The following is a 72089-nucleotide window of genomic DNA, read 5'->3' as shown; positions in this document are numbered from 1 at the left end:
AAGAAGCAAACCCCAAGTTAATGGAACAAGCATCTTTCTTTGGGATTGATCAACTCTTACAATGCAAGAGGTTTTGGGAAGGGGAAAGAAGATGTGGGTAGAGATTGAAGCCATCCAATGACCCACATTGCTAAGCTTGGACAATTCCCAACCCAAATTGTTTTCCTGGAGGCCAAAAGTAAGATGGTTGGACTCTCCAACTAATACTTCATCGGCAGAGTTGACTCTTGGTTTAAAGGAAGTAGCTATGCAAGTGTCTAGTTGGGAGGAACACACTCTTTTCAAGCCTCCTCATAAGGTTAGGAATAGGATCGTCAAGCTTAGTGACGTAAAACATAAAGCGCTTCTTGGGAGGCAACCCAAGTTTTTAAATGTTTTCTAGTTTAGATTTTCATTTACTGAGTAGTAAATTCATGAGTGGGTGCTTTGATGAATTTTTGTTGGTGGTGAAGTTTTTCATGGAAAATTTTGGTGATTTAAATTGTTTTCGTGTATGTGGCATGGTTAGGGTGTAATTCATGTTTATAGTTGAAGAATTAGTGTTAATTTGAGTTTGGAACCTGCGTGGTGGGTATCGCAGAATTTTGCGACTCACGGTCATATGGATTTCGCAGTGGTGTCAGAGTAGCCCAGCTGAGGTGTGGATTTCCACACCCCATGTGGTTTATAAGATTATGAGGGGTCACTTTTCATTATCTTCACCACTTACACCCATCTCTCCCACTTCTCCATCTTCAAGAATCCGAACTTTTTGAGCCTACTAATTTTCTTCAACTCCTTGGAGATTTAAAGTGTGCCGCATTTGCATTAAGTTTCCTTCAATGATTTGTTCGGTGAAGCTTCATTTTTCCTATCTTCTCTATGCCCTTTATTTTGCCAATCCATAGAGTTTTATTGGTTTTATAAGTGTTGTTTTCTCATGGAAAATCTTGTAGAGACACTTTTAGAATGTATGGATCGGAATTTTTGGAGCGATTAGAGCCAATCATGGCTTCTTGGCCATGGTTGGCGCCATGCTGCAGTGGCGGCACACTGCCTTGAGGTGGTCGAGACGAGTGGGTCACGCCCATCAGCGGGCGCCCCGCACAGCGACTGCGGGTCAGGCCCGATGCCCATTCGGCGCACCCACACGCACGCGGCGGCCGCCCCAGCGCCCGCGCGCGGGCGCCATCCGATCGGCGCGCATCCACGCGCCGCGGCGTGGCCGCCGCACGCACATGCACGGGCATCATCGTTCGCGTGGTACGTCTGGCCGAACGAGCACACGCCGCGGCGTGGCTCCACGCCCGCGTGGGGTATGGAAAAAGTACCCAATAAGGCCGAAGGTTGGCTTGCCCTCCACGCCACGTGGAGCCACGACTCATCAAATTCATGCTTAAGCTGACTTCTTTTGAAGCTTTATTTTGCGTGTATGCCACCAAGGACCGAAAGAAAGTTTTCGATCAGTATATGATTAACCTGGATGGGAACATTCTTTTGGCACACCGCAGCACCCGAGACGACGTCGATGTCGAGGGCATCCCACTCATGATTCTTTAGTTTCCTTTACTTTTTGTTTTTCATAGTTGTTATTTTAGCTTTTTAGAGTTTTTGTTAACTTTGTGTTTTGTTTTGTTTGTAGCGAGTTTGTGCTTCATGTGTTTATTTATAAGAACTCGTACATATTTTTCTATTTTGTTGAGCTTCATTGAACTTTATCTGCGAGTGCGATGGCCTTGAGAGTGATGTTGATAGTGTTTTAGTCATAGACATGATCATGTGATATTGTCACATGGTGGTGAGCTTCACAACTCGCATACAGAAGCCCATGAGTTAGACTTCACAAAGCGATTAATGAGGGTTCGGGGAGTATTGTTTTTAATTGCATTCCACACATTATGCTTCCATTGTTATTATTTTTATTATGTGCACATGGCACATTGAGGGCAATGCACATCTTAAGGTGGGGGAGGGTTCACCTTTATACATGACTTTACTTGTGTTTTCCATGAGCTATGCTCTTGTTGCCAACGGTTCACCTTAGGGTTAAGAGTTTAATTCTTACTTTTGGAGGTTATAAACATGGATTTTTATCATGCTCTAGTTTTCATCCAATTTTATTGAATATTTTTGTCTCGATTGCACTCTACGCACTTTTCGCTCATTAGACCTATGAAGACTCTAGTTCATTATGTATGGGACTTTGGTGTGCTAGTTTTTATTTGAAAAAGGATCAGATGGAAAGTGTTTGTTGTTTGTACATAGGGTGTGGAAAGAGCTACCACCCATGATGTATGTAGCTACTCTCATAAGTCGGGATACTTGTTAGTGCCCTAATGAGAGAAAGAGCTATCTTATGGGATGTGTGAAAGCTACCATCCTCGGTAGAAAGAGCTACCACCTTGAAAGTGTGAAAGATACTCGGGGAGGCATCTTAGGAAAGGGCTACCTGTAGAGGTTGTGTGAAGCTACTACCCTATTCTTTCTGTTTATGAATAAGTCCCATGTTAATAAGAACTTGGTAGTGGACATAGCGTTGACATGAGTTGAGTTTTTCACACACACACGTTCGGATTTTATCACATTCATTTTTATTGGGTTGTTTGCTAGAGCATTGATTGTTTTGTCTAGTGTTTGATTCTCTCCATGGCTGTAGAATTTTTATTCTTGTACTGCGTTTGTGTAAACCTAAGGCCAAGCACTTCTCTTTTCTTTCCGTATTTATAATGTTTTAATTTTGCTTGAGGACAAGTCAAAGACTTAAGCTAGTGGGGAGTTTGATAAGTGCTTGAGTAGACATATTTTTATATATGTTTTACATGCATTGAGCATTATTTTTACTGTGGTTTATGTCCTCATATTGTGTATTTGGTGTTCTTTTATGCATATAGGTTGTGAATGCCTTGAAGAGTAAAAAGGAAGCAAAGAGATAGGCTATAAAGACACAATATTGGGACTTCTTGTTTAATTGAAGGACCAAGACACGAGAGCGGTATATAAACGTGGAGATGTGTGCCAACTCTAAGAAGATTCAAGTCAATTCACTATTTGAAGGGCACATAAGGCAGCCATATCTTCATATTCCTTCTCTTTGTGAAGATTGCAAGACCTCTCAAAGATACGCTTGATGAAGAAAAGTTTTATAGCCTACCACATGGACGTAGCTCGGACATGTGGCCTTAAGAGAAGAGTGTTCGATCGCGGTTTGAGAAAAAGTACTCGTAGTAAAATTCATCCGTACACGCGCCACGTGGAAAATCCACAGGCGCATGAGCGCACGTGACGGAGCGCGATCTAAGGCCTATAAACAGCCCGTTTTGCCCTATTCTTTCTCGTCTTTTATGCGGCTCTTGAGGGGTGAGGCGGCTAGGGGTTTGAGAGGAGGTCTTTGCGGCTTTGGAGGCGCTTTCGTCACCAACTTTTGATCGATTCCTCCTCCGTCCATAGCATCAAGGAAGCCACCGTGAACCTAGCTTCGAGTGGGTCCTTCAAGACGTCGAAAAGCTCTCCATCAAGGCCACCGGTTCATATATAAGGGGTTTATTTCTATGGTTTTAATGTACTTTTCATTCATTGATGGTGTGTTTTGTATGTTGCTCCATGGAGAGCTAAAACCCTAGAGGGTATTTGGGCTTGTGAACCCTAGGATTCTCATCTTTTGTGGATTTGCTTTAGTGTTTCTATTTAATCCGAGTTTGATTAAGTTTTAATCTTGTATTCTCATTGCTTGCTTGTTTTATTAATCCTTGTGGTTGAATGGATTTGCATGATTTGTTACTTTGATGTGAGAGAGGTCTCCATTAGAGTTAGAACTTCAAGGTTAAAGAGGGTTGAGAGGGTGAGTCATGAGATAGTGGAGTGTCCCCTCTCCCTTCCGATTGAGTGTATTCTATCTCCGTTCCTTAAGCTCTATGCAACCATATTTGGTGTGAGGCGTGAGATTGAGATATTTCTCCGCCGGGACCTTGTAGGGGGTTAGGATCCTTCGCCGGGAATTAGGGTTGGATCAATCTTTAGGAATCGGATACAACTCTTGGAATCCCTAGAGTGCTTTTGCGTAGTCATATGTGGTGTGAGGTGTTGAGATTGAGGGATTTCTCCACTGGGGCCTCGTAGGGGACTAGTATCGGTGATCGGGAGGCCAGATCCGATTATATTTGGATTTCCACGACTTAACTTACTCATCATAGAAACACTTTGCTTATTCGGTACCTAATACCTGAATCCTAGGGGAGCATTGCCTGAATACCCCACTTTTTACTCGATTGAGATCTCCATCCATTTTACCCTTGCATATTTGTCTCACTGTATTCATTTCTTCGCACATTAGATCACCACACCTTTCCATTTATCATTAGGGTTAGAAAGCGTAGAAAGAAGTTAGTACTAGTAGCCCTGTTCCCTGTGGATTCGACTACCCACTCACCGGGGTGATTATTACTTAGACACCCGTGCACTTGGGGTACATACACGCATAATTCGGACGTGTCAAAGCTCACTGGCGTTTTGCCAAGAAAATGTGTCGGTGCTACAGTAATTTGCTACAGTACCATGTCTTGTGAAATTCCAGCAAAGCTCACGGGCATCCATGTGGGCGCATGGAGCCCGTGAAGCTCACAACCAAATGGCGCAGCATGGATAGTGACCCCGCGCTACGATAGCGCTACGATGCTCGCTATAGTCCTTTGGAACCCCAAAATTGCCGTTTTTGATGTCGAATTCTTCTAATTTGTATTTTTGAGCTTCGTTCGACTCTTTTAAGAACTGCAACACCGAAATAACAAATTTATACTTAAAGCGAGCATCAATTCATTAAGATATACACAAATAATATAAGATCAATACATATAAAAATACGTACATTTAGGTGTTTATCAATTTCACGCATGTAATCATCAACAATCTCATCGATGAGTGTCTAGAAAATACAAAGTATCATCAAAGTCGAGAGAATGCCACATGGCTTCGGTGAGGCGGTATGTGAGCTTATTATCTCCAACCTCAGTGGTAGCTCCCCGCCTTCCATGTCAATTAATGCCTTAGAAGTGCGCAAGAATGGCCTCCCAAGTATCAAAGGAACATCCGTATCCTCATCAACATCCAACACTACAAAGTCAATGGGAAAAAAATGTACTTGTCCACCTTAACAAGCACATCTTCAATGATGCCCCTCGGACTTCTCACCGTTCGGTCCCGGCGAATTGCAATGTCATCCGAGTGGGCCTAGGCTATCCCAAGCCTAGCTTCGAAAGAAAAGAATATAGCATGACGTTGATCTTGGCCCATGAGTCCGCCAATGCCATTTCAGTCACCCAAATTGCCAATGTTGCACTGCAGTATGATGAAGCTTCCGGGGTCTTTCATTTTGTTCGGGATATTCTTTTGCAAAACCGCCGAACAAGAGGCATCCGAGATCACCAAGCACTCTCCTCCAACTTTCTCTTGTTGGTCAACAAGTCCTTCAAGAATTTTACATACTTAGGCATTTGAGACAATGCCTCAATAAAGGGAATATTGATTTTGAGTTGCTTAAACAAACTTTGGACATTTTTGTACTGTTCATCCCCTTGGTCATTCTTCAATCTGGAGGGATAAGGGATTCTTTGTTTGAAAGGTGGGGTGCCATCTCCTTCTCTTTGTTTGCCCCTCCTCAACCTCTATGACCTCGAAAAGTGCGTCTACATTGGGCTTCTCACTTGAATGCCAACCCCTCAACCCTACGACCACATCTCAAAGTGATCGCCTTCACATGCTCTCTAGGGATTGGTTTCGGTATTACATGGTATGCTTCCTTGTGATCTTTCCGATAAAGACTTTCGTAATTTGCCCCACTTGATTCTCAAGATTGTGCAAAGAAGTGGTGTGGTTCGAAGTGTAGCCTCGGACCGATTGAAACCTTGTATTCGACGATTGCACAAATCTAGTCAAGGCCTTCTCTAAATTAGTCATTCGGGTTTCCAAGCATGAAACTCGGTTCTCCATGTTTGGGGCTTGTTGTCGTTGGAAACCCGGTGGTGTCATGGCCTTTTGCTGTCCTTGGTTGCTCCACGAAAAATTAGAATGACTCTTCCAACCCGGATTATAAGTGTTGTTATATGAATTTCCTTGGTTCCTCATTGCATTACCCACAAAATCGACTTTCTCCATTGAAGATGCATCACAAAGAGAGATCAGGCAATCAGAGGGAGCATGTCCTCCACCACACCTGGTGTAAGTAGTCACGGCCGCCACTCTATTATAAGTTAGAAGGTCTAACTTCTTACTCAACGATTTCACTTGAGCTGCCAATGAAGTTACTGCATCTATTTCACGGAGTCCGATCACATTTTTTTCTTTCTCGTGCGTTTCACTGATAACTGTTCATGGCCATGTCTTCTACTAACTGTTGGGCTTCTTCTGGGGTTTTACTCCCCATTGTACCTCCTGCGGCGGCATCTAACAACTGCTTTGTACTCAGAATCAACCCATTGTAGAAAGTCTAAATAATCATCCATTCGTGAAATTCATCGTGCTGTGGGTACCTCCGCTAAAGATCCTTGAAGCACTTCCATGTCTCAAACACTGCCTCTAACTCCATCTGCACAAACGACGATATCTCATTGCGAAGCTTAGCCGACTTCCCAGGAGGAAAGTATCTAGCAAGGAAAGCTTTAACCATCTCGTTCCACGTCGTGATGGAGGCCTTGTGCAAAGAATGTGGCCACTGCTTGTCTTTTCCCTTGAGAGAGAATGGGAAAGCCATCTATCTAATAGAATCATCTGATACACCATTAATCTTCAGCATATACCATTAAACTGCGCTGATTGCTGAATCATTTGGATGAATGCTGGCTTCAGCTCGAATTTGGAGCTGTAATCGGGGGTCACACAATACTCAATTGTGTGCCCAAAACTGAGGGTCTAGCATAATCAGAAAGTGTACTGTATTACTCGTTCTGTTCTACCATATTATCTAACCCTTCAACATCTATTTCATCATGATTCGACGGTTCTTGTGCAGGTTCTTTTCCCCTTCTTTAGAGTGTACATTCAAGTTCAGGATCTCCTTCAATCATTATCGAAGGATTCCCTCGGGTCGTAACTTGGAGCTGCAGTCAAAGAAAGAAAACAAATCAAAACTATGATAGGAAAAGAAGATGTGGAATAGAATGAATGAATGAATAGCTAAGAAAACAAAGAGCAAAGGATCTCTAAACGCCTACTCCCCAGCAACGGCGCCAAAAACTTGAAAATGCCCTTGCGCATGTCCCGCAAGTGTACGGGTTTGTTGAAGTAAGAAATCCCAGATGAGTGGGTATTGTGTCCACAGGGAGTAGGGAATAAAAACACTTAAATTGTTTCTTAACTAAGCAAAAAGTGAATAATAGTTGTGTGAAAACATATAATGTAACAAAAGTAAAAGAGACAAGAAAAATAGCGCAAGTAAAGGGGAGGTAAGGCAATCGATATAAATGGGGTACCCGGATATTCTTCCACCTAGGATAATCTTTTCAAATGCAAAACCCTCTATTATGCTTTCTAACTAATGCATTAATGAAACATGGAGATCTTTCAATACATGGTCCCAAATCTAAGGCCAACCATGCCTAACTCTATACATGTCCCGGAGGATAAATTGACCAACCTCTCAACCTCGCACTCGTATAGAATCGCAATGAGTTCTAGGGTTTCCAAGTGATAAATCCTCTTCCTAGAAGTAGACCTAACCCTCTGGTCCATGTGGAGGGTCCCTAGTCACAATTAAGCCCTAGGTGCTAAAATCACTTGAACGCTTCACTCCGTTGCCTCTACAACTAAACCCTAGTGGAAGGTCATCCCTTAGCCCATTCTCTCTACTATGACTATAAAGAACTCAAGGAAATGGAGGTAGGATAAATCACACCAGAGGGGAAAGAGGATGCTCCGCTACCTCTCGACTCACCCTCTCAATTCTCTCCAATCTAGCTTTGTCTAACTCTCGTGGTGTGTCACTCACTAACGAGGTGAACTCTCAACCCTTGTGTCACTCTAAGGGAGCATTCAATCAATTAAGCATTCAAGATTGGAACTCAAATAAAACATCAATTAATGAAAGCATAATAACAAGGTTTAATGAAACAAATACATCCTAGGATTCACAAATCCAAGTACCCACTCCGGGTTTAGCTCTGCATGGAGCTAGTTATAATTAATGAAATCGAATGTAAAAATAGGTAATCCATAGAAAACCCCCATGATAGTCATGATGACAGTCTTGTGGAGAAGCCTCTACTCGTCCAAGGGTCCCTTTGTCTGGCTCAGGATATACCTCGTCGGATCGGTGCTAACGAAATCTCTCCCACTAACCTTTTTCCAAACAGATCATGATATCGGAGCTGTAGAACCTCTCCCAATCACTAGCCAATATCTTTCAAAACCCTAGCCACCACCCTCTCTCAAGTTGGGGAAAAGATGGAGAAAAGAATGCTGAAATTAGGGTTGAACTGGAATCGGGAATCCACACGCCCCTGTGGATTCACCACAAGGGCCTATGGAATTAACGCACATACGTGTCGAATTTCCACACGCCCGAGTGGATTATCTGAAAATTAATTTTCTCGGCCAGCTGTGAACAGTATCTGCTACAATGAATTGCTACAGTGTTTATTACAATGAATTGCTCCAATACCGGCCCGAAATACTCCCGAATCCCTGTTTCTCATCTCAAGAATATAAAGCGGACACACGCTTTACGTCAGTAGATCACTTTTTCTCTTTCAATAAATGGCTACATTGGTGGAGATCTTGCTATACATGCACAAGCATGAATTCTTGAATGTATCGCCTTTGTGCCCGTCTAAATCATTGTGTTAACTTGAATATGAGGAGGTTGGCACACATTCTCTCATCTTGAACCCGACTTATGTCTACGGGTTTGATCCTTCTAAAAATTTCCTCCAAATGGTATATTTACCATCTACATTGGCTTCTTTCTCTAACATTCGGCTTCACAACCCTATATGCATGAAAGTAACATAAATGCACACATATTAGCGCTAAACCTGATAAAAGTAATACTCATCATAAGGAAAGAACACTTCTCATTCTTATCACACAAGCACTTATCAGTAGCTCTTTTTGTTGTAAACATATTTTAACTAAAACAAGAAAATAACTAACACTAATGATACCCCTACTATAACACATCACATTCTAGAGATAAGGTGCAAGGTGAAGTCAAGAGGGACACGAGATAGAGCAAAAACTTGCAAAGCAGTCAAACTCTTAAGAAGCAAAAAATAAATAAATAAATAAATAAACAGAATGCTAATCTAATATATCATGTCACTAGACCAAAGAAACACTAACAAGTAAGTGTAATGCCTTCAAAGGTCAACACTGGCATGTACATAAAGTACAAGCACCATTTAAAAAAAATTCACAATATAGCATAATATAGCACAAAGCAAAGCAATCACACACTCCCTTCCCAAACTTAAAGATGTATGTTGTCTTCAATGTATGTATGTGACACGTCCGAATATGTGTGTAAACCGCAAGTGCACGGGTGTCGAAGTAATAATTACCCCGGTTGGGTAGTCGAATTTACAGTATCTCTCATGAGGCTCAAAGTTCAATAAATACTCCTAAACCAAGTCTATTGAGTCGAGGTAATCCAAGAACAACCGGTCCTTGTCTCCAAGCAACCGGTACTAGTCCTCTACAAGGTTCCGGTAGAGAAATCACACAATCTCAACACCTCACAGCCTATATGACCGCACTAAACTCTAGGGATACCTAAGAGTGAGACCAATTCCTAAATGTAGATCCAACCCTATTTCCTGGCGAAGGATCTCTAACCCCTTCAAGGCTACGGCGGACACATCGAGCAATCTCAAGCCTCACACAAAATATGGTTGCAAAGAGAATAAGGCATACGGCGATAGGAAACAATCAATTGGAGGGGGAAGGGGACACTCCACTACCTCATGGCTCACCCTCTCAACCCTCTTTAACCTTGAAATTCTAACTCTAATGGAAACCTCTCACATTAAAATAATACATCCAGAAATGTAAATCAATCACAAAGATCAACAACATATGCAAGTAATGAAATCACAAGGTAAAACTCAAATCAACTCTGATTAACTAGGAACATAGAGAAAATCAATACAAAATCATAGATCCTAGGGTTCACATACCCAAATGCCTACTAAGGTTTAGCCCCCCTCCATGGGCCTAGTTACAAAACAATGATGGATACAATGAAAATTAATACAACCCATAGATAAAACCCCATTGAATTTGTGCGGATTGGCCTTGATAGGTAGTTCCATGTCTAGAAGGGTTACTCTCCGAAGCTAGGTCACCAATGGCTCCCCAAGTGCTATGATGGTGAAGGAACCTATCAAAGTTGGTGAAGAACTTCCCCCAAATTGGCAAAGACCTCCTCCTCAAACCCTAGTCGACTTACCCTCCAAGTATTCGCTCAAAAATCCGCCAAAAGTCCCTGAAAAATAGGGAAAATGGCCTATTTATAGCTCAAACCTGTGACAATCACGTACCCTCACCTGGCCTTGTGGGTTGTAGGAATTTCCACGTGGACACGTAAACATTAATTATGCTATAGTACTGCTACAGTACCGTTGCTACATTATTTTGCTACATACTTTGCTATAGTGTTTTCCTCCATCTTGGTCGAAATATGCTTCCTCTTGAGGCCACATAATCGGGCACACAATCACGTGGTTGGCTAGAAGACTTTTCTTCATCAACGCGTATTTGAGAGGTCATGCATTCTTCATAAAGACGAGGAACACGAGGATGTGACTGCCTTCGTGCCCTTCCACTAGAGAATTAACTTGAATTTACTTGGAAGTTGGCACACAATCCCACGTCTGTGAACTGCTCTTGTGTCCTAGACATCGAATTACACAAGAGCTCTCATCATCGTGCCTTTCTAGCCTATCTTTGCTCCCTTTTACCTCTTCATGGCATCTACAACCTATTGGCACAAAAGAACACCCAATACACGAAATGAGCCATAAACCATATATAAAATGATGATCAATGTATGTTAAACACATATAAAACATGTTTATCCAAGCACTTATCAGTATGCATGCACAAGTGTAGTCAAATATAATAAGAAATTGAAAGAGTGTATGAATACTAGTACTCCAATGGTTTCATAGATGGGCTGATGAGGGTGATGATGTTACACTTGTCCGTGCTCGAATGTGCTTCGCCAATACAACATCCATCACCTCAAGCCCTATTGGAGACAGAAATAAAATAATTAAAAACAAGAATAATGTAGAATGCTTGATAAGTGCTTGTGCGATAAGAATACGAAGTGTTCTTTCCTTTTGTTGACCATTACTTTTCTCGGGTTTTAACGCTAATATGGGTGTATTTATGTTACTTTTATGCAGGTAGGGTTGTAAGGCCGATTATGAGAGAAAGAAGCCAATGTGGGTCGTAATGCACTAATTTTGTAGGAAATCTTGCTAAAGGTTCAAACGCGAAGACATATGTCGGGTTCCAGATGCAGGTATGTGTGCCAACCTCCTCGTACTTGAGTTAGAACAACTATTTGGATGGGCACAAGGGCAGTCGCATTCAAGCATTCTGACTAGTGCATATAGAACAAGATCTCCACCAACATGTCTGTTATTGAAGAAGCAAGGCGATCCACGACGTAAACCTGTGCCCGTTTGTGTTACCTCGATGGAAGTATGGATCCGAGAGTATTTCAGGCCGGCACTGTAGCAGGGTACTATAAAAAACATTGTAGCAAAGATACTATAGTAGCACTATTTACAACCGCTCGAGAAAACAGGAAAATAGAGAATCCACACGGGCATTTGGAAATTCAACAAGCCCCTGTGAAAAATCCACAGGAGCACCCACATGGGTGTGTGGATTTCCGATTCCAGCACTATAAAAGCAGATTCCAGCCCCGCTTTTAGTATTTGTTTTTCCATCTTTTCCCTAACTTGAGAGAGGGCGACGGCTAGGGTTTTAAGAGATATTGACTATGGCTTTGTATAGGTTCTACGGCTCAGACATCGCGCACCATTTGGAAGAAGGTTAATGGGAGAGTTTTCGTCGGCATCGATCCGGCGAGATGTATCCTAAGCCGGACAAAGGGACCATTGTGATGAGTAGAGGACACTCCATAAGACCATCACCATGACTAATGAGAGGGTTTTTCTATGGATGCTTTATTTTTACATTTGATTTCATTGATTGTATCTAGCTCCATGGAGAGCTAAACCCCTAGTGGGTACTTGGGTATTTGTGAACCCTAGGATGTATTCGTTTCATTGGATCTCTTTATTATGCTTTCAATTAATTGATGTTTATTATGAGTTCCAATCTTGGAGACTTAATTGTATGAATACTCCCCTAGAGTGACACTAGGGTTGAGAGTTCTTATTGGTAACTCTTGTGAGTGAGTGACACACCATGAGAGTTAGACAAAGCTAGATTGGAGAGGATTGAGAGGGTGAGTCGAGAGGTAGCGGAGCATCCCCTTTTCTCTCCGGTGTGATCTATCCTACCTCCGCGTTCCAAGAGTTTTTTGCGGCCATAGTAGAGTGAATGGGCTAAGGGATGACCTTCCACTGGGGTTTAGTTGCGAGTGCAACGGAGTGAAGCGTTGAAGTGATTTTATCATCTAGGGCTTAATTGTGGCTAGGGATCTTTCACCTGGATCAAAGGGTTAGGTCTATATATAGGAATAGGGTTTATCACTTGGAATCCCGAGAGCTCATTGCAATACTATGCGAGTGTGAGGTTGAGAGATTATTCAATCTTTCCTCCGGGACATGTATAGAGTTAGGCATGGTTGACCTTAGATTTCGGATCATGTAATTAAGGAATTTCATGACTCACTGTTGCATTAATTAGGACGTATAATAGAGGGTTCTTACACTTGAAATGATTGTCATAGGTGGATGGATATCTGGGTACCCCATCTTTATCGATTGCCTTAGCTTCTCCTTTACTTGTGCCTTCTATCTGGTAGTTTTTATTTTTGTTATTTCATATTTTGTCACAATTATCACTATTCATCATCCACATTAGTTAAGAAACAACTCAAGTGTCTTTATTACCTACTCTCTGTGGATATGATACCCACTCATATGGAATTATTACTTCGACACCCGTGCACTTGCGGTTTACACACATATACGGACGTGTCAAGTTTTTGGCGCCATTGCTGGGGAGTAGGAGTTTAGAGATACTTTGCACTTTGTTTTATTAGCTATTCTTTTATTCATTCTATTTCATATTTTCCTATTCTATCATCGTACTGATTTTTTTCTTTCTTTTTGGGTGCAGCTCCAGGTTATGACCCAAGGGAACCCCTCCATACTGATTGAAGGAAATCCCGAGCTTTAACATACACTGAGAAAAAAAGGGAAAGCACCTGTGCAAGAATAATCTAATCTAGCTAATTTGGAAGTAGAAGAATCTGTAAACATGGCAGAACAGAATGAACAATAGCGGACATTATCCGATTATGCCAGACCTTCAGTATTGGGGATACAATCTAGCATTGTGCGTCCCCTGATTACAGCCCAGAACTTCAATCTTAAGTCGACATTCATCCACATGTAGAGAACTTTCTCGAGGTGTGCGATATGCTGAAGATAAACTGGGTAACGGATGATGCCATCACGTTCAGAGCATTCCCATTTTCCTTAATGGGAAGAGCGAAGTAATGGCTACACTGATTACCTAGAGCCTCGATTCCACATGGAAAGAGATGGTAGAAGCTTTTCTTACCTGATATTTTCCTCCCAAAAAATCCACAAAGCTTAGGAATGAGATCTCGTCCTTTGTACAGTTGGAATTGGAGTCTCTATTTCAGACGTGGGAAAGGTTCAAGGAGCTCCTGAGAAAGTGCCCGCAACACGGATTCCCGGAGTGGATGATTCTTTAGACCTGTTACAACGGTTTGAATCTGAGTACAAGGTAACTCTTAGATGCAACAACAGGAGGTACCTTAGGTAACAAGACCCCGGTGAGGCTCGACAATTAATTGAAGAAATGGGGTTAAACAGCTACTAATGGAATGTCAGGGACGAAAAAGGTGGCCGGGCCTCCATGAGGTAGATGCAGAATTTCATTAGCGGCTCAACTGGAATCATTGAATAAGAAGTTAGATCTCCTAACTTCGAATAGAGTGGCAGATGTGACTACTTGCACCGGGTGTGGTGGAGGACATACTCCCGCCGAGTTGGCATAATCTATTGGTGATGCGTTTTCGGTTGAGAATGTCAATTTTGTGGGTAATGGCATGAGGAATCAAAGAAATCCATACAACAACACCTACAATCTGGGGTGGAAGAGTCATCTCAATTTCTCGTGGAGCAACCAAGGTCCACAAAAGGCCATGGGGCCACTGGGTATCCAACAACAACAGCAAGCCGCAAACATGGAGAACCGAGTTTCAGGTTTGGAGACCCGAATAAATTATTTGGAGAAGGCCTTAACTAGGTTTGTGCAATCATCTGATACAAGGTGTCAATCAATTGAGGCTACACTTCGTAACCACACCGCCTCTTTGCATAATCTTGAAAATCAAGTAGGGCATATTGCGAAGTCCTTATCGAAAAGGCCACAAGCAAGCTTGCCGAGTAACACCGAGACCAACCCTAGAGAGCATGTGAAAGTGATCACTTTGAGAAGTGGTCATGAGCATGAGGGTAAGCTTTCGAGTGAGAAACCAAATGAGCACACACCTGAGATTATAGAGGTTGAGAAGGGAGCAAGTAAAGAGAAGGAGGTGACACCCCCACCTTTCAAGCCAAGAATCTCTTATCCCTCTAGATTGAAGAATAACCAAGGGGATGAACAGTACAAGAAGTTCCTGAGTATGTTCAAACTACTCCACATCAATATTCCTTTTGTTGAGGTATTGGCTCAAATGCCTAAGTATGCAAAATTCTTGAAAGACTTGTTGACCAACATGAGGAACTTAGAGGTGAGTGCTTCAGTGATTTTAGATGCATCTTGCTCAGTGGTTTTGCAAGAGAACATGCTGAACAAGAAGAAAGAACCGGGAAGCTTCATCGTTTCATGTAATATTGGTAATCTAAGTGAAGAAATGACATTGACGGACTCAGGGGCCAGTATCAACGTCATGCCATACACCTTCTTTCAAAAGCTAGGCTTGGGTGAGCCTAGGCCTACTCGGATGACTTTGCAATTGGCAGATCGAACGGTGAGACATCTGAGCGGCATCATCGAAGACGTACTTGTTAAGGTGGACAAGTACATTTTTTCGGTTGACTTTGTAGTGCTAGATGTCGATGAGGATGTAGATGTACCCTTGATACTTGGACTTCTAAAGCCCTGATTGACATTGATGGCGGAGAGCTAACATTGAGAGTCGGAGATGAGAAGCTCACATATCGCCTTGCTGAAGCCATGAGGCATTCTCTTGATTTCGATTATACTTTGTATTTTCTAGATGTTATTGATGAGATTGTTGATGAATACATGCAGGAAATGTTTAATCTAGATCCATACGAAGGCTTGTTTGACCAAGAGGAGGATAATGAAGAAGTAATGATGCTTGGTTCGATGGAAGAACTACCAGCCACCGAAAACTCTCCAAGGCTGTTGGAGACGTGCGTGAACCGAAGAAGTTGGATGAACCACTGTTAGGTGGTCCCGAGCCCGATAATACACCGTCTACCCTCAAGAGATTTTGCTCATCATGCTTCAAGCCATGGGTAAGAGGGAAACATTCATCTATGAGCCCCCGTGAGGTAAGACAAGGTACGTCAAGCTAAGTGATGTTAAATAAGCGCTTCTTGGGAGGCAACCCAACTGTTTACTATTTTCATAGTTTAGTAGTTTAGTGTGTGCATGAATAAAGCGTTAAGTGTTAGTGTCTTGATTTTTATATACCTGTGCTGCGATTTTATTGTGGGTTTTGAATTGTCATCGTGTGTTTTCAAGTGAATTTGGCGAAGTTGGGTCATTTGAGCTATTTCTCATGTTTTTCACTAGTAAAATTTGCATATTAGGGTAGGTTCTAAGTGTGTAAACATGTTCAGGAATTTTCTGCAGAGCCTGTAGAATTTTCTAAGGCATCCAAAGAAAACACATGGCCGTGTGGAATTTTTGCTCGCCTGTGAATTTACATTACGAGCTCATCCAGAGAAGGCATAGGGGCGTGGACTCGCCCCTGTGAACGACCATGTGATTCTCGCATGATCGAGGGTAATTTCCGCACGGGCGTGTGAATTCTTGCAGAGATTGGCAGATTATCCCGAAAGCACATAGGGGCGTGGACTAGCCCCTATGGGCGACCTTGTGAAAATCGCACGGGCGTGGGTAATTTCCGCATGCCCGTGCGAATCTCTATAGAGGAGCTCTCTCCATCCCAAGAAGACACAGGGGCGTGTGCTTGCCCCTGTGAGTTGGGCCTGTGAATGTCCATGCCCGTGCAGAATTTCCGCACGGGCGTGAGGAACACTTAGCAATTTTTCTCGGATATCAAGAGCAATCATAGGGGCGTGCAGCTGGCCCTATGGGACGGGTGCACGGGCTTGGGTATTTTTCGCACGCCCGTGCGAGAGCATTTAGAGTTAGTGAGTGTTTTCCCGATACAGCACAGGGGCGTACATCTGCCCTTGTGAGGCTTTCATGTGGAGACACACGGGTGTTCGTAATTTCCACATGCTCGTGCGGATATACAGAACACCAAGAGGCTCGAGTCCTTTTAAAAGAATTATCACTTCCCTTCACTCTCATATTCTCCATTTAACTGAGAGCACTCATATATTGTTTCCCGACCTCGTATCTCTAACTTGGAAGGATTTTGCTTGGTTTTCCGGCCGTCATCAAAGCTTTCTCATCTCAAATCGATGGTAAGCCCTATCTTTGATTCCCTTCACAAATTCATGATTTTCATCGATGAAACTAGTCAATAATGCTTCCTTTCTTCAATTAGAATGTTTATCTATATTTTGAACAAAGTAGAAGCGTTATAATGGTGCATTTGAGAAGTTTGAGGAGTGGCCGTGTGTTTGTTCATGCCCCTTGGATCCACACGGGCATACAAAAATTCCGCACGACCATATGGATTTCTGCAGCTATCTTTACTTAACTTGTTTGATCGACTCTCTTTCAATTTTTGCAGATTATGACACCTCGGTCAAAGAAGCCGATAAGTGCTTGTGCAATAAGAATACAAAGTGTTCTTTCCTTGTCTTGAGCATTAATTTTCTCGAGTTTTAACACTAATATGTGTGTATTTATGTTACTTTCATGCAGGTAGGGTTGTGAGGCTGAATATGAGAGAAAGAAGCCAATGTGGGTCGTAATGCACTAATTTGGAAAAAATCTTGCTAAATTTCCAACACGAAGACATAGGTCAGGTTCGAGATGTGGGAATGTGTGCCAACCTCCTCATATTCGAGTTAGCACAACTATTTGGAGGGGCACAAGGGAAGTCACATTCAAGCATTCCAACTTGTTCATATAGAACAACATCTCCACCAACATGTCTGTTATTGAAGAAGCAAAGAGATCCACGACGCAAACATGTGCCCGTTTGTATTACCTCGATGAAAGCTTGGATTCGGGAGTATTTTTGGGCCAGATCGTAGTAGGGTATTATAGCAAGAATCAGTAGTAAGAATACTATACCAAAGACTGCTCGTAGCCAGGCCGAGAAAAACAGAAAAACAAAGAATCCATACCGCGGTGGAAATTCCACACGCCTGTGAAAAATCCATTGGGCGCCACACGGGCGTGGAAATTCGATTCCACTCTTTAAAAGCCGATTTCAGCCCCTGATTTTAGCATTCTTTTTCTCCATCTTTTCCCCAACTTGGAGAGAAGGCTCACGGCTAGGGTTATGAGAGGTATTGGCTAGGGCTTTGAGAGGTTCTACGGCTCTCGACATCGCGCACCGTTTGGAAGAAGGTTAGTGGGAGAGCTTTCGGGTCAGACCGATCCGGGCGAGGTGTATCCAAGGCCGGATAAAGGGACCCCTTATGCGATAGGTAAAGGACTCTCCACAAGACATCATGCTACCGCTTGGAAGAAGGTTTTTCTATGGATGCTTTGTTTTTTTACATTCGATTTCATTGATTGTATATAGCTACATGGAGACCTAAACACCTAGTTGGTACTTGGGTATTTTAGGAACAATAGGATGTATTTGTTTGATTGAATCTCTTTATTATGCTTTCAATTAATTGATGTTTATTATGAGTTCCAATCTTGTATGCTTGATTATTTGAATACTTCCCCTAGAGTGACACTAGGGTTGAGAGTTTTTCTTTGTAACTCTTGTGAGTGAGTGAGACACCATGAGAGTAGACAAAGCTAGACTGGAAAGGGCTGAGAGGGTGAGTCGAGAGGTAGCGGAGTGCCCCCTTTCCCCTCCGGTGTGATCTATCCTACCTCCACGTTCTAAGAGTTCTTTGTGGCCATAGTAGAGTGAATGGGCTAAGGGATGACCTTCCGCTTGGGCTTAGTTGTGAGTGCAACAGAGTGAAGCGTTGAAGTGATTTTAGCAGCTAGGGCTTAATTGTGGCTAGGGATCTTTCACTTGGACCAAAGGGTTAGGTCTATACATAGGAATAGGGTTTATCACTTTGACTCCCTAGAGCTCATTACAATTCTATATGAGTGCAAGGTGTTGAGATTGTTAGATTTCTCCTCCGGGACATGTATAGAGTTAGGCCTGGTTGACCTTAGATTTGAGGCGATGTAATTAAGGATTTCCTTGACTAACTATTGATTAATTAGGAAACATAATATTGGTTTCTTACACTTGAAGCGATTGTCCTAAACATAACAATATCCGGGTACCCCATCTTTATCGATTGCCTTACCTTCTCCTTTACTTGTGCTCTCTTTCTTGTTGTTTTTGCTTCTGAGAATTGAATCTTATCACACATATAACTATTCATCTTCCACATTATTGAAGAAACAACTCAAGTGTCTTTATTCCCTACTCTCTGTGGAAACGATACCCACTCATTTGCGATTATTACTTCGACACACGTGCACTTGCAATTTACACGCATATACGGACGTGTCAAGTTTTTGGCGCCGTTGCCGGGGAGTTGGCTTTTAGACATACTTTGCACTTTGTTTTCTTAGCTATTTATTTATTCATTCTATTTTATATTTTCATATCCTATCATCATTCTGATTTTTTTATCTTTCTTTTTAGGTGCAGCTACAGGTTATGACCCGAGGGAACCTCACCATACTGATTGAAGGAGATTCCGAGCTCGAACGTACACTTAGAAGAAAAGAGAAAGAATTTGTGCAAGAACAGTCTTATCTAGCCGATTTGGAAGTAGAAGAATCTGAAAACATGGCAGAAAAGAATGAGTAGTAGCGGACATTATCTGATTATGCTAGACCTTTCAGATTGGGGACACAATCGAGTATTGAGCGTCCCCCGATTATAGCTCGAACTCGAAATGAAGCCAGATTCATCCATATATGCAGAGAATCCCTCACAGCTTAATGGTTTGACCGATGAGGATCTAAACAAACTATATAGAGGAATTTCTTGAGGTTTATGTTATGCTGAAGATAAATGGGGTAGCAGATGATGGCATCAAGTTGAGAGCCTTCCCATTTTCCTTGAAAGGGAGAGAAAAGCAGTGGCTACACTTATTACCTAGAGCACCAATTACCACATGGGAGGAGATGGTAGAAGCTTTTCTAGTCCGTTATTTCCCTCCCAGAAAATCTGCAAAGCTTAGGAATGAGATCTCATCCTTTGTACAATTGGAATTGGAGTCTCTATTTGAGATGTGGGAAAGGATCAAGGAGCTCCTGAGAAAGTGCCCATAACACGGATTCTCGGAGTGGATGATTGTTCAGACCTTTTACAATGGTCTGAATCTAAGTACAAGGCAACTCTTGGATGCGACAGTAGGAGGTACCTTAGGTAGCAAGACCCCCGATGAGGCCCATCAATTAATTGAAGAAATGGGGTTAAACAGCTACCAATGGAATGTAAGGGAGAAGAAAAAAAGGTGGCCGGGTCTCCATGAGATAGATGCAGTTGACTTCATTAGCTGGCTCAAGTGGAATCATCGAGTAAGAAGTTAGATCTTCTAACTTTGAACTAAGTAGCGGCCGTGATTAATCTGCACCGGTGTGGTGGAGGACATGCTCCCTCCGATTGTCTCGATATCTATTGGTGATGCATCTTCACTTGAGAATGTCGATTTTGTGGGTAATAGCATGAGGAATCAAGGAAATCCATACAAAGAATACCTACAATCCGGGTTGGAAGAGTCATCCCAATATCTCGTGGAGCAAACTAAGGTCTACAAAAGGCCATGGGGCCACCGGGCTTCCAACGACAAGGCCCAAATGTGGAAAACAAAGTTTCAGGTTTGGAGACCTGAATGACAGATTTGGAGAAGGCCTTCACTAGGTTTGTGCAATCGTCAAATACAAGGTTTGAATCAGTTGAGGCTACACTTCGCAACCATACCGCCTACTTACATAATCTTGAAAATCAAGTGGGGCAGATTGCGAAGTCCTTATCAGAAAGGGCACATGGAAGCTTACTGAGTAATACTGAGATCAACCCTAGAGACCATGTGAAGACGATCACTTTAAGAAGTGGTCATAAGGTTGAGGGTAAGTTTCCGAATGAGAAGCCAAATGAACACCCACCCGAGGACATAGAGGTTGACAAGGGAACAAGTAAAGAGAAGGAGGTGGCAACCACACCTTTAAAGCCAAGAATTGCTTATCCCTCTAGATTGAAGAATGACCAAGTGGATGAACAGTACAAGAAAATCCTGAGTTTGTTCAAGCAACTCCACATCAATATTCATTTTGTTGAGGTATTTGCCCAAATGCCTAAGTATACAAAATTCTTGAAAGACTTATTGAATAACAAGAGGAAGTTAGAGGAGAGTGCTTCAGCGATCTTAGATGCGTCTTGCTCGGCAGTCTTGCGAAAGAACATGCCGAACAAGAAGAATGACACGGGAAGCTTCATCTTTTCGTGTAATATTGGCAATTTAGGTGAAGAAATGGCATTGGCGGACTCAGGAGCTAGCATCCACGTCATGCCATAGACCTTCTTTCAAAAGCTAGGCTTGGGCGAGCCTAGACCTACTTGGATGACGTTGCAACTAGCAGACCTAACGGTGAGACATCCGAGAGGCATCATCGAGGACGTACTTGTCAAGGTGGACAAGTACATTTTTCTGGTTGACTTCATAGTGCTAGACATCGATGAGGATGCAGATGTATCCTTGATACTTGGGAGGCCGTTTTTGCGGACTTCTAAGGCATTGATTGACATGGACGGTGGAGAGCTAACTTTGAGAATTGGAGATGACAAGCTCACATACCGCCTTGATGAGATTGTTGATGAATACATACAGTAAATGTTCAATCCGGATCCATACGAAGGCTTGTTCGACCAAGAGGATGACAATAAAGAGATCATGATGCTTTGTTCGATGGAAGCAGTACCATCTACTCCGGGGATCTTGAAGAAGGTGCTCCGGAAATTGAAGAGGGATAGGAGACGCCACCGAAATGATCCAAGGCAGTTGGAGATGTGCGTGAATCAAACAAACTGGGTAAATCATTGCTAGGCAGTCCCAAGCCTGATAATTCACCCTCTGCTCTCAATAGATTTTGCTCATCATGTTTCCAAGCCATGTGTAAGAGGGAAACTTTCATCTATGAGCCCCGTGAGGTAAGACAAGGTACGTCAAGTTAAGTGACGTTAAACAAGCGCTTCTTGGGAGGCAACCCAAGTGTTTACTATTTTCTTAATTTGGTAGTTTAGTGTTGCTTGAATAAATTGTGGAGTGTTGGTGTCTTGATGTTTTATATTTCAGCTGTGATTTTATCGTGGGTTTACAAGTTCATCATGTGTTTTCATGTGAATTTGGTGAAGTTTTGGTTGTTTGAGCTATTTCACATGTTTTTCACTGGTATAAATTGCATATTGGGGCAGGCTCTGAGTGTGTAAACATGTTCAAAAACTCTTTGCAGAGCCTGCAGAATTTTCTAAGGCATCCAGAGAAAGCACACGGGCATGTGGAATTAACACACGCCCGTGGTTTTGTATTGCGAGCTCATCCAGAGAAGGCACAGGGGCATGGACTTGCCCCTGTGAATGACCATGCAATCCTTGCACGCACGTGGGTATGTTCCGCATGGGCTTGTGAAGTCCTACAGAGATTGGCAGACTTTCCGGAAAGCACATAGGGGCGTGGACTCGCCCCTGTGGGCGACCTTGTAAAATCGCACGGGCGTGGGTAATTTCTGCACGCCCATGCGAATCTTTGTAGAGGAGCTCTCTTCATCCTGAGAAGTCACAAGGGCATGCGCTTGCCCCTGTAAGTTGGGCTTGTGAATGCCCATGCCCGTGCGGAACACCTAGAAATTTTTCTAAGATGTCCAGAGCAGCCATAGGGGTGTGCTGCTACCCCTGTGGGTCTGCCACATGAGCGTGGGTATTTTTCACACGCCCATGTATTTGCATTCAGAGGTAGTGAGTGTTTTCCCGTGAGCACACAGGGGCATGCACCTGCCCCTGTGAAGCTTTCTTGTGGAGGTACACGGGCATGTGTAATTTCCGCACGCCTGTGCGGATGTACAGAACTCCAAGAGGCGCTAGTCCTTTTTAAAGGATTATTGTTTCTCTTTAACCTAATATCATCCAGTTGTCTGAGAGCACTTCTACATTGTTTTCCGACCTCATATCACCAATTTGGAGGGATTTCGCTTGGTTTTCCGGCCGTTTTCAAAGCTTTTCATCTCAACTCGATGGTAAGCCCTATCTTTGATTTCTTTCACAAATTCATGATTTTCATCGATTATTTATATTTAGAATGAAGCAAAAGCATTGTAATGGTGCATTTGTCGAGTTTGAAGCATGGTCGTGCATTTGTTCACGGGCCGTGGATCCACACGGGCGTGCGAAAATTCCTACGACCATGTGGATTTCTGTAGCTATGTTTAATTAACTATTTTGATCAATTCACTTTCAATTTTTACAGACTATTACACCCAGGTCAAAGAAGCAAGTTTATAAACGTCTGTGAGGGTCGTCTACTGAGTCCGAGAGTATGAGATTCACTATCCCCGAGCATCAGGCTCGTTTTGAGTGTCTGTGGAGACTTCGGTTCAGACAGACTCGGTACTTGGACATGAGTATATTGAGAGATTTGCAGTAAGGGGATGAGTTCGCCGATGAGGTCGGGGATCTCGTTTCAGTGGGTGGTTGGAGACAGTTATTGTTGATTAGAGAGCCAGCCATCCTATGCGAGATTCGACGACCTCGATGTAGTTCAGTTCGGAGCACTTGGACATCACTATAATCTGAGTATTACTAAGTTTTTAGTTTGGCTCGGCTTGTACGAGGAGGCATTTACAGATACTGAGGAGTACTCTAAGTTACCGACAGATTATCCTGGAGCTCTGACCCCACAGAGAGCTTAAAGAGCATTATGTGGCCAGGGATAGTATGAGCCGGTGGTGTCCTATGCCACGTTCCTTTCTTGACCCGCGTAACGATATCTACATGCCATCATGAGCATATCGGTGAATGGGCGTGGTGATAGTACTGACATTTTGAGCCGTGAGGAGCTTCTGTACTTGTATTTGATGATGTAGTGCACACCGATTCATCTACGGCACATCATCGCTAACTACATTCGATATCAGGGCCAGTATGCCAGATTGGGAGCGATCTTCTTAGGTCCATCCATAACGATATTAGCTCTGGGTATGGGTCTCTTGGGCGCGATTCGTGGGGCTGAGAAGATGAGTATACCTGCGCCCCTGAGCCTAGAGACGATGAGGTTGATGGGCATGGTCCGTAGGGTTCAGACAGGGCTTTATGCTATGGTTCTACTGGTCCCTGAGATAGCCGAGGAGGAGGGCGATGATGTCAAGGCTTCCCAGCCTGCCCCCGAGCCTCAATCAGCACCTATGGAGACCGAGGCGCCTCCGGTGATAGAGGACCGACCCCCCGTCCACATGTTTTCACCATCTCGAGCCCAGGATCGCTATGAGAGGCTCAAGAGCACTGTGGGGGTGATAGAAACAAAGGTAGCAGAGGCTTGAACAGAGATTGCTGATATTAGTGCTGCGCAGGCCGCACAGTATACGGAGTTAATGGCACATTTTGACACATTATAGCAGATCTTAGAGCGAGATGTCGGCTCATCATTTGTCCTGCGGCCGAGGACTCCTCAGGCACCCTCGGCTTCTCCGGCACATTCATCCACTATTCCAACACCAGATGACCCACCATGTACTTCATCACCAACAGCAGCAGTAGTAGAGCCAAAGGACGACATCGACACTTGATTTTATTTTCCTCGTCTTTTACTTCCGCATTTTATTTTGGACTAGTATACTCAGAAAGTACTTTCCTTCTGAGTTTATTTTTGTTTTGTATCTCAAGTTGTATTCATTGTCTTATCTTTTATATACTGGAGTTATTTTTGTTTTTATTGAGCTTTACTGAACCCCCTCGTGTATGCGTACAGATGGTCATGTCGTCATGGGAATTTAGACTTTGTCATGGGCACGGCCAAGGTGTTTCGGCACTTGGCCCGTGTGAGCTTCACAACCCATTGGAACAACACTCCCAAGGACTTAGCTCCATCAAATGCAACACTAGGAGTCAAGGGAGTATTTTTTTGATTGCTTCTCCCACATCTGAATCCAATTGATTTACATTATGAATGAGCTTGCATGTGTACATTGGGGACAATGTACAACGTAAGTGTGGGGGGGGAGTTTCATAGTGCACGCATCTCTTTTATAGTTGTTTAGTTGTGATTGTTGGGTGAAAACAACTACCACCTATGATGTATGAAGCTACTCTCATAAGTCACATACTAGTTATGCCCTAATGAGAGAAAGAGCTATCTCATGGGATGTGTGAAAGCTACCACCCCGGTAGAAAGAGCTACCACCTCAAAAGTGTGAAAGCCACCTTAGCGGCCGCTTTGGAAAGGGCTACCTTAGATTATGTGTGAAGCTACTACCCTTTTTAATTTTTAATCACCTTTTGTAGATAAAAAGAGTCCCTTGTACGTAGAACTTGAGGAATATACTTTGGGTTGACTTGAGTGAGATCACACATTAAAACGATTTCGGGTTTTGTCGACCTTTTTTATTCAAGTTTTTAGTTAGAGCATTGATTTTTTGTATTTAGTGTTGAAATTTCCCGTGCTTGTAGAATGCACACTTTTGTATGCTTTGGTGAACCTAAGGCCAAGCACATCCAATATTTCATTCGTCTATGCTTTATTGTTTTAATTTTTGCTTGAGGACAAACAAAAGCTTAAGTGTGGGGAGTTTGATAAGTGCTTGTGCGATAAGAATAATTTTCTCGGGTTTTACCGCTAACATATGTGTATTTATGTTACTTTCATGCAGGTAGGGTTGTGAGCCCGAACATGAGAGAAAGAAGCCAATGTGGGTCGTAATGAACAAATTTGGAAGAAATCTTGCTAAGGTTCAAACGCGAAGACATAGGTCGGGTTCGAGATGTGAGAATGTGTGCTAACCTCCTCGTATTCGAGTTAGCACAACTATTTGGAGGGGCACAAGGGCAGTCACATTCAAGCATTCTTACTTGTGAATATAGAACAAGATCTCCACCAACATGTTCGTTATCAAAGAAGCAAAGCGATCCACGATGTAAACGTGTGCCTGTTTGCGTTACCTCGATGAAAGCATGGATTCGGGAGTATTTCGGGACAGTACTGTAGTAGAGAACTATATCAAAAAGTATAGCAAGAATACTATACCACCACTATTCATAGCCTGCCAAGATAATAGGAAAACAGAGAATCCACACGGGCGTGTGGAAATTCCACACACCCGTGTGAAAAATCCATAGGGGCGCTCACACGGGCGTGTGAAATCCTGATTCCAGCCCTTTAAAAGCAAATTTCAGCCCCGATTTCAGCATTATTTTCTCCATCTTTTACCCAATTTGAGAGAGGGTTGTGGCTAGGGTTTTGAGAGGTATTGGCTAGGGCTTTGGAGAGGTTCTACGGCTCTGACATCACGCGCCATTTGGAAGAAGGTTAGTGGGAGAGCTTTCGTCGGCACCGATCCGGTGAGGTGTATCCTAGGCCGGAGAAAGGGACCCTTGCGACGAGTAGAGTACTCTCTACAAGACCATCACCATGACTAATGAGGGGTTTTTCTATGGAAGCTTTTTTTTTACATTCGATTTCATTGGTTGTATATAGCTCCATGGAGACCTAAAACACTAGTAGGTACTTGGGTATTTGTGAACCCTAGGATGTATTTGTTTCATTAAATCTCTTTATTATGCTTTCAATTAATTGATGTTTATTGTGAGTTCTAATCTTGTATGCTTGATTGTTTGAATACTCCCCTAGAGTGACACTAGGGCTGAGAGTTCTTCTTGGTAACTCTTGTGAGTGAGTGACACACCATGAGAGTTAGACAAAGCTAGATTGGAGAGGGCTTGAGAGGGTGAGTCGAGAGGTAGCGGAGCATCCCCTTTTCCCTCCGGTGTGATCTTTCCTACCTCCATGTTCCAACAATTCTTTGCAACTATAGTAGAGTGAATGGGCTAAGGGATGACCTTCCGCTGGGGCTTAGTTACGAGTGCAACGGAGTGAAGCGTTGAAGTGATTTTAGCATCTAGGGCTTAATTGTGGCTAGGGATCTTTCACCTGGACCAAAGGGTTAGGTCTATACATAGGAATAGGGTTTATCACTTGGAAATACCTAGAGCTCATTGCAAGTCTATACGAGTGCGAGGTATTGAGATTGTTAGATTTCTCCTCCGGGACATGTATAGAGTTAGGCATGGTTGACCTTAGATTTGGGACTATGTAATTAAGGATTTCCATGACTCACTATTTCATTAATTAGGAAGTATAATAGAGGTTTCTTGCACTTGAAACGATTGTTCTAGGCAGAACAATATCCGAGTACCCCATCTTTATTGATTGCCATACATTCTCCTTTACTTGTGCTCTCTTTATTGTTGTTTTTACTTCTAAGAATTGAATCTTGTCACACATGTCGCTATTCATCTTCCACATTAGTTAAGAAATAACTCAAGTGTCTTTATTCCCTACTCTCTATAGATACAATACCCACTCATTAGGGATTATTACTTCGACACCCGTGCACTAGCGGTTTACACGCATATACGGACGTGTCAGAAGCAAGTTGATAAGCGGCCGCGTGAGTTTATCTCCTGAGGCCAAGAGTATGAGATTCACCATCCTGAGCACCAGGCTCGATTTGAGCGTTTGTCGAAACTTCGGTTCGGACAGACTTGATTCTTAGTCACGAGCATACTGAGAGATTTACAGCAGGGAGACAAGATTGCCGATGAGGTTGAGGATCTCGTGTCAGTGGGTGGCTGGAGGCAGTTAATATCGATTAGAGAGCCAGCCATGCGGGAGCTTCCACTGGAGGTTCTGTCGTCATTTGAGTTCGATAAATCCTATGCGAGATTCGGCGACCTTGACACTATTTAGTTCAGCGCACTTGGACATCACTATAGTCTGAGTATCACTCAGTTTACAGTTCAGCTCGTCTTGTACGAGGAGGCATTTACAGACACTGAGGAGTACTCTCAGTTACCGACTGATTATCCTGGAACCCTGACACCATAGAGAGCATACAGAGCATTATGTGCTCAGGGTCAATATGAGCCGGGGGTGTCCAAGGCCACGTGCCTTTCTCGACCTACATACTGCTATCTACATGCCATCATGAGCAAGTCGGTGAACGGCCATGGTGATAGTACTGGCGTTCTAAGCCGGCAGGAGCTTCTATACTTATATTCGATGATACAGCACATACCGATCCATCTAGGGTACATCGTCGGTAAGTACATTCGACATTAGGGCCACTATGCTAGATTGGTAGCGATCTTCTCGGGCCCTTACATTACGAGACTAGTTCTGGGTATAGGTCTCTTGGGCGCGATTTGCGAGGCCGAGAAAACGAGTATACCTGCGCTCCTGAGGCTGGAGACGATGAGATTGATGGGTATGGTTCACAGGGTTCGCACGGGGGTTTATGCTCTAGTTCTACTGACCCCAAAGATAGCCAAGGAGGAGGGTGATGATGCCGAGGCTTCCCAGCCTGACCCCGAGCCTCAGTCTAGCACATATGCAGACCGAGGTGCCTCTAGTGACCCGAGGACCCACCCCCCGTGAGCATGTTTTCACCATCTAGAGCCCATGATCATTTTGAGAGGCTCGAGAGCGCTGTGGGGGTGATATGGACAAAGGTAGCAGAGGCTCGAGCAGAGAATACCGATATTAGGGCTACGCAGGCCACACAGTATACGGAGTTTATGGCACGTTTCGACACATTACAGCAGATCTTAGAGCGAGACGTCGGCTCATCAATTGTCCTACAGCCGAGGACTCGTTAGGCCCCCTCGGCATCTCCGGCACCTCCATTCCCTATTCCAACACTAGTTGACCCACCATGTACTTTATCAGCAGCAGAGCCAGAGGATGACATCGACACTTGACTTTATATTTTATTTTATTTTCCTCGTCTTTTACTTCCGCATTTTATTTTGGACTTGTACACTCAAAAATGACTCTTCTTCTGAGTTTATCTTTTATTTTGCTATCTCGAGTTGTATTCATTGCTTCATCTTTTATATACTCGAGTTGTTTTATTTTTATTGAGCTTCACTGAACCCCCACGTGTATGCGTGCAGATGGTCTTGTCATCATGGGAATTTAGACTTTGTCATGGGCACGGCCAAGGTGTTTTAGTACTTGGCCGTGTGAGCTTCACAACCCATTGGAACAACACTCCGATGGACTTAGCTCCATCAAATGCAACACTAGGAGTCAGGGGAGTATTGTTTTGATTGCTTCTCCCGCATCTGAATTTAATTGATTTACATTATGAATGAGCTTGCATGTGTACATTGGTGGCAATGTACAACGTAAGTGTGGGGGGTGGGGGGGGAGTTTCTTTGTGCACGCATCTCTTTTATAGTAGTTTTGATTGATATACATGCTCACATACCCAATGGCGGTTCACCTTAGTTGCATTGATTGTATTCTTGAGTTTAGGAGAATTTTTAACATTGAATGTTTTCATGCTCTAGTTTTTGCTTGAATTTCTAAGGATTTTTGCCCGATTGACACTTGTTGCACTACTCACTCTTTGAACTCTTTTGGAAACTCATGTTTGATGTATAAGGGACTAGTTATAGTTTTTTCTTGTGTTAATTATAAAAAAAATGGAAAAATGAAAGGAAAGAACAAAATAGTTTTGTTGTTTAGTTGTGCTTGTTGGGTGAAAAGATTATTAGTGATAAGTGTGACAATGATTCGATTCTCAAAAGTAAAATGAACAAGTAAGAGAGCACGAATAAAGGAGAAGGTAAGGCAATCGATAAAGATGGGGTACTCGGATAATGCTCCGCCTAGGATGATCGCTTCAAGTACAAGAAACCTCTATTATGCTTCCTAATCAATGCAATAGTGAGTCGTGGAAATCCTTCATTACATAGTCCCAAATCTAAGGTCAACTATGCCTAACTCTATCCATGTCCTGGAGGAGAAATCAAACAATCTCAACACCTCGCACTCACATAGAGTTGCAATGAGCTCTAGGTATTCCAAGTGATAAATCTCTTCCTAATTATAGACCCAACCCTTTGGTCCAGGTGAAAGGTCTTTAACCACGATTAAGCCCTAGATACTAAGATCACCTCAACCCTTCACTCCGTTGCACGTGCAACTAAGCCCCAGCGGAAGTTCATCCCTTAGACCATTCACTCTATTGTGGCCACAAAGAACTCAAGGAATGGAGGTAGAATCTATCACGTCAGAGGGGAAAGTGGACGCTCCTGTACCTCTCGACTCACCCTCTCAACCCTCTCGAACCTAGCTTTGTCTAACACTCGTGGTGTGTCACTCACTCACAAGGTTACCAACGAGAACTCTCAACCCTAGTGTCACTCTAGGGGAAATGTTCATACAATCAAGCATTCAAGGTTGGAACTCACAATAAACATCAATTAATTGAAAGCATAATAAAGAGATTCAATGAAACAAATACAACCTAGGGTTCACAAATACCCAAGTACCCACTAGGGGTTTAGCTCTCCATGGAGCTAAGTACAATCAAAGAAATAGAATGTAAAAGCAATGAATCCTTAAAGAAACCCCCTCGATGGTCATATCGATGGTCTTGTGGAAAGCTACTCGTCATCCAAGGATTTCCTCGTCCGGTATAGGATACGCCTCGACGGAAGCTCCCCTACCAACCTTCTTCCTAAGGAATGACGATGTCGGAGCCATAGAACCTCTTCAAAACCTTATCCAATACCCCTCTAAATGCTAGTCGAAGCCCTCTCTCAAGTTGGGGAAAAGATCGAAAAAAGAAAACTAAAATCGGGGCTGAATCGGCTTTAAATAGGGCTGGAATTGGGCGACTAGACGGGAGTGGATGCTTCACACGCCCATGTGGAATTTCCACAAGGGCGTGGATAATTTCCACATGCCCATGTGGATTCTCTGAACTCCTGTTTTCTCAGCCGGCTGTGAATAGTGCTGCTATAATACTTTGCTACAATGTTGCTACAGTGTCCTTCTACAGTACCTACCTAAATAGCTTCCCGAATCCATACTTTCATCGGGGTAACGCAAACGGGCACACGTTCACGTCGTGGATCACTTGCTTCTTCAATGATAGGCAAGTTGGTGGAGCTCTTGTTCTATGTGCATAAGTCAGAATGCTTGAGTATGACTGCCTTTGTGCCCCTCCAAATGGATGTGCCAACTAGAATACGAGGTGGTTGGCACACACTCTTGCATCTCACACCCGACCTATGTCTTCGCGTTTGAACCTTAGCAAGATTTCCTCCAAAATCAGTGTATTGTGCTCCAGATTGGCTTTTTTCCTTCATACTCAGCCTCACAACCCTGCCTGCACGAAAGTAACATAAAAACACACATATTAGTGTAAAAACCCGAGAAAAGTAATGCTCAACATAAGGAATGAACGCTTCGCATTCATATCGCACAAGCACTTATCAGTGTGGATTCCCGATTCCAGCCATTTAAAAGCCTATTTCAGCCCCGATTTCAGCATTCTTTTTCCATCTTTTCCCTCACTCGAGAGAGGACGGTGGCTACGGTTTTGAGAGGTATTAGCTAGGACTTTGGAGATGTTCTACTGCTCTGACATCGTGCGCCGTTTGGAAGAAGGTTAGTGGAAGAGCTTTCATCGGCACTGATCCGGCGAGGTGTATCGTAGGCCAGACAAAGGGACCCTTGCGACGAGTAAAAGACTCTCCACAAGACCATTGCCATGACTAACGAGGGGGTTTTTCTATGGATACTTTGTTTTGACATTCGATTTCCATGATTGTATCAAGCTCTATGGAGAGCTAAACCCCTAGTGGGTACTTTGGTATTTGTGAACCCTAGGATGTATTCGTTTCATTGAACCTCTTTATTATGCTTTTAATTAAATGATGTTTATTGTGATTTCCAATCTTGGAGACTTGATTGTATGAATACTCCCCTAGAGTGACACTAGGGTTGAGAGTTGTTCTTGGTAATTCTTGTGAGTGAGTGACACACTATGAGAGTTAGACAAAGCTATATTGGAGAGGGTTGAGAGGGTGAGTCACGAGGTAGCAGAGCATCCCCTTTCCCCTCCGGTGTGATCTCTCCTACCTCCACGTTCAAAGAGTTCTTTGCGGCCATAGTAGAGTGAATGGGCTAAGAGATGACGTTCCACTTGGGCTTAGTTGCGAGTGCGACGGAGTGAAGCGTTGAATTGATTTTAGCATCTAGGGCTTAATTGTGGCTAGGGATCTTTCACCTAGACCAAAGGGTTAGGTCTATACATAGGAATAGGGTTTATCACTTGGAATCCCTAGAGCTCATTGCAACTCTATGCGAGTGCGAGATTGAGTTGGGACATGTATAGAGTTAGGCATGGTTGACCTTAGATTTGGGATCATGTAATTAAGGATTTCCATGACTCACTATTGTATCAATTAGGAAGTATAATAGAGGGTTCTTGCACTTGAAATAATTGTCCTAGGCGGATCAATATCCGGGTACCCCATCTTTATCGATTGTCTTACCTTCTCCTTTATTTGTGCTTTCTATCTTGTTGTTTTTATTTTCGTTATTTCATATTTTGTCACACTTATCCCTATTCATCTTCCACATTAGTTAAGAAACAACTCAAGTGTCTTTATTCCCTACTCTCTATGGATACGATACCCACTCATCTTGAATTATTACTTTGACACCTGTGCACTTGCGGTTTACACGCATATACGGACATGTCAATGCTGAAAGTAAAATCCACTATAATTAGATAATGAATATAGAAGCAGTAGGGTAGATGTCCCTTGCTGAAATAAAAAGTACAATGTATGACTCAAAAAGAAAGTAGAAAAGTGGTAAGTAAAAATTAAAATGGTCGAAGTCGACGTGGGAACGTTGTCTCTATGTATGATCGGTGAAGGATAGGTGGAGCTAAAATTGTCAGTGAAGTAGGCACCGAGGTAGGTGAGGGATCTTAGCACTACAGATGCACTAGGATTTGTAGGAGTAGACCCTCAGCCCTCACCTAACCGTCCTCAACATGTGGCAGGTGCTCCTCAAGAGTTTGCTGAAGCCATGCGGCATTCTCTTGATTTCGATGAAACTTTATAATTTCTAGACACTACTGATGAGATTGTTGACGAATACATGCAGGAAATGTTTAATCCGGATCCGTATGAAGGTTTGTTCGACCTAGAGGAGGGACATGAAGATGTAATGATGCTTGGATCGATAGTAGAAGTACCATCTATCCCGGGGATCTTGAAGAAGGTGCTCCGGAAAATGAAGAGGGTTAAGAGAAGCCACCGGAAACACTCCAAGGCTGTTGGAGATGTCCGTGAATGGAAGGAATTGGATGAACCATTGCTAGGTGGTCCTAAGCCCGATAATACACCCTCTACTTTCACTAGATTGTGCTCATCATGCTTTCAAGTCATGGGTAAGAGGGCAACCTTCATCTATGAACCCCCGTGAGGTAAGACAAGGTACGTCAAGCTTAGTGACGTTAAACAAGCGCTTCTTGGGAGGAAACCCAAGTGTTTACTGTTTTCTTATTTTCTATTTAGTTTGTTTGCATGAATAATCTGTTAAGTGTTGGTGTCTTGATTTTTAGATGCCTGTGCTGAGATTTTCTTGTGGGCTTTGAGTATTCATCTTGTGTTTTCATGTGGAATTGGCGAAGTTTGGTCGTTTGAGCTCTGTTTCATGTTTTTCACTTGTAAAATTTGCATAATAGGGCAGGCTCTGAGTGTGTAAACATGTTCAGAGATTTTTCTACAGAGCCTGCAGATTTTTCTAAGGAATCCAGAGAAAACACACGGCCATCCAGATAAGGCACAGGGGCGTGTGGCTCCCGCTATGAACGACCATGCCACTGACACACGCCGGTGGGTAATTTCCGCACGGGCATGTGAATTCCTGCAGAGTTGGGCGGATTATCCCGAGAGCACACAAGGGCGTGGACTCGCCCCTGTGGGCGACCTTGTCAAAACCGCACGGGCGTGGGTAATTCCCACACGCCCATGTGAAACTCTACAGAGGTGTTCTCTCCATCCCAAGAAAACACAGGGGCGTGCGGCTGCCCCTGTGAGTTGGGCATGTGAATGTCCACGCCCGTGCGGAATTTCCGCACGGACGTGTAGAACACTTAGCATTTTTCTCGGATGTCCAAGAAAGCCACAGGGGCGTGCGGCTGCCCTTGTGGGCCGGGTGCACAGGCGTGGTTATTTTCCACACGCCCGTGCGAGAGCAGTCAAAGTTGAAGGAGTGTTTTCCCAAGAGCACACAGGGGCGTGCGTGCGCCTCTATGGCTCTCTTGTAATGGAGCGCATGGGCGTTGGCAATTTCCACACGCCCGTGTGAATACACAGAACTCCAAGAGACGTGATTTTTTCCTTAAAAACCTTGTGAACTGTCTCATTCCTCATCTGCAATCACCTGAAAACTACTTCTGATCATCTTCTCGGCTGATCACCATTATTTTGGAGGATTTTCGTCGCATATCGTGCCAATTTTCAGAGTTTTCGCATTTATTTCATCGGTAACCTTTTTTCTTCGCCAACTCTTGTTTTTCGTGGATTAAATGTGTTCATGAGCACGAATTTTCAGTTAAAGATGCATAGTGCATGTTTAGAAAGCATCTAGACGCGGTTTTAAGTTGAATTCTTGAGAATTGTTGTGCACCTGTCCAGGTTTTTCACGCCTTGCACGTCCACACGGGTGTTGATGATTTCTAGAACCCCGTGTGGAATTCTACAGTATACTGTTTTTGAGTTTCTTTGTCGTTTTCCTCTTTTTGTACTCCAGATATGGTACCTCGAGTGAGGAAGAACAATGTTAAGCATCTCAGAGTCACCCCACCCAGAGCTAATACATGGATTTCTCAAATCCAGAGCATCGACTCGATTTGAGAAACTTTTCAAAGACTTGGTTTTGGTCAGACTCGTTTTGTAGATTTGCAAGTGCTAAGAGATATTCAGCGGGGTGACGAGCTAGCTGATGAGATTGATGAGATGCTAGCAGTAGGAAGCTGGAGGAGACTACTGACGATTAGTGAGCCAGCTTACCGCGCATTGACGCTTGAGGTTTTAGCGTCTTTTGAGTTTAATCTGATGCATGGGAGATGTGACACTACGGAGGCTATACAGTTTCGGGCATTCGGACATCCATTTTCCATGAGCGTCACTGAGTTTTCGATTCGGATGGGCCTGTACGATGTCGCATATACAGGTACAGTGGAGTATGGACAGTTTCCTGCGGATTTTCCAGTATCAGTGACTCCACATCATGTGTATAGTATTCTGTATGGCCATGGGGAATATGAACCGGGGATGTCGAAGGCCACTAGCCTATCCCGGTTGAGCTACAGGTATTTGCACGCGGTTATCAGTAGGTCTGTGTCAGGTCGAGCTGATAACACAACTGCTCTGACCAGGCAGGATTTGCTCTTTTTATACTCCATGGCCCGCAATGTACCGATTCATTTGGGGTGCATATTAGCGGATATTCTGAAGTACCAGGGTCAGTCTTTGAGAGTGGGTTTATTATTTGCTGGCCCTTACATGACCAGGCTCATTTTGGGAATGGGTTTGGGGATGCTTTACGTGTTGCTGAGAGAACATTTGTGCCCCCTCGTGTATTCATTGTCTATCTTTTATATATACTCGAGATATTTTTTTTTTATTGAGCGTTAATGAACCCCCTCGTGTATGCGTGCAGATGGTCTTGTCATCATGGGAATTGAGACTTTGTCATGGGCACGGCCAAGGTGCTTCGGCACTTGGCCGTGTGAGCTTCACAACCTTTCGGAACATTACTCCCAAGGACTTAGCTCCATCAAACACGATACTAGGAGTCAGGGGAATATTTTTTTGATTGCTTCTCCCACATCTGCTTTTGAATGATATACATTTTGAGTGAGCTTGCATGTGTACATTTAGGACAATGTACAACTTAAGTGTGGGGGGGAGTTTCATAGTGCACACATCTTTTCTATTGTTCTTGATTGATATATGCTCACATAGCCAATGGGGGTTCACCCTAGTTACATTGATTATATTCTTGAGTTTAGGAGAATTTTTAACATTGAATATTTTCATGCTCTAGTTTTGCTTGAATGTCTAGGAATTTTTCCCCGAATTACACTCAATGCACTACTCACTCTTTAAACCCTATTGGAAACTCAAGTTTGATGTTAAAGGGACTAGTTATAGTTGTTTCTTGTGTTAAATTCTGAAAAAAAAAGGAAAATGCAAAGAAAAAGAAACAAAATAGTTTTATTGTTTATTTGTGCTTGTTGGGTGGAAAGAGCTACCACCTATGTAGTATGAAGCTACTCTCATAAGTCGGATACTAGCTATGCCCTAATGATAGAAAGAGCTATCACATAGGATGAGTAAAAGCTACCACTCCGGTAGAAAGAGCTACCACCTCGAAAGTGTGAAAGCCACCTTAGCGGGCGCTTTGGAAAAGGCTACCTTAGAGAATGTGTGAAGCTACTACCATTTTTGAAAGTGTTGTCACTTTTGTAGATAAATAAGTCCCTTGTACTTAGAACTTTGAGGAGTATACCTTGGGTTGTTTTGAGTGAGTTCACACACGTACACGATTTCGGGTTTGTTGTCCTTTTTGATTCAAGTTTTTAGCTAGATCTTTGATCTTTCATATTTAGTGTTGAAATTTTCCTTACTTGTAGAATGCTCTCTTTGTATACTTTGGTGAACCTAAGGACAAGCACTTTCAATATTTTCTTCATTTATGCACAGAATGTTTAATTTTTGCTTGAGGACAAGCAAAAGCTTAAGTGTGGGGGAGTTTGATAAGTGCTTGTGCGATATGAATGCGAAGCGTTCATTCCTTATGTTGAGCATTACTTTTCTCGGGTTTTTATACTAATATGTGTGTTTTTATGTTACTTTCGTGCAGGTGGGGTTGTGAGGCCGATTATGAAGGAAAAAAGCCAATGTGGATCACAATGCACCGATTTTGGAGGAAATCTTGCTAAGGTTCAAATGCGAAGACATAGGTCGGGTGTGAGATGCTAGAGTGTGTGCCAACCTCCTCGTATTCTAGTTGGCACATCCATTTGGAGGGACACAAGGGCAGTTACACTCGAGCATTCCGACTTATGCACATAGAACAAGAGCTTCACCAACTTGTCTATCATTGAAGAAGCAAGTGATCCACGACGTAAACGTGAGCCCGTTTGTGTTAACTCGATGAAAGTATGGATTCGGGAAGCTATTTAGGCCGAATATTGTAGCAGAACACTGTAGCAAAGTGCTATAGCAGCACTGTTCACAGCCGCCCAAGAAAACATGAATTCAGAGAATCCACACGGGCATGTGGAAATTATCCACGCTCGTGTTGAAATTCTACATGGGTGTGTGAAAAATCCACAGGCCCATGAAGTAGCCCGATTCCAGCCCTATTTAAAGCCGATTTAGCCCCGATTTCAGCATTCTCTTCTCCATCTTTTCCCCAACTTAAGAGAAGGCTTCGATTAGGGTTTTGAGGGGTATTGTCTAGGGTTTTGGAGAGGTTCTGTGGCTCCGACATCATCATTCCTTAGGAAGAAGGTTGGTAGGGGAGCTTCTATCGAGGCGTATCCTATACCGGACGAGGGAATCCTTGGACGACGAGTAGAGAACTCTCCACAAGACCATCAACATGACTGTCGAGGGGGTTTCTCTATGGATTCGTTGCTTTTACATTCTATTTCTTTGATTGTACTTAGCTTCATGGAGAGATAAACCCCTAGTGGGTACTTGGGTATTTGTGAACCCTAGATGTATTTGTTTCATTGAATCTCTTTATTATGCTTTCAATTAATTGATGTTTATTGTGAGTTCTAACCTTGAATGCTTGATTGTATGAACATTTTCCCTAGAGTGGCACTAGGGTTGAGAGTTCTTGTTGGTAACCTTGCGAGTGAGTGACACACCACGAGCGTTAGACAAAGCTAGGTTGGAGAGGAGGGGTGAATCGAGGAGGTGCAGGGAGCATCCCCTTTCCTCCGACGTGATAGATTCTACCTCCGTTCCTCGAGTTCTTTGCGGCCATAATAGAGTGAATGGTCTAAGGGATGAACTTCCGTGGGGCTTAGTTGCGTGCGGCAACGGAGTGAAGCGTTGAGGTGATCTTAGTATCTAGGGCTTAATCGTGGTTAGGGACCTTCCACCTAGACCAAAGGGTTAGGTCTATAATTAGGAAGAGATTTATCACTTGGAATCCGTAGAGCTCATTGCAACTCTATGCGAGTGCGAGGTTGAGAGGTTATCTAATCTCTCCTCCGGGACATGTATAGAGTTAGGCATACTTGACCTTAGATTTGGGACTATGTTATTAAGGATTTCCACGACTAACCATTGCATTGATTAGGAAGCATAATAGAGGGTTCTTGCACTTGAAGCGATCGTCCTAGGTGGAACATTATCCGAGTACCCCATCTTTATCGATTGCCTTACCTCCTCCTTTACTCATGCTCTCTTACTTGTTGCTTTTACCTTTGAGAATTGAATCATTGTCACACTTATCACTATTGATCTTTCACATAGCTAAGAAGTGAATTAAGTGTTTTTTATTCCCTACTCCCTGTGGATTCGATACCCGCTCATCCGAGATTATTACTTCGACAAACCCGTGTACTTGCAGGATATACGCAAGGGGACTTTATCAAATACCTAACCTCTTAGAGCATGCATAGATCTAACATAGCATGGGTCTCATAATGTGGGGGCATATCTTCCTCATCCACACTAACATGATTATCATTCAAGTAAACATGTATTGATTCACAAAAACTAGGAAGATTTATTGGATTAAAAATCAAGATTCATAAATAATAATTGAGATACCTAGACATACAATTCCCCTCGAATTAGGTTTCTTATGGATTATAAAAGGAACAATTAAAGTAAGAGAAAACAATAAGACCAAAGAAAGAATAGATATGCATTCAAAATATTCCTAAACTAAATTTCTCCAATAGGTCTCCAAAGGTTGAGGGTGAGAGCATCCCAAGCTTTGACTAGATGATGTGTGTCACTCACACCTTCTTCTAAGGATGACCGTTGACTTCTTCTTCAAAAATTTGTAAGAATTTGATTGAATATGGGAGAAAACGCACCTCCAACCACTCATATCTTCAGTACTCCGGCCGCCCTACCTTATTCGATAAAAGAATCACCCTGAATTTAGAGAAATCTAGGGTTGATATAGAACTAAGGCTGCTACGGCCTTACCATGGTGTTGTAATATCCGTGGTGAGTAAATTGTTGCTTGGGGTCCAAGTCACATTATGGAACAGTCTTTGGGCATTGTGGGTTTTCACAATGACAGTTGTGAGGCCGTTATGGCTTCAGTGTTGCTTCCAATGGTTCCACACTACTATGACTTCATAACTGTGGTAGTAAGGCTATGTTCATTTGGGCTGAAGTGGGGGAAATGAGTTGATTTCCCTCCATTTCATATGTTCTTTTATCATGAAGTGCGGGAAGTCTCACTTCCCCTACTTCCCAATGAAGTCAAATTTATACTAGACCCATATTAGTTGTTTTATGGCTGAAGTGGCTGAAGTGAGGCACATATAAAAACCTGAGCTCCCCAACTTCCCTTTTCCCTAATGAACTCTTGGAAGTGGAGTCTCTCCACTCTCTCTCTCCATGATTAAGTAGTCTCCACTTCTCTCTCCACCACCAATGCTTCGGTAAGGCGAAAGGCTTCCCCGTTCAACAGGGCCGATCCCTCCCCTTTCCAGATCCGATAGCGGCAACCCATCCCCCATCTAGATCCGGTGGCGGAAACCCATCCCTCGTCTAGATTCGGTAGCGGAAACCCATCCCCTGTGCTAATCCGACAGTGGCAACCAATCCCTCGTCTAGATCCGAAAGTAGTAAAACATCATTATGAAGGTCATTTCTCTTATCTTTTTAGATCTCTTCTTCTTTTTCTTCTTCTTCTTCTTCTTCCTCTTCTTCTTCTTGTTTTTATATATGTTCATCTATTCATGGGTTAAAATTTTTCTTTCAATTTGTTTCCTTCCGTTTGCTATTTTTCTATTTGGTGATATTCACCCAACATTTTTCTTCTGATTGCGACACTGTTGGTAGAGCAACAAAACTGAGAAGGGACTAAATCTAGGCAACAATGTTGGTTGGTGGTTATTCTCATGCTAAGTGCATGCATGAAGTGTTTGAGAACCTTAATCTTTATATGAGTCTGGTGAGATTAAAGCTTAATCTTCATAAATGTGTGGTTCTGATGAAATCTAGGTTGGTGGAGTTTGAAGTGTGATAGATAGCGAGCTTCTGGAGCGCATCTTTATGTTTCCTGGAATTCATTGAAGTGTGAGGTTTATATATTGGGAGTTGAGCTGCACTTGAGGCAAGTTTATTTCTTTATTTAATTGGTTCTTGTTTTCCCAAGAGAGCATGATCACCTTCTCTTTGTGCCTTGATGGAATTCTATTTAAAATATTTGTCTCTGCGTCTTGTAGAAAATTATAGTTGGGTGACATTCTCTTGTACTATTTAATTTTGATTATTGATTATTTTGAGGTTGTTGTTTGTCCTGGGACCTTGTGATCTTTTCATGCTTGATTTTGTTTTCATTTTGTGGCTACTTATGAATTTTGCATTAATCCACACTAATAACCATCTCCTGTCATGAAAACTATTTTCTCTCTAATCTTCTTAACAAGCAGTGCATACATTGCTTGATATGTTTTCATGATAAGACTCTGCTCTTTTAATAAGATTACTCTTCATGAAAATCATTTTCTCTCTAATCTTCTGTCTAATGGTCGATGTTGTTGTATAGTGCTTATGGGTCGATGATTGTTTTCTAGGGCTTGTTATATTTATTTATAATGTTCAGTTCTAAGCCTGTGATGATCAACTTATTGCCTACATTGCTTGATATTTTTTCATGATACTACTCTTCTGAAGGTTTTTGCTTGGATGCCAAAGTTTTTGTTTTCTATATGTTGTTCTATTTTTGCTTTGTTTTGGTTATGAGGAACTTTGATGACAATAAATATTGTAATAAGAATAACAGAGGCATAGGATGATTAGTATATTGCCTACATTGCTTGATGCCTTCTCATGATATGATTCTGCAAATATTCTGCTTAGTTTCTAAATAGTATTATTATTATTATTTATAGAATCATGCAATCTAAAATAGAGAACTGTTATTTATGATGAAATCATTTGTGCTTTTATTCACAATTTTAGGGCCAAGCCGCCTAAACCCTTGACAATAATAGATCAAATCTTGTTGTAGGGCATTAAGGCCCATGACTTTATGAAAAGGGATAATGTTTTGCCTAACTCTCATAGTTTTAAGATTTATTTAATAAAAAAATGATCAAACATTATCAATGTTTAGTCCACTGAGAAGATTAAATTTGTTAAAAAAAACTTCCGTATATTAATATTTTATGTTACAAAGAGAGTTAAATTAATCAAGTTGATTACACAAACATTATTTTCTATGCAAATATAAATAAATAAAATATATAAGACACAAAATGAGAGAAAGAGAACAAATTAAGAGATAGAAGATGAAGTGGATAAGAGACATGAGGGAGGCAGGAAATCAATTGAGAGATGTCTAGAAGCATAGTTCATCTCTTCTCTCAATTTCGCCTCCATCTTTGACATCAAACACAAACTTCCAACAGTCATACTTGGATCACTATGCACATGGCATAACTTATATTAAGGTCCTAAAAAATGTTTTGTATGTTTGTGATGGTTTTCATTATCAAATCACATAACTTACATCAACGTCCTAAAATCTGATAATTTTAATCAAAGCACATCAACTTGATTGGAATTAATAATGTGCATTGGGTTGGATCTTAATTTAGTAATATTATGCTTATTCTAGCATGTTTCTTAGATCTAACATTTTAATATGATCATTCTAAGCATGAATACAATTTTTGTCACAAGAGCAAATGAAATTTACATATGTATCAAATATTTCACAACCATATTTCGCAATTTCTTTTATGATGATTATTTTCTGCACATGCTAAAAGTGATTTTATCTCAAATATAGGTCGTCAATGGCTAATGATAGTTCAGATGACCTCATTTTCATTGATGCACTAGTGTTTGTAACTATCGCAATTATCATGGACAAAATGGCTAACCGGTGACGATGACGGACACTACCTCGTGAGCCTCAGTCCACATAGTTGGTCATCATGCAAAAAATCGGTCAATGAAAATTGATTTTATTAGATTTGGTGCAACAATGAGTTGATATTTCAATGACGTGCTACAAGCCATTTGTGATATTAGACATTTGTTTGTTAAATAACTAGGCTCATCGATTCATCATGATATAGAATGCAACCCAAATTACTATCCCTTTTTCAAGGTATTTCATTTTCGAACCTAATCTCTTTTTTCTCTAAAATCATCATGCAATAGTTGTAAGACAATATTATTGAAATACAAGTTAATAGGATTATGTTGGATTCATTGACGAAACCCATATTGATTCAAGGGTTAGTGCAAATTTAGTTTTCAAATTTTGAGGTTGAAAGGGCATCACACAAATGTGATTTTGACTTAAAATTTACATATGTTCTCGCCGGTTGGGAAGGTTCAGTAAATGACTACCTCATCCTAAAAGATGCATTATCATGACCACCGCCTTTTGGTTTGCATATTCCCCCAGGTTTAATGATATAGGAAAAATATGTACTTAATGACATTCTTATATAAAATTCTTTTGAGAAACAATTTGTTCAGATTTTGGTTTAGGTTTTGTTAGGAAAATAATACGTTGTTGATGCTGGGTACACAACAACACATGGATTCATAAGCCCTTATAGAAATGTCAGATATCATCTGAAAGAACACGCAAGCCGTAGACCACAAAATGCGAAGGAGTTATTTAATCTTCCTAATTCGGAGCTCAGATCAAGAATAGAGAGAGCATTTGGGATTTTGAAGAATCCGTTTAGGATGTTGGGCACAAAGTCATTCAACACATTCACAACCAAGTGAATATTGTCCTTCTTGTGGTGTGTTTCACAATCTTATACAAGAAGTAGACTCAAATGACATATTGCTACAAGAAGATGTCCCTGATGAGGAGGAAGTTGATATGCATGAAAGACCTACCACAAGGGGGGAATGACGGGATGCACAAGTGCAATGGAGGCAACTTCATGAGAAAATTATGGATAACATGTGGCATGACTACGTTAAAGGGGGGTGAAATATAGAATGACATTGTGTTTGCGGTTTTAATGTTTTATCTTGACAATAGTGCTATGTGCTTGCTATAAAAGTAGTTTTATATTATGAGTTTTGTAAAAAGATGATGTTTGTAATGACATTACTTCAAGGGATGATATTGTTCTTCTAATGGTAATTATTTTGTGTGTCTTCATTACCATGTACATTTGGATGATTGAATTATTATAATATGTGCATTGTGTTCATAATTTTATTGATATTTTATAATATGTACATTTGTAGATGCAGCGAATGTCATGAATAGTAGGTTCCATACTGCTTCCATGGATGTCGATAATGTGGAGAATCACATGAGCACTTTGAAAAAAAAAATATCAAGACATTAAAAAGCTTATGAACCTTAGCGGTGTTGGATGGAATGACACCGAAAAGAAGTTAGTGCTAGAAGATGAGACCTATTGAACATATGTGGAGGTATGTTTGTTTTATTTATTTATTTTTGACAAAATTATTAACAAATTATTTACCCCATTATCTTTCATTTTACATATGGACAACCAAAAGCCAAGGACTATTTAAACAAGCCTATACCTTTTTTTGAAGAACTATGTTTGGTTGATGGGGATGACCACACTACTGGTGATTTATGCACAGACCATTTTTGATCAATTTGGTGGTGTGCCAGTTGAGGATGATAGTGCACCTCCACCTAATGCATCATTAGAAGATGAACCTATCGATACAAGAAATCAAAGACACAGAGCACAATGGTCTACTACGAGTAGGACTACTTCTAGGGCTACCCGTGCAAGAAGGACCAATGGTGATAATGTTTCAAGAGAAGACATTGGAGAAAAGATAACACAGTTGGTGACATCAATAGATCGGAGTAGAAAGAGGACATGGAAAGAAAAACTCACCAATGCGTTGTGGGACATGATGATGACACGGTAATGGTATTTAATAGGTTAATTGACAACAAAAAAAAGGCTGAAAACTTCCACCTTAGGAAGCCATCCCTCTGAAAAAAATGGCTAGATAATTTCATTGCTTCCATAAGAAACTCTAGCCTTGGGGACGTCATCACACTAGGTAATTCTTTTATTTCTAATCATACTACAAAAATTACTTTATTTAAAATTTATATACTTAATGAGTTATTTATGTTCTTTGTCATGAATGCATAGGTTGTTCTTTGGAAGCATGGAGGCAAGCCTTTCTTATTGAAGGAAGTTTTATCATGAATGGGAGAATTGTTATTTTGTTATGTATTTAAAGAGTATTGTATGGATTTTATGTTTTGACGTTATGTATTGGAGTTTCATTATGTTTTTCTATGATTTTTGTGTTATGTATTCATGAACAGAGATTTTCCTTTTAAGTTGACCATTTTTTCCATTAATTTTGTTTATTGTTCATCATTTATTATTTGTTAACAGATGGTTGTTGTTTTGTTGTTGAGATTAGTGTTTTCAAGATGAACTTTAAATCAGAGCCATTAGATTTAGGTTAGAGGATAGAGAAATGCTTTCTTATTAAGTCAGAGTTGTTGGTATTTTATAAAGTCAAGTCATTTGAATTTTGTTAGAGTTTTTACTTATCAATCAATGACAAATAGTAGTATTATTATGTTTTTTATTTTTCCTATTATCTTTGAGAGATAATTTTTTATGTTTTGACTTAAATTGCAATTCAGGTAAATATATATTATTACATCAAAAAATTTATTAGAACCACCACTTTTTTATTTTAATCTTGGTCTATGATGTTAGCAAGTTATTAAGATGTAAATGTAAAGTTTGAAATATGTAAAAAATTTCTAAAATTTGTCTATAATGTTACCAAGGGGTTTTTTAAAATTTTAATCTTGGTCTATAGAGTTGTAATTAAATTAAAAGATGCAAGCATCGAAAAATTAAAAATTTAAGATAAAAAAAAATAAACTTTTACTTAAACTATAACATAGAGTTTTAACAATGTTTAATTATAATTTTATTGTAATATTTTTATTTTTAAGCACTTCCCTCGCTTTCGTTGAAATGAACATGTCATGGAAGTCATTACAGAAGCCCTGTCACTTACACCGAAATGAACACTGGAAGTGAAAAACTGAACACTGGAAGTGGTAGAAGTCAAACCACTTCCACCACTTCAAGGAAGTGACACTTCCCACTTCCTGATTTCCCCCCACTTCAACCCAAATGAACAAACCCCAAGTGTAGACATCGGGTGTTATAACTTGTCAACATGCCTATTTTGAGCCATTATCGAGTTTCTGATTCAACAACTTTACCTATTTTATTTCAAAACGGTCTCATATTAGCTTCTTTTTTCCCTAAACAAGAAATAAAGGCCATGGTGAAGGAAAGATTGAAATTTCATAATAATGCGGTGCTAAACATGTCAAATTCCATGGTAAATGTAGTGTGAATGATATAAACAATATGATCTAATTAGCACTTATCAAAACTCCACCCTGAACATCTGAAAGCTGATGGTCTCATGGTAGCTGAGGCTAATGATCATCTTGTCTAGCTTGAAAAAGCTTATCACATCAAATGTAAGCTCCTAGTATATCGGCCATCTAATGTAGAAGAACTACTCCCAACCTTGTATAGAAATCAGGTCTCGTACCTCATTTGTGAGACCTATCCTTTTTAGCGTCGGCCAGTGAATGACCCAACCGGCTTTGAATCTCTAATCCATGAGTCTCTTGTATCGTGCCCTATGCTTAGGATCTCCAAAATGTAGAACAACTTCCTGAGAAGACTCCTTGGTCTTTTTCTTCTTCTTGCCCTTTGCTTGTGGGTAACTGCTAGTTCTCTTTTGACCCATAACCTATAATTTAGAAAGATTACGAAAAATCAATCAATAGAATATAAAAAATGTATTACAATGATGGACAACGGGCTGCACAATGGGTATACTACTGCTGTTATGTGACCATAACAATATTAAGACGGTCGTGACCACGAAGACTGTAACCCTCTAAATGTGTACAACTAGCACAACATGACCTGTTTTATGATTCAGCAGCTTTGTTGTGCAGTTCTGTGAGGCCACCACAGGCACACAATGATATAGTAGGTCCATTGTGTTCTAAAATGGGGTAACAACCAGCTAACAATGGGCAGACCCCATTTCCAGATGTTTACAATGAGCGCATAACGGCCATTATGGCTCATCTGTCCCTTTGGTTAGTAATTTAAACATAACGACCTTCACAACATCTATTGTTTATTAATAAATGGTCGTAACAGCCATTGTGAAGCCTGACTATAGTGAAAACATTTTTATACAATGGTTAATTTGGTTGGAATACATGTAAAAACATTCACCAAGCATCAATAAACTATTTCATGCTAGAAATTTCTTACAAAATCGGTCGAGAAGAGATGGTTGTTTCACATAGAAAATCAAATAAATTTGGTGCTAAATCCTATGAAAACACTTCCAAAGCTTCTAAAAATCACTATATAATCATCATGGATGGTTTCTTCAGTGAAGTGGAAGAAAAAAAATTATTTTTGAGAAAAGACAAGGGTTAGCTAGTGACAACCCTATATCACCTCGTAATAGTCTTCAAAATGGCCAAATAGCGGGTGTTGTCCATTATTTTAGTTCCTTGAGGAACCACAACTGTTACCGGCATGTTATGGGTCCATTATAATAAACTTAGTTATGCTCAAAAGTTTCTAAGTGTTGACAACAGCTGTTCTAAGGCTCATTATGCTCACTACAGACTTAAAACAAGCGTGGTAAGGCTTTGCTGGACCTCTAGAAAATCCACTAATATATTATGATCTGAAGAATGATCGTGATGAATTACTGTAGCCATGACTACGGGAGTGGTAAGCCTATGACAAACTCACCCTAATGTTTTAGAAAGCACAACTCTCTGCCTGTGCATAACAATTGGTGTATAATGGTCGGACCACACCCTTTGTGATATAAACAGTGAAAAACTAAGGACTCCCCTTGTGTAAAATGACATGAAAACAATTCCTAACATTCATACTAGACTCCACAAACAAATTTTATCCATACAAATGAATCAACTTCACACCCTTCAATCAGACATCATTCTTTATTCAATGACTAAACGATAAAAACTAAAAACTAGAAATTAAATAAACTAGAGCCTAAAAACTACTTGGGTTATCTCCCAAGAAGAGATTGTTTAGGTCACGAGCCTGATGTACCTACTCTTACCTGAAGATGACTTTGGTTTGTTTGGAGTAAGTAGAGAGGACATTTCTTTATTACCTACTTTCGAAGAGGTGGAGTTTATTACCTTAGTAGTGCATTCCTCTTTAGGTTGTTCCTTCCTCCATATCTTCTTTGTTGTCGTGGCTCTCACGTTACTCCTCTTGTTGCTCTTTTGAAGCTGTTGTTTTGTGGGTTGTTCTAGCTCTTCCTCAAGATTCCCCTCGAATTATTCATGAAGGTGGTTCACCATGAACACATCCTGCATAAAATAAGAACTAGAAAATTTAGGTTCATGTGTAAAGTAGCATTCATCATCTTGGTCCAAAAAGTGCTTCATGGCACTTGGGAGTTTGTACACTACTTCTTCATCTCCAAATTTGAATGTCATCTTTCCATCTCTACAATTAATGAGATCCTTGGATGTGTTTAAGAATGGTCTTCTAAGGATAAGTGTGGTCTCTACATTCTCATCTATGTCAATAATCACAAAGTGCATGGGGAAGACAAGCTTTTCAACGGTTACAAGCACATCTTCCACTGATCAATCAGCCAACTGTAAGGTTATTCTTGTCAGTCTCAACACCCCTAAAATGAGCTTTATGTAAATAGTATATAACATCGTGTTAATTGATAAGTGACTAAATGTATGTATTTATATATACACTTGTTGTATTCTAGCATTTATTTTTGGATGAATTGATGCCCGTTTTGTGTTTAAAGTCATTTTATTTGTGTTATAGACTTTAAATAAGCCAAGATGAGCTAAAGAATACAATTTATGAAGAAAATCGACATCAAAAATAGCGCTTTAGGGTTTTGGTACAATAGCAAATACTATAGCAGAGCGATTATTTGAAGGTACAAGAGCTTTGTGATAAGCCTCATGTGCTCCATACACCTGCATGAATGTTCGTGAAGCTCATTAGAAAATTTCATGCCAGTACTATAGCAAAATTACTGTAGTAGGATCACAGTAGTAAGTATAGTAGCACCTGGATGATTTTTTAAGCTGAAAAGGCTGGGAGCCTCACGGGTATCACATGCGCCCGTATGAAGCCTGTATGGCTTGGATGGATGGTTTTTATGAGGGTGTTAGTGCAAAAGAAAGGGAGTATTTTGGAGACCTTTTTGGAGTGTGCTTGAGCCCTAGGAGGAGGTGACTTCACCTGAGCAAGAGAGGGTCGGATCTTGTGTTTTAGAGGAAGGAAATCAAATGGAGAAGTGTTATTAGGAAAGATCTTCTCCAATCTCATCTTACTTCTATCATTTTTCGGAAGTTTTTATTGTGAGGGTTTTAGTTGTTTCCATGAACTTGTTGCTTGTATTTTCTTGTATGGACAGCTAGACCCCAAGGTCACCCAATGCCGGTGAACCTTTGGTTGAACTTGTTTAGTTAGATGCTTTGATATACTTTTAATGAATTTGGTTTAGTTTTGTGTTTCAAGCTTTGTGTTCTTTGATGTGTAGACTGCATGAGAACTCTATAGTTTAACTTCTAGGTTGTACCTAATTGCATGACCTACCTCCCTTGTACTAGACTCACTTAGCTTGAAAAGGGATCCATGTATGAATACACCATGACCATCGGTTTTTTATGCCCCTCCAACCATTATGATCAGAGCCAATACTTGTATGGGATTAGGAATTAATCGCCGTGACCATCGGGGTTAACCTACTTTAGGATGTCTCTTAGTCCGAACCACCAATTGCTTTTGTATTCTTAGCATCATTCTAGCCTTAGTAGCCATAAGGGAATCTGCATACTGTGACCATCTTCATCCCTCAGATTTTCACCCATTCATCTTGCTCGAGTAAACACTCTCCAATAGTTATCTTAGTTTCTTTAGTAGCTTAGAAAAATTGAACTTGATTTTATAGGTTAAACTACAAGTAAAAAGGATGTAAGGGTAGCTCGTTGGCCCCAAGGAATACGATTCCTGTGTCACGCACAAGGTATTAATTAATGACCCCTTGCACTTGCGGATAGTTAATCAAGTTTTTGCCACCATTGCTGGGGACCCATAAGGAATATTCGAAAAACTCGTAGGTCTATTTTTCTTATTTCATGCATATTTTATTTCTTTTTCTTTGTTGTATATACTCTTATTCTTGAATTTTCATTTCTTGTCTTTTAAATCTCTTTTTGATCTTGACTATTGGTTGTTGATTTGTGTGAGGTACCTTTCTTATGACAAGAGCAAACAATACAAATTTGGTAGAACTGGATAGTGGATTAAAAAAACCTTACACCAAATACTAAGGTAAGGGGTAGAGAGTTCATGGCAGATGGAAGTCTAGATTGACAGAGTGAACCATTATTCATGGCTGAACCTAGAAGAACCCTGTATGATAATGAGAGGTCACAGTTCACTAGGGATGAATTCAGTGCGCAAGCTCCCACTGTATTGGTTAACAACTTTAAGATCAAAGCTACCACAATTGGGATGATCTAGAATTCTATTCAGTTTAATGGGCTGTCTGATGAGGATCCTCATACCAACTTGTCCTGCTTCCCTCAGATCTGCTCTACCTTCAAGATAAACTCTGTCTTAGACGATGCAATTAGGTTGAGACTATTTCCATTCAGCTTTGAGAGGGACAGCTTACCAATGGCTTACTTCATTGGCCCCTGACTCTATTACTACTTGGAAGGAGATGGCCAAAAAATTCCTTACAAGATATTCCCCACCAAGAAAGGCAGCCAGACTGAGACAAGAAATATTTTTGCTTTTTCGGTAAGATGATTGAAAGACACTCTTTCCGGCCCATGAAGGTTCAAGGATCTTTTGAGGAAATTCCCTCACCATGGTTTCTCTTCTTGGGATGAGAGTATAAATGTTGTGCAACTGTTTAAACTATCAAACTCGATAGTTCATTGATGCCACGGCAGGGGGTTCCTTGAGTAATAAGTATCCTAAGGATGCCAAAAAATTAGTTGAAGACATGGCAAATAATGAGTCCCCATTGCAATACTTGGGGGATCCTCCAAGGGCAGCTGGGATTTATGATGGGAGTGACAATACTGCTTTAGCCGCAAAGGTAGATGCACTGACCAAAAGGTTTGACTAGTTTATGATAGGTTCAAGCTTGAATTATGGGGAAGTCCTATCATGTGATACATGAGGGTGAGGGCATAGCACTACATAGTGCCCAATGGTACCACTTATAATCCGGGATGAAGGAACCACCCAAATTTTTCATGGAATTAAGGGTAGCAATAGTAGAGACCACCACAATCTCAATGTCGCCAATTTCAGCCTCAACAATAACAACAAGAAAAGATGTTCACCACTGAAGATGTTTTGGCTAAGTGCATGATTTATACTGAAGTAAAATTTTAGAATATAAATAACCAACACACTTGGTATGGGGGACAATTTAATGACATAAGCACTGTATTGAGAAATCTCCAACCATCCGCCCAATCACTCGAGAATCAAGTTGGAGAACTTCCTAGGGCGAGTTCTGGGCGACCCAACGTAGTCTCCCAAGTAACACAAAATAGGATCGAAGGAAGCATTTAAAGGCTATTACTCTTAGGAGTAGGAGATAAATATAGGCAAGGGCTGAGGAAGGCTCAAGTGACAAGAAGAATGGGGTAATTGTACAGGAAGACCCTAAAATAGCTAAACCAGTAGTTGAAGGGAGTGAAAACAGGCAAACCAAAGAAATCCCTCAACAATCAACATCAAGGGTACCCAAGTACAAGCCTCCCATCCCCTATCTAGCCTGGTTGAAATAGGATATAGAGGATTCCCAGTTCAAGAAGTTCCTCAATGTGTTCAAACAACTGTATATAAATATCCCTCTTATTGAGGCATTGGTCAAAATGCTTAAGCATGAAAAGTTTATAAAAGATCTTCTCACCAATAAGAGGAAGTTAGAGGAATTATAAATGGTAGCACTATTCTGGAACTGTTCAGTAATGGTTCAAAAAAAAACTCCCAAAGAAATTGACTGACCCTGGGAACCTCATCATCCCATGTGTGATTGGGGAGGGAACATAAGAAGAAGCCTTAGTAGATTATGGTGCTAGCATCAATGTAATACCCTACAAATTATTTATGAAGCTTGGGTTAGAGGATTTGAGGCCTATAAGGATGACAGTGCAACTAGTTGACCATTCAGTATGGAAGCCTCAAGGCAATATTGAGGATGTGCTAGTAAGGGTAGATAAACTTATCATCCCAGTGGACTTTGTGATATTTGATGTGGATGATGAGGTCGAGGTCCCATAAATCCTTGATTGTCCCTTCCTTAACACCTCCAGAGCACTCATTTATGTGAAGTGAGGAAAAATTGACATTGAGAATGGGGGAAGAGAAAGTTGTTTTTACACTCCCCAAGGCCATGAAGCATGCCTTGGATCATGATGATCCCCTATACTTTCACTGATGAAGCTGACATTGTCATCTTTGATTGTGTACATTAGGTCTTGGCAATGAACCCATTAGATAAATACTTTGGGGAGATAAACAGTAAGGAAGGCTAGCAGAAAGTCTTTACCCCTTTCACTAATGTAGCATGTAGGCTGTCTGGGGCAAATATGGCACCAAGTAGCAAGAAGAAGAAAAACTTGATTTAAATGTGGTGCAAAGTGAACAAAAAATTGAAGGGAATGCATTTTACACTATCACTGCCAAAGGAGTAGACCGACTATACTTTAATGGGAAAAGTAAATTTCAAGTCTTCTTATGCCTCTAAATGAGTTTTCCATGTGGCAACACTTCCCTCTGGATTGGAGTTAACTCTTCTCCTTTTGATATACCCTGAAGTTAAGAAGAAGGTACATCGAGCTAATGACATAAAACAAGCGCTTCCGGGGAGGCAACCAAAGTTTTAAATTTGTCATCATTCATTTTTCATATTCTTTAGGCTTTTGCTAAGTGTGTTAAGTTTGTTTAGTGTTCTTGTGGTTGTTTGGTTTACGTATTTGTGTTTGTGTGTTGATTGTATAGTTGTTTTTATTTTTTATGTGTGGTTGTTTATTGATTTGGTGATGTTTACTGATGTTTTCATTTCTTGTTTCAGTGATTAAAATGTTGTATATCGAGTTTATTAGAACTTGCAAAGGAATTCATGCCCATTTTTTTATTTTTTTCCGGGTTCTATATAGGCTGCTTACGGCTCGTATGGGTCACTTTAAAGCTCCCCAAGAGCCTTGCAGGCACTCATGCTCCCACAAGTAGCTCTGTGAGGGCCATAACCCAAAGGGTTGTGAGCCTCACGGGCACTGACACACCTCTTGCGTGTGTGTACCACAAGTGCACGGGTCATCAAACTAATAAAATACCCTAGTGAGTGGGTAGTCTAATCCACAGTGAATAGTTGTTTACAAGCACAAACTATTGCTATTTAGCTAGAATGAGAACAAAGTTGTGATGTTTCTTCAAAATATCAATGCAAAGAAAAGTAAAAGAGAAAAGAGAAAAGCAAAAGGAGCAAGGAGAGGTAATCGATGGTAAAATGGGGTACTCGGACAATGCTCACCCATAGAACAATTATTTCAAGTGAAAGACTAATATTATATCTCCTAATTAAGGTTTAATGAGTCGTGGAGATCCAAAGACACAGTCCCAAACCTAAGGTCAACCAGTGACTAACTCTTAACACTATGCCCCTGACGGAAAAGGGATACTCACGATGCCTCATACTGTGTAGGATTGCTTTAAGCTCTAGGGACTACAAGTGATAAACCCAATTCCCTAATATAGATCTAACACTTTGGTCCAACCGAAAGATCCTTTTAAGCCCCAGCACTAAGAATTACTTCAACACTTCATTTTGTTGCTCGCGCAACTAAGCCCTAGTGGAGTTTGTCTCTTAGTACTTCACTCTATCGTAACTACAAAAAAATCTTGGAACGTGGAGGTAGGATAAATCATATCGGAAGGGAAAGGGGCCATTCCTCTTTCTCTCAACTCACCCTCTCCACCCTGTTCAATCTTTCTAAGTCTAATCCTAATAAAGTTGTCACCCCTTCAAAGGATTACCTATATAGATTCTTAACCCTAGTGTCACTCTAAGGGAAAATCAAATTGACAAGAAGACAAGATCGAAACCCAATTAGAAACATCAATTAAGGAAACATGATAAGAGTCAATGAAGCAAAATCATCCTAAGGTTTACAAGTCCGAGCATCAACTAGGGGTTTAGCTCTCCATGAAGCAATACAAAATCAACAATGAAATTGAAACTAACTACAGGCAATCTATAGAGAAAACCTCTTGTCGTCCATATCGATGGTGTTTTGGAGCCTGATAAACGCCTAAATGTATGTATTTTATACATATTAATCTTGTATTATTTGTGTATATTTTAATGAATTAATGGTCGTTTATGTATAAATTGGTTATTTCGGTGTTGCAGGTCTTAAATGAGCCGAACGAAGCTCAAAAATGCAAATTGGATGAATTCAACACCAAAAACGGCATTTTTGGGGTGTCAGCACAGTAGCAGGCATTGGGCTGTGAGCTTCACGGGGTCCATGCACCCGCATGGGTGCCTGTGAGGTTTGATGGAATTTCACAACTCGCGATTACTGTAGCAGAAATACTACATCAGAAATACTGTAGCTTAGTACTGTAGCACCGGCACCTTTTCTGGCCGAAACGGCAGTGAGCTTCACGGGCTCCATGCGCCTGCATGGAACCCGTATGGACCTGACGGGATATATATTGGGCTGATTTTCTAGGGCAAAGGGAGAGCTTTTTGGAGGGGGAGTTTTTCCCTTGGGCCTCTTAAGCCGCCGCCCCACTCTTCCTACTGGCAATCTATTATGCAGGACTTCACCAAGAGGGAGACAAACTTTGGAGGAGAAGATAGGGAGAAGATCCTCGGCATCAAAAGTATCATTTGAGGGGAGATCTCTTCAAATCTTCAAGATCTTCACCATCCAAGGGGATTAAAAGCTAGAGGGACTAGTTCTTACTTATTTTCTTGTTGACTTGTTCCTTGGACTTGTATGAGCATTCCTCTTTCATAAGGAACTAATTTATTTGTGATTTGGACATGATGAACTCTAGTGTTGATTGTTTGTAAATTGGATGATCATCTTTATTGATGCATTGTTTGATGTTGTATTTCTTTTATGGAATCTTGTAGTTTGTGGTTTAAGGCTTGTGTACTTTGATGTGTTGATTTGCGTGAGAACTCTGTATTTCAACTTCTAGGTTGTACTTGGTTGCGTGACCATCGCCCTTGTACTAGACAAGCTTTGCTTGGAAGGGATCCATATACAAATACATAGTGACCATCGGGTATTTTGTACCCCTCCAGCAAGTATGGTTGGACCTAGTTTGAGTATCAACCCTGATTAGAGATTTCCCTGAGTGTAATGCAATTATACGAGGATTTGGGCGGAAGCAATTCTAACCCAATACTTGTATGAGATTAGGGTTCAATTGCCGTGACCATCGGGTTAAGCTAATTTAGGAGTCTTTTGGCCCAACTACCTTCTCACATTTCATCCTAAATTCAAGACTTAATGACAACCATAGGGGGACTTGTTGTCCAAATCACTCCCTTCAGTGTTGATTCTCCCTTGAGTTCGTATTGTGTGTAGTAGTATCCTGGATTTCATTGTAGTTAATTCTTTATCTTTGTAGAATTACTATTCATCTTTAGAAATGTTAGGTTAGGAAATAGATGAAAGGGAAGTAATAGTAGCTCCTTGGGCCCTGGGAAAACGATCCTCTCGTGCTTGCGCGAAAGGTATGACTTGGCGACCCATGTGCTTGTGGATCTCACATCAGAGCCGCCTCATCTTCTCCAAAGGCTCCCTTGTAAGACCTAGGGCACACCTCACCGAATGCTCCCCAGATGTCGAATGCCATAGAACCACTCCTAAAACCCAAGCAAAAGCCTCTCCAAACATTAGCAGCACTCTCCCCAGAAGATGGGCAAAAGATAGGAAGAAGATCTCGAAATAGAACTCTCAAAACAACATTTATATGGTGGAAATTGGGCATCCAGACGGGCGTGTGGAATTTCCACACGACCGTGTGGATTTCCAAGCCTTTTTTTCCTGCGAGCTATGAACAATAACTACCACATTGATTTTGCTACAGTAAACTACTACATTACTTGGTGAGTGCTTGTGTGTTAAGAATGCGAAGTGTTATTTCTTTACGATGAGCATTGCTTTTATTAGGTTTAAGCGCTAATACATGTGTATTTGTGTTCTTTTGAGCATGTAGGGTTATGAAGCTAAGTATTAAGAAAGGAAGCCAAAAGTAGATCATGAATGCACTATTTGGTGGAATCTTGGAAGGAACAAACGCGAAGACACAAGTGGGGCTCTAAGATACGTGAATGTTTGCCAACCTCCCTATATTCAAGCCATTATAATGAGTTGGAGGGGCATGAAGGTAGTCACATTTGCGTATCCCGACTTGTGTATTGATAGCAAGATCTTCACCAATGAGGCTTTTGATTAAAGAAGAGTTGTGATACATGGCATAAACTTGTGCCCGTTTATGTTGCCTCGATGAAAAGTGTGGAATTGGGAGTGTTTTGGTGGAGTACTGTAGAAGTTTACTATAGCAAATCAATGTAGCAAGACACTGTTGTAGTTACTATTCATAGCCGGCCGAAAAATCAGATTTCCAGAGAATCGACACTGGCCTATGGAAATTACCCATGCCTGTGTGGAAATTTCCACAGGTCAGTGAGGAAAATCCTCAGCGGCGTGTGGATGCCTGATTCCAGCCCTATTTAAGCCACGATTCAACCCGGGTGGGGATCTTCTTTCCCCCATTCTCTCCAACTTTTCTCCATCTTTTGAGAGGTCGTCGGCTAGGGTTTTGAGAGGCTTTTGGCACATCTTTGGAGTGGTTCTCTAGATTCCACACCGCGCTTCACTTGAAGAAGATTATTGGGGGTGCTTTCATCGGCACCGATCCAGTGAGGTGTGTCCTAGACCGGATAAGTGGATCTTTGGAGAAGATGAGGCTACTCCACAAAGACCATCGACACAAAAATGCCGAGGGGGTTTTCTTATGGATTGCTTATCTTTACTTTCGATTTGATTGTTGATTGTATTTTTCTCCTTGGAGAGCATAACCCCCTAGTGGGTACTTGGATTTTATAAACCCTAGGATATTATTATTTAATTGACTTTCCATTATGCTTTCCTTAATTGATGCTTTTATTTGAGTTCCAATCATGAATGCTTGTTGAATGATTTCTCCCTTAGAGTGACACTAGGTTTGAGAGTCAATATTGGTAATCTTTATGGATGGGTGACACACCATGAGGGTTAGACAAAGCTAGACTGGAGAGAGTTGAGAGGCTGAGTCGAGAGGTAGCGGAGCGTCCCCTTTCCCCTTTGGTGTGATTTGTCCTACCTCCATTTCCTAGAGTTCTTTGCGGTTACAATAGAGTGAAGTGCTAAGGGATGAACTCCGCTGGGGCTTAGTTGCTCGAGCAATAGAGTGAAGCGTTGAAGTGACCTTAGTATCTGGGGCTCAATTGTAATTAGGGGTCTTTCGCCTGGACCAAAGGATTAAATCTACACATAGGAATAGGGTTTATCACTTGGAATCCCAAGAACTCCATGCAACTTTGTGCAGTGTGAGGTGTTGAGACTGAGCGATTTCTCCACCGAGACACAGTATAGGGTTAGTCATTGTTCACCTTATATTTGGGACCGTGTGCTTTAGGATTTCCACGACTCATTGAGCATTAATTAAGAAGTATAATGGTAGGTCGTTCATTTGAAGCATAAGTCCTAGAGTGGGCATTGTCCGAGTACCCCACTTCAATCGATTGCCTTACCTCTCACTTACTTATGCCTCTCATTCTTGTTCCTTTTATTTTTATTTACATCACATCTTATCAACACAATCATTATTCATCTTCACTTGGTTAAGTAGTTGTTTAGGTATTTGTATTCTTTAGTCTCTGTGGATACGATACCCCACTTACTTGGGATTTATTACTTTGACAAACCCGTGCATTTGTGGGTCACACACAAGGGGAGTTTATTGATCAAATATTCGAGCGATTGGCAGGGCATTATTTTTATTGCTTCCTTGATGGTATGTCGGGGTACACAAGCACTTATCAGGCACCAAGCACCTGGGAGCCAGCACGCAAGGCTCACAGCCTCGCGTTCATGGCCAAGGAAACAGCCTTCACAAGCGCCATGTACCCGCATGGCACTCGTGATGCTTGCAACTTTGGCTACCAAGAAATGGCACAACCATGCGCCCGCATGGGGCTGGGCGGCCTTAAGTTTTGCACTATTTCTCTCCTCTTTTGCACTATTTGCACTCCTCTTGCTTTGTTTTCTCTTATTTCTTCTTCTTTATCCTTAATTTTTCCATAGTTTTCTCTCATTTTTTTTTCTTTTCTAATCTTCTTTCCCATGTTTTTCACCCTCAATCTTGTATTTTATTGGGTAGTTTTTGCCATCTTTTTCATCGGATCTCTTTGCCTTAGTTTTTCAAGTCCTAACACAAGGTTGAGCTCGAAACTTGGGTTTTATTCTTGGATTTTCTTTTGTTTTTAGATTTTAAATCATGTGGTTGAATGTTGTGATGTGGGTTGTAGTGATTTTATGAGTTTTTTTGCCATCTTTTGTAAATCTTTAAAAGTTCCAGATAGAAGAGAGGCTCTTGCAAATTTTTTTCATGCCATTCAACTTACTTGTGGTCATATGACACCGTTGAAGTCTCCGAAATCTTATTTTATAGAATTTTGGTTTAATCTTATGTCTTGTTGTTTGTAGGTATGCCGAATAAAAGAGTTGCTGATAAGTGTCTAAATGTATGTATTTTATTATATATATTTTATACACTTAATGATGCGCTCTCCGCAAAGTGTATGGGTTGCAAGCAAGTAGTAAAGTGATACCCCTTGAGGGGTGGGGTTGTCGATCCACAGGGACTGGAACTCAAAGTACTCAGTTTTTTTTTCTGAGCTTTAGTTATATAAAGATTGGGTTGGTTTTAAACAAGAACAAAACAAAAACTAAAGGGAATGGAGAGAAGGAACAGGTAGACTAGTGTTGAGTATTCGACAATAAGAGAGCAATACCCTTGGATGATCTCTACGAGTTATAGTATGCTGAATTAGTCTAATGCCTACCAGGTACATCCAAAGGTTCAAGTGTGTGCTTAAAAGCAATGTTGTATCTATGGTTCTCATGTACACCAAGGTTTGCTAGGGTAACTGTGCATCTCAAACATATCCCATTTTGCAATCACAACAAGCAATCACAATTATGGTCATCCATACACCAAGTTTTACCAAAGCATCTGTGTAAATCAAACACATCAAGTTATGTAACACAAGATTTAACACTAGAATCCATAAAACTCCGTAAACATTATAAACAATTCGTCAAAGCATACAAAATATTGTAGTTCATCCCCCGGGCACCGTGGACGGTTAGCCCCTCATGGATGAGTACAACAAGGAAGAAATAATTGAAAATCTAGAGAAAGAAGATATGATTCTCCCTTTCTAAGTGAGATGATCTTCCTCTATCCTAACCCGACTTCCCTTGTGCCTCCAACTCAGCCTTGATCTTCCTAGATGGTGTGGTTAAGCTTGATCTTTGATCTCATCCATTTCCTCCCGGTGGAGAAAAGAATCCCTGAACAAAGATGATCTCAAAACCCTAGAAATCTGGAGTTATATGGCAATTTTTGAGTTCGACACAGTCTACACATGGTCGTACAATGATTGTGTCCTCACTGACGATTCTGAGTGAATCATGCCTAGAAAATTTAGGGGGTGAGACACAATCATGTCATGCCCGTGCCCTGCCTATGCACGACAATGCGAGGTCTTCTAGATCGTGCTTCTCCTGAATAAAAGAAACTATTTTTAGGCTGAGATTTTTAGAAGGACGAGCATGGTTGTGCGGAGACCATGTCTGGCCTCGAGTACGATCATGCTTGAATACTTTCTTGGTCATCTCTAGGCTGGGATATTCTGGGGGACATCGCGCAATCGTACAATGCCGTATCAGTCTTGAAACTTAGCTGAATCATGATTCTTCTGCTCAATTACTCCTCGACTTCACTCCAATTTGGTTCTAGCCCCTGGTTTCTGTACATGGAACAAATATACCTAGAATAGCACCTCAAATAGATAATATTATTCTTAAAGGTAAGTAAATGCAAGGAAAGAGGGTGAGCGAATATGATATATAATGCACTCATCACTTAACATGTATTTTCTCATGAATTAATGCACATTTTATGCTTAATCGAGTGTTATTTGCTTTGTAGGGCACAGAGAAACCATGGAGGACACAAGGACATGATTAGGGTAGAAAAAGAAGAAAACCTAGTCCTCATAATATTGTAGCATATTTACTGTAGCTGGTGTACTGTAACAGAATACTATAGCTAGAGTACTATAGTAATTTCACTATAGCATCTGGAGATTTTTCGGGGCAAAGAGTTTTACCTAGCTCATGAGGCTTCTATAAGGGTTGCATGAAGGTCGCATGAAGCCCGTATGGACCCCGGTATACATCGATTTGTGGCAATATAAAAGGGCTTCTTCTATGGCGAAAAGTGGGACTTTTCCTTGGCCTTTTGGGCCACCGTCACCGTACCTTCTCGTGGCCTTCTGACCACTTTTCTTCGGTGATCCTTGTGGGAAACAAGCACACATCATCTCCAAGAGGGAGAGGAGCAAAGAAGGAGTTTGGATGAAACCTAGGGTTAATCTTGTGTAAGAACTTTGGATGTTGGTATTATTTCATTTGATGGTTTTTTAAGGTTCAATCTATTATTTTTGTATGTCTTGGGGTATAAATAGAGAAATCCATAGTTTATTCTTGAATTGTATTTGTCGACATGAGAGCGTGCTTGTAGTAGGTCATACATAGATTGAAAGGGGATACTTGTGCAAACACGCCGAGAGATCGGCTTTTGGTAGCCCTCCATTGCTAGGTTTAAGTAGAAGGACAGTAGGTTTACTCCTGTTAGAGATTTTTTTGAGCTCATTGCAATCCTAGGTGGGTTTATCCGGAAGAGATTCCGATTAACACTCGTAAGGGATTAGGTGTTAGCCGCCAAGAGATTGGGGTTAACCTATTGAAGAGATCTCTAGGTCTTAACTACCATCATTAAATTTTTAAACCATCCTAGTTTGGGACTTAATGACAAACCTAGGGGGATTCCATGTCCGAATAACTCCTTCTCATGCTTGATACTCCCTTATTTCATTTATTTTTGTGTGTTAGTAATCGGATCATAGCTTAGTTAGTTTATTTTCTTTATTTGTTCATTTTTACTCAGATTTGTAGGCTACAAAGTAGATGAAGAGTGAGTTATAATACTTAGCCCCATGGAATACTACCCCTGTGTCACACACAGGGTATTACTTGGCAATCCCATACACTTGTGGGGAAGTGATCAGTTTCTTTGAAAAGAACAAGTCATATGGAGGTGCCTACCAACGAACAACATTTCACATAACCACAATACAAGGCAAGATGTGTTTGTTCAAGGACTAAGCCCTTTGGTGTTATCCGGACTATTGAGTTGAACAAACTTGAAAAATCAAGGAAGGCTAGGACTATTTTGGAGTTGATTACCCACGATGGGTGGGATATAGTGTTTTTGAGAGAGGAACCCACCTACTGAGAGCGTTCATTGGAAGTCTTGAGCATAATCGACCTAATAAAGCCATCCCGGGTAACTTTCCAAGCATTTAGGATGATGCACATGATGAGTGAGACATAGCTCAGTTGTTACTTAGGGCTTTATGATGAAAGGGTTCACAAACAAACCTTCATTCTGATATCTCCCCACATACTTCCCGGCCAACATGTCACGCATCCAGTTCTAGAACAATATTTTTGGTCTGAGAACAAATGAGTCCTGGAAAGCATCATTATTGCTCGACCCTGCACATCGATACATCCATGAACTTCTGAGTCAAGGCATTGGAGACCGAAGTGACATTATAGGGGTACTTACATGTTGTAATTTACTCATGATGTACAACATCTTTGAGTTCTACCAGATTCACCATGGGCACCTCTTCCTCGACTTATTTATGTACCAGGGTACATCTTTGCTAGTCTATATATAACACGTATGATCCGAGGCATGGGATTGATCATGCACACTCGGGGCATGGATGTTGTTGGTGGTACTACACCCCTTAGGATGTCTACCATATTTTTGATAGGATTAGTAGAGAGACGTGATGAGACATTTGTCCTTATTCGGTACTCGATACTCAGTAAGCACATCATTGACCCTTCACCACAGTTAGAGTCAAAATTAGATGATACCTCACCATCACTTGAGTTTTCATCTTGAGGAAATTCAGAGTGAGATATAGTCCCTTCGGTGAGGAAAGCAGGAGATAGTTGAGATACAGAGACAGATGGCGAGGGACTTGTGGGCAATTCTAGCTTTTATGCGAGGATCCTAATCATTTTGTAGGTACCACTTCAGCCACCACCACATCCATGGCATAGACAACACCCATAGATGGGACACCACCCAGACTAAGAGCAAGACTTTCATGACTTTTATTTTACTGTATCTATATTTTATTGTGTGTTTTAATGTGCTTGTTATTTTGTACTCTATAGTTAGGAAGGGTTTATTACTTGCTAAAATTTTATTATCCATATTTTGCTTTTATGTTTATTTTCTTCCCATCCATCCAATTGTGAGATGTGATATGCTATTTTATCTTTGTAGGAACATCAAGATGTGAGTTCCACTTCCTCCATCCCTCTACATGCTAGGATACCCCATGATCATGCATATATTGCAGATTCTCATCGATGAAATGGGGTAGTTTTATTTATACTTGACAAGTGCTTGAGTGAACATATTTCTTTGTATATCGCACATGCATTGAGAAAAACTTTTATCATGTTTGATGTCTCATAAATTGTATTTGGTGTTCCTTTGTGGAAATAAGGTTGTAAAGGCCTTGAGAGAAGAAAAGAAAGCACAACTTCCAAGGAGGATTTAAGTTAAATTATGACTTCAAAGGGCACAAAGACAGCCACATTTCCATGTCTTTGCTTGTCAGAAGACTTCAAGAACCTTCCCAACATTGATTAAATGACAAGAAAACTCATAGCCTACCACGCGGACATGTGCTCCTTCATATGGCCTCACGAGAAGAGTGCTGGAGTGTTGTTTTTGAAGAACAATGTCACAAAACACTTTAGCAGTAATGTAGCAAAAGCATTATTTACTTGACCGGGTCAAAATTCCAAGCGGGCAAGTGGAATTTATCTTGGGCGGGTCAAGGCACGTGATAAGCATGAGCTGGTTATCATAAATAACCATTTTGACCTATTCTTTGGGGACTTTTTCACAGCGTTTGAGAGGTAAAGCGTTTAGGGGACTAGTATCGATGGTCTGTAGGCAGGGACATATTATTCTTAGATTTCCTCAACTTGATTAATTCGGTTTAGAAACATAATAAGCGCTTGTGTGATAAGAATGCGAAGTGTTCTTTCCTTATGATGATCATTACTTTTATCATGTTTTAGCGCTAATATATGTGCATTTATGTTACTTTCATACATATAGGGTCATGAAGCAGAATGTTAGAGAAAGAAGCCAATATAGATCGTGAATGCACCATTTGGAGGAAATCTTAAGAAGGATCAAACGCGAAGACATAAGTGGGGTTCAAGATGCAAAAATGTGTGCCAATGTCCTCGTATTCAAGTTAGCACAATGATTTGAAGAGGCACAAAGGCAGTCACATTCAAGTATTCTGACATGTCCATATATAGCAAGATCTCCACCAATGTAGTAGTTTATTGAAAGAGCAAAGCAATCTAAGATGTAAACATGTGCCCGTTTATATTATCTCGATGAGAACTTAGATTTGAGAGTATTTTATGGACGTCACTGTAGTAGGGTGCTGTAGCAATTCATTGTAGCAGGTAATATTCACAGCGGGCCGAGAAAAGTGATTTCCAGAGAATCCACACAAGCGTGTGGAAATTCCACATGCCCGTACATTAATTCTACATGCCCATGTGGTGAATCCACAGGGGCGTGTGGATTCCCGATTCCAGCCCTATTTAAGGCCGATTTTAGCCCACGATTTCAACATTTTTTTCTCCATCTTTTCCCCAACATTCAAGAGTGCGGCGGCTAGGTTTTTGAGAGAAATTGGCAAGGGTTTTGGAGTGGTTCTATGGCTTCAACATCGAGCTCTACTTGGAAGAAGGTTATTGGGGGAGCTTTCGTCGAGCATCGATCCGGTGAGGTGTGCCCTTGGCCAGGCAAGGGGACCTTTGGAGGAGACGAGGCCACTCCACAAGACCATCGACACTACTAACAAAGGAATTTTTCTATGGATTACTTTTTTTTACATTCGATTTTATTGTTCATTGCAACTAGCTCCATGGAGAGCTAAACCCCATAATGGGTACTTGGATTTGTGAACCCTAGGATGTATATGTTTCATTAAACCTTCTATTACGCTTTCATTATTTGATGTTTTATTTGAGTTCTAATCTTGAATGCTTGATTGATTCAATGCTCCCTTGGAGTGGCACTAGGGTTGAGAGTTCACCTTGGTACCCCTTGTGAGTGAATGACACACCACGAGTGTTAGACAAAGCTAGATTGGAGAGGGTTGAGAGGGTGATTCGAGAGGTAGCTGAGCGTCCCCTTTCCCCTCTGATGTGATTTATCCTACCTCAATTTCCTTGAGTTCTTTGCGGTCATAGTAGAGTGAATGGGCTAGCGGATGACCTTCCGCTGGGGTCTAGTTGCAGAGTCAACGGAGTGAAGTGTTGAAGTGATTTTAGCACCTAGGGCTTAATTGTGACTAGAACCTCTCACCTGGACCAAAGGGTTAGGTCTATATCTAGGAAGAGGGTTTATCAGTTTGAATCCCTAGAACTCCATGCGATTCTATCCGTGTGTGAGGTGTTGAGATTTTTTTGATTTCTCCTATGGGATATGGTATAGAGTTAGTCATGGTTTACCTTAGATTTGGGACCGTGTATTGAAGGATTTCCATGACTCATTCATGCATTAATTAGGAAGCATAATATTTGGTTCTACACTTGAAACGATTGTCCTAGGCGGAACAATATCGGAGTTACCCATTTATATCGATTACTGTATCTCTCAATTTTATTTTGCCTCTCAGACTTATTTCTTTTATCTTTTTTTATATATAAATCTCATTCATCATACCCTTGATTTATTCACATCATAGCTAGATAGCAATCATTGTGTTTCTATTCACTATTTCCTGTGGATACGATACCCACTCACCTAGGATTTATTACATCGACACCTGTGGACTTGTGGTATACACTCATATTCGGTCGTGTCAAGTTTTTGGCGTTGTTGGCGGGGAGTAAGCATTTAGAAATACTTTGCACTTTGTTTTCTTAGCTATTCATTCATTCATTCTATTTCACATCTTCTTTTTCTATCATCATTGCGATTTGTTTTCTTTCTTTGGTTGCAGCTCCAGGTTATGACCCGAGGGAACCCTTCGATATTGATTGAAGGGAAAAGAATGTAGCCACTTCGTAATGATGGAGGCTCCATCATGCGGTGGAGGACATGCTCCATCCAATTGCTTAATCCCTATTGGTGATGCATCTTCAGTGGAGAAAGTTGATTTTGTGGGTAATGTAATGAGGAACCAAGGGAATCCATATAGCAACACCTATAATCTGGGTTGGAAGAATCATCCCAATTTCTCGTGGAGCAACCAAGGACCACAAAAGGCCATGGCACCAACGGGTTTCCAACAACAACAAGCCCCAAACATAGAGAACCGAGTTTCAGGCTTGGAAACCTGTATGACAGATTTAGAGAAGGCTTTGACTAGATTTGTGCAATCATCGGATATATGGGTTCAATCAGTCGAGGCTACATTTCACAACCACATTGCTTCTTTGCACATTATTGAGAATCAAGTGGGGCAAATTGCGAAGTCTCTATCGGAGAGACCACAAGGAAGCTTACCGAGTAATACCGAGACCAATCCTAGAGAGCATGTGAAGGCAATCACTTTGAAAAGTGATCGTGAGGTTGAGGGTAAGCTTATGAGTGAGAAGTCTAATGTAGAAGCACCCGAGGTCATAGAGGTTGAGGAGGGAGCAAGCAAAGAGAAGGAGGTGGAACCCCCACCTTTCAAGCCAAGAATTCCTTATCCCTCTAGATTGAAAGAATGACCAAGCAGACAAACAATACAAGAAGTTCCTAAGTTTGTTCAAGCAACTCCACATCAACATTCCCTTTGTTGAGGTATTATCCCAAATGCCTAAGTATGCAACATTCTTCAAAGACTTATTGACCAACAAAAGGAAATTGGAGGAGAATGCCTCTGTGATTCGAGATACATCTTGCTCGGCAGTCTTGCAAAAGAATATGCCGAACAAGAAGAAAGACCCGGGAAGCTTCACATTCTATGCAACATTGGAAATTTGTTTGAAGAAATAGCATTAGCGGACTCAGGGGCCAGTATCAACGTCATGCCGTATACCTTCTTTTAGAAGCTAGTTTTGGGAAAGCCTAGGCCTACTCTGATGACATTGCAATTGGTAGACCGAATGGTGAGACATCCGAGTGGCCTTATTGAAGACGTGCTTGTCAAGGTGGACAAGTACTTTTTTCTTGTAGACTTTGTAGTATTAGACATTGATGAGGATGAGGATGTATCTTTGATACTTGGGAGGCAATTCTTGCGAACTTCCAAGGCATTAATCGACATGGATGGCGGGGAGTTGACACTGAGGGTTGGAGATGATAAGCTCACATACCGCCTCGCCTAAGCCATGTGACATTCTCTTGACTTTGATGATACTCTTCACTTTCTTGACACTAATGATGAGATTGTTGATGAATATGCATGAAATGTTCAATCCAGACCCGTACGAGGGTTTGTTCGACCAAGAGATGGACAACGAGGAAGTAATGATGCTTGGTTCAATGAAAAAAGTACCATCTACTCCGGGGATCATGAAGAAAGGTGCTCCGGAAGATGAAGAGGGAGAGGCGACGCCACCAGAAATTCCCCAAGGTTGTTGGGGATGTGCGAGAACTGAACAAGTTGGATGAACCATTTCTAGATGGTACCATGCCCAACAATTCACCTTCTACCTTCAAGAGACTTTGCTCATCATGCTTTCAAGCTATGGGTAAGAGGGCAATTTTCATCTATAAACCCCTGTGACATAAGGCAAGGTACGTCAAGCTTAGTGACATTAAACAAGCCCTTCTTGGTAGGTAACCCAAGTGTTTACTGTTTTCTTAGTTGTTAGTTTAGTGTTTGCATGAATAAGATGTCGAGTGTTGGTGTCTATATGTTTTGAATGCTATTGCAGTGAGTTTTCCATGGCTTTTCGGTGCTTACATGTGTTTTTAATGTGTTAGGTGAAGTCGGTTGGTCGTTTGAGCATGTTTCATGTCTTTCTATGGTGTATTTTGCATGCTAGATGTAGGCTCTGAGTGTATCAATGTGGTCAGAAATTTTCTGCAGAGCCTGCATAGTTTTCTAAGGCATCCAGAGAAAACGCAGGGGCGTGAACTTACCCTTGTGGATGGCCTTGTGAGTTTCGCACGCTCGTGGGTGATTTCCTCATGGGTGTACGTTTTCCTACTGTGACTTAGCAATTTATCCCAAGAGCACACAGGGGCGTGGACTCGCCCCTATGGGTGAACCTGTGACAAATGCATGGGCGTGAGTGCTTCCCGCATGCCCATGTGGATCTTTGCAGAAGTGCTCTCCTCCATCCCGAGAAGACATAGGGGAGTGGACTTGCCCCTGTGAGTTGGACCTGTGAATGTCCACGCCCGTGCGGAATTTTTGCATGGGCTTACGAAACACTTAGTGATTCATCTCGGTTGGACATAGAAGCCACAGTGGCATGCATCTGCCCCTGTGGGTCGGGTGCACAGGCATGGCCATTTTGTGCATGCCCGTGCGGTTGTATTCAGAGATAAATGAGTGTTTTTCCCGAGAGCACATAGGGGTGTGTGTTTGCCCCTGTGGATCTCTCCTTGGAGGCGCACGGGCATGGGTAATTTCCACACGCCCATGCGGATGAACAGAACGTTAAGAGGTGCGAGTTCTTTTTAAATTCTTGCCATTTCTCTTTATTTTCACACTCCTCATTCATCTAAGAGCACACATGCAGTCTTCCTCAACTTCGTATTACCCATTTGGAGGAATTTTCACTTGGTTTTTTAGCTGAATCAAAGTTTTCAAATTCATCTCATCGGTAAGCCCTAATTCTTGTTTTTCTTCATCAATTCTTGATTTTAATCGATGAAACTTGTTAATAATTCTTCATTTCTACAATTCAAAGGGTATTGCATGCTTAGAACGAAGTAAAAAACAATTAAATGGTGTCTTCTTGGATTTTTGAAGCGTGGTCGTGCGGTTTTCACGCCCTGTGGATCCATACGGGCGTGTGGAAATTGCACACGGGCGTATGGAAATTCATTGTAGCAGGTATTGCTCACAGGCGACTGAGAAAAGTGATTTCCAGAGAATCCACATGGGCGTGTGGAAATTCTACATGCCCGTGTGTTAATTCCACAGGTCCATGTGGTGAATCCACAGGGGCGCGTGGATTCCCGATTCCAGCCCTTTTTAAGGCCAATTTCAGCCTCGATTTCATCATTCTTTTTTCTATCTTTTCCCAAACTTTCAAGAGGGCAGTGGCTAGGGTTTTCAGAGGTGTTGTCAAGGGTTTTGTAGTGGTTCTATGGCTTTGATATTACGCTCCACTTGGAAGAAGGTTATTTGGGGGAGCTTTCATCGGCACCGATCCGGTGAGGTGTGCCCTAGACCAGACAAGGGGACCTTTGGAGGAGACGAGGTAACTCCACAAGACCATCGACATGACTACCGAGGGGGTTTTTCTATGGATTACTTGTTTTTACATTCGATTTCATTGTTGATTGTAACTAGCTCCATGGAGAGCTAAACCCCCTAATGGGTACTTGGATTTGTGAACGCTGGGATGTATTTGTTTGATTAAACCTTCTATTATGCTTTCATTAATTGATGTTTTATTTGAGTTCGAATCTTGAATGCTTGATTGATTCAATGCTCCCTTGGAGTGGCACTAGGGTTGAGAGTTCACCTTGGTAACCCTTCTGAGTGAGTGGCACACCACGAGTGTTAGACAAAGCTAGATTGGAGAGGGTTGAGAGGGTGAGTCGAGAGGTACCGGAGCGTCCCCTTTCCCCTCCGATGTGATTTATCCTACCTTAATTTCCTTGAGTTCATTGCGGTCATAGTAGAGTGAATGGGCTAAGGGATGACCTTCCGCTGGGGTCTAGTTGCAGAGTCAACGGAGTGAAGTGTTGAAGTGATTTTAGCACCTAGGCTTAATTGTGACTAGAACCTCTCACCTAGACCAAAGGGTTAGGTCTATATCTAGGAAGAGGGTTTATCACTTGGAATCTCTAGAACTCCGTGCGATTCAATCCGAGTGCGAGGTGTTGAGATTGTTCGATTTCTCCTCTGGGACATGGTATAGAGTTAGTCACGGTTGACCTTAGATTTGGATCTGTGTATTGAAGGATTTCCATGACTCATTAATGTATTAATTAGGAAGCATAATAGTTGGTTCTGCACTTGAAACGATTGTCCTAGGCAGAACAATATCCGAGTACCCCATTTATATCGATTGCAGTATCTCTCAATTTTATTGTGCCTCTCATTCTTATTTCTTTTAACTTTTTTTTATACAAATCTCAGTCATCATACCCTCGATTTATTCTCATCATAGTTAGATACCAATCATTGTGTTTCTATTCACTATTCCATGTGGATACGATACCCATTCACCTGGGATTTATTACTTTGACACCTGTGCACTTGCGGTTTACACGCATATTCGGTCATATCAAAACACTTGGTAAATCTTTTGCTTGATGATAGATCCTAGGGGGAGCATTGCCCATGTACCTCATTGATTGAAACTTCCCTTATTTCTACTCTTACTTGCTTGCTTGTGACATTCATATTCTTGTGATTGAGTTTATTTCACCATATTCTTGATTCCGACTAGATAACTTAGAAGTAGTTACTACTTATACTTCCATTCCTTGTGGATTCGACTACCTGACTCATTGAGTACTTTATTACTTCGACACCCGTGCACTTGTGGTACACGCACACAAGAGGTGTGTCAATACACTTCTCTTACATGTCGTTACTTTTCTTATTATTCATCTTCACCATATACTACTAATTCATGTACATTAAGGGCAATGTACAACTCTAGGTATGGGGATGGGGTATTTCATACTTTTTCAAGCTTATTTAATCTATGATAGCTATGATATTTTGTTAAAAACTTCCTGGCTTGACATAATGAAAGATGTGAGTTGTTATTCTTTATGGTGCTTGAAAGGAAGTACTATTCCTTCTCAAGTGTATTCCTCATATCTTGTCACAAAACTTCCACTCCGCACTCCGCTAGCCCATTACTTTGATTTCAGTGTTAGATTATTAAATTTCATTCTTAATTATCTTTTAAGAACATTTGGTTCTCTTATTTTTGTTTTTATTTAGCCTAGGAGACATGAGATAGGACATGTATATGGTAAGAAAAAACCTATTAATCTCAAGGAGTCTATCTTGCATTTAAATAGGGGCTAGAATTTTACTTAGGGACTAACGGTTGCTTGATTGATCATTGAGGGTGTCTTTAGCAATTCTAAAGTTGTTAGTCATTGTATGTGGAGTGAATAAGGAGGGTGATGTAGGAAGTTTGCACACAGTCACGTGAGCACTTTAGATGGAGCAGGACAGTTGTTACTTTGTTACTTGCCATACAACTTACTTCTTGATTTCTTTTGACTTGTGCTTGTGGAGTTCTTTATTATTAAGCTTGAGGTCATACCTTTAGCCTCTTATCACCTTGCCCCTATTCTTCATGTTTTGTCTTGTTGAGGACAAGCAAACATTTAGGTCTGGGGATGTTTTATAAGTGTCTAAATGTATATATTTATATATATTTGCTATATTCTAGCATTCATTTTTGGATGAATAGATGCCCGTTTTGTGTTTAAAGTCATTTTATATGTGTTATAGACTTTAAAGAAGCCAAGAGGAGCTCAAGAATGCAGCTCAGAAAAGAAATCAACATAAAAAAATAGCGTTTTAGGGTTTTGGTATTATAGCGGATACTGTAGCAGAGCGATTGTTTGAAGCTGCAAGAGTTTGGCTGTAAGTCTCACATGCTCATATGCCTGCATGAATGATGTGAAGCTCACTATTGCAGGATTACTGTAACAGGTTCTATAGCATATGGATGATTTTTTTAGCTGAAAAAAGTTGGGAGCATCACTGGGTAACCATGCACTTATATAAAGCCTGTAAGGCTCGGATGGATTGTTTTTATGAGGGGTGTTATGGCAAAAGAAAGTGAGTATTTTGGGAGTGTTCTAGAAGCCCTAGGAGGAGGCAACTTCACCCGGGCAAGAGAGGGCCAGATCTTGAGTTTTAGAGGACGGAAATCAAAGGGAGAAGTGTCATTAGGCAAGATCTTCACCGATCTCATCTTTGGAAGGCTTGAAGACGACAAGGGAAGCCAGCCCCCGTTATGGTGTCCATGGAAGCTTTCCATGGGTTCTGACTTGTCATCTTGATTCTATCATTTGAGGAAGTTTAATTATAAGGGTTTTAGGTGTTTCCATGAACTTGTTGCTTGTATTTGCTTGTATCTATCTAGACCCCAAAGTTAGTGGATGACAGTGAAACTTTGGGTGAAATTTTTTAAGTTTGATGCTTTGATTGACTTTTAATGCATTTGGTTTGGTTTTGTGTTTCAAGCTTTGTGTTCTTTGATGTGTGGACAACATGAGAACTCTATAATTTAACTTCTAGGTTGTACCTGGTTGTGTGATCTACGCCTTTGTACTAAACTCAATTAGCTTGAAAGGATCCATATATGAATACACCGTGACCATCCGGTATTTTATACCCCTCTAACCATTATGATCAGACCTAGGTATTGAGTATCAACCCTAATTAGAGATTTCCTGACTTGTAATGCAATCATAGAAGGACTTGGTCAGAAGACATTTCTGAGCCGATACTTGTATGGGATTAGGTTAATCCTCTTGACCATCGGGGTTAACCTACTTTATTGAGGTTCAATCAATTCCGCAAAATCAAAAAGGAAGCTTAGATGAAGTTCTCGAACAAGATTTGAGCCAATTTAAGAAGATTAACTGGCTTAAGGAGAGTAGGATGCGACCCTCTATCGAAGAACTACCTAATATTGATTTGAAAATGTTACCTGAAGTTTTGCTTGGATGACTTGAGACCCACATGGATGATTCTATAATTAGCATATTGATCAATGAGGAAACCTCATGGAATTATGGAAGATGTGATTGTACGGGTGGACAAATTTGTATTTCTGTAGACTTTGTAATCATGGATATTGATGGAAAATGTGAACACACCCCTGGTTCTTGGTCGACCATTATTCAGTACTTCAAGGGTTCTTATTGATCTAAAAGGTGGAAAACTTACTTTGAGAGTCGGAGAGGAAAGGGTGGTATACAGACTACCGACTGCCATAAAGAACTCTTTAGACCATGATGGCACACTTTACTTCATTGATGAAACTGATATTTTTATTTCTGATTGTGTGGAGAAGATGTTGTCTTTGAACCCCTTAGATGAATACTTGGAGGAGCAACGGAATGAAGAGCAAGAAGAACCCCACCCTCCTCCTCAAAGTTACAAATTAAACAGCCAAAGGAGAATGTGACATGTACCAATGCCAAAGAAAAAGGAAGAACGGAATTGATGCTGAAGAAAATATGGAAAGAAGTCTGTGGGAGCAAAAAGAAAGTTATCAACCCTCATCACTCAACATCTCAAGGAAGCAATGTACACTTCTCACCTTTCATCACTCATGAAAAAATATTGAAATTCATTCATTGATGTCATTGAATCTACCGGGAAGAGGGACCATTCCAAAGATGACTAGGGGTAACATCCAACTCTTTGAACCCCATAAGGTAAGTAACAAGGTAAATCAGGCTCATGATATTAAACAAGTGCTTCTTAGGAGGTAACGCAAGCATTAGGGGGTTTGCATTTCATTTTATTGTCTTCTAGGGTCTAGTTTTATCATTCTTGTAGTTATTTTGTT

General features: G+C 41.2%; 2 non-coding genes across 2 annotated transcripts; both read right to left on the bottom strand.

Annotated features, from left to right (window-relative positions):
- Positions 1-13762: 13762 nt before the first annotated feature.
- Positions 13763-13869, bottom strand: LOC120259624. The gene has a single exon (XR_005536181.1). It is a non-coding gene; the product is annotated as a small nucleolar RNA R71 (small nucleolar RNA).
- Positions 13870-19689: 5820 nt separating this feature from the next.
- Positions 19690-19796, bottom strand: LOC120259687. The gene has a single exon (XR_005536244.1). It is a non-coding gene; the product is annotated as a small nucleolar RNA R71 (small nucleolar RNA).
- Positions 19797-72089: the final 52293 nt, after the last annotated feature.

Source organism: Dioscorea cayenensis, chromosome 4 (assembly GCF_009730915.1).
Source record: "Dioscorea cayenensis subsp. rotundata cultivar TDr96_F1 chromosome 4, TDr96_F1_v2_PseudoChromosome.rev07_lg8_w22 25.fasta, whole genome shotgun sequence".
In the NCBI taxonomy this organism is placed as follows: Eukaryota; Viridiplantae; Streptophyta; class Magnoliopsida; order Dioscoreales; family Dioscoreaceae; genus Dioscorea; species Dioscorea cayenensis.
The sequence above is the reverse complement of the archived record's forward strand: the minus strand, read 5'-3'. Positions and strand labels throughout refer to the sequence as shown.